This window comes from Lontra canadensis, unplaced genomic scaffold (assembly GCF_010015895.1).
Source record: "Lontra canadensis isolate GAN:19392208 unplaced genomic scaffold, GSC_riverotter_1.0 scaffold231, whole genome shotgun sequence".
In the NCBI taxonomy this organism is placed as follows: domain Eukaryota; kingdom Metazoa; phylum Chordata; class Mammalia; order Carnivora; family Mustelidae; genus Lontra; species Lontra canadensis.
In genome coordinates, this window is record NW_022631225.1 from 374,780 (window position 1) to 438,620 (window position 63,841).

Genomic DNA, 63,841 nt, shown 5'->3' on the forward strand with positions numbered 1-63,841 from the left:
ACAGATGTAGTGAAAAGAAAGGCCACATGAGCTCCAAAGTTCATAGCAGCAATGTCTGCAAGAGCCAAACTGTGGAAACAGCCAAGATGCCCTTCAACAAAGGAATGGATAAAGAAGAGGCAGTTCATATATACAACAGAATATTACTCATCCATCACAAAGGATGGGACTGGAAGAGATTTGCACCAGCATTGATGGGACTGATGGAAATTATCCTAAGTGAACTGAGTTAAGTAGAGAAAGACAATTATCATAAGGTTTCACTTATTCATGGAAGATAAGGAATGCATGGAGGACATTTGGAGAAGGAAGGGAAAAATGAAGGGGTGGGACACAGAGGGGGGAGATGAACTATGAAATACTATGGACACTGAGAAATAAAGTGAGGGTTTTAGAGAGGAGGATGGTGGTGGGATGGGTTAGCCTGGGATGGGTATTAAGGAGGGCACATATTGCATGGAGCCCTGGGTTTTATACACAAAAAACAAATCATAGGACACTACATCAAAAACTATTGATGTGTTGTATGGTGGCTAAAATAACATAACAATAAAAAATAAAAAGTAAGTGCATGGCCCTCAGTCATAGAGTGTCTTTAGATTTGTGATCCCTGTCACCTCCTCAGCCCAGCACAGATGAGCCTTCCACAGCATTTCTGACACAGGCAGGATGTGAGTTCTCACATCGTGTCTCTTGCATAGTAATACACGGCCGTGTTCTCAGAGTTCAGGCTACTGATCTGTAGATAGGCTGTGCTAACAGAGGTGTCCATGGAGAAAACAAATCAATTGTAGAAGCCCTGGGCATATGTTGGATTCCCAGTTTTCATGCTGATCCATCCCATGTACTGCAGGCTATTTCCTGGTGCCGGTCACACCCAGTTGATTGCATAGCTGGTGAAGGTGTACCCAGATGCCTTGCAGGAGACCTTCACGGATTCCCCCGGCTTCCTCACCTCAGCTCAGACTGCACCAGCTGCACCTGGGAGTGGACACCTGTGGAGAGGGAATTGGAGATGATGAAGTCATGTTGACTGGCCCTGTTCCCATCCTCTGCCAAAGGACTGGGGGAATCCCCCACCTGTAGCCAATACCACCAGGAAGAGGATTCTCCAGCTCTAGTCCATGGTGAGGTGCTCTGCTCTCACGGTTTCTACAAAGGATTGTGTGAAGCTGTTGGGTGATGTTCTCAGGGAACAGACATGTGTATATTTAACCTAGTACACCTTGGCTCATTTGCATATTCACAAAGCAGAATATTTCATATCAGGTAATGGCTCATTCAGAGAGAAGACATATCAGAGGGGAAACACACTCCTGGGATGCTGAGGTGCCACATCTGAACCTCTATTGGAGGATATAAACCCTTGCCACATCCCCAACTCTGTGCTACCAGAGGTTCTTCCACTGAGAATGAACCCAAGTACAGAGCTGTGGAGGCCACTGTTTAAGGCAGTGTCCTTAGGAGCAGAAGCGAGTGCTGATCTGGGAACTAGGGACTAGGGACGGCAAAACTGATGTGTCAGTCCCTGTCGACCTGTGTCTGTGATGCCCTGTGCACCTCCCTTCTCAGGTGGAGAAGAGGGGTCTGGGTAGAAAAACACCTGAACCTGAGTCAGGTCACCTGGATGCTGTGTCTGATAGACTCAAATGCACATATTGTAATGAACTGCTGGTAAGTCTAACATAACTATGTGTTTAAAAATTATATATTCCAGGGGAGACAAGACGGTGGGAATGTAGGAGGAGGCAACATTTCAACCGTTACCCTAAAGTGAGCTGATTACCTACCAAAGAACTCCGATCACCCATGAAATCAGCCTGAGATCAGAATTATACACGTCTGGATCTCTACAGGGGCAGAAGACGCCAGTGGGCAGGTAAAGCAGAGTGGGAACGTCGGACTGATATCAGAAGATAAACAAAAGGGGGAGGGAGCCACCAGAGGAGACCGATTGGAAAGTAATACTCCTAATACGAGAGTGCCCTGCATCTGGGGACAGCAATAACTTAGAGACTGGTTGAAAGCACTCAAAAAGAGCAAAGGATCACGGCGGGGGGGATTGTGGGAATCTGGGTGGCTAGGGACAGGGGCTTAAGTCCCCGGACCCAGGACAGCCTCCCCTGGTGCTGAGACAGAGAGAGTGCAGTGGAGAAACCAGGTCTTGGTCCCTGAGCCACCAGCGCACCCAAGAAAGTGTGAGGTCTGGCTCCTGTGAGGGGCTGGGAGCCTCACTAGACAGCAGAACGCTGAGCCTGCTAATAGAACCTGAGACACATGCGCCCCTCACCCTCTCTGAGAGAGGTGCGAGAAGGCCCAGCCTCATGATCTCGGACCCGCACCCTGCTATCAGAGCCTGATACATGCACGCTACCCACAACCTCCCCTGAGAGATGTGCTCACAAGCCCGGCGCTCTTAGACCCAGAAAGACAAGGCACTCAGAGCACGCACCAGGTGGAAAATCTCAGTGTACAATCGATGCTTGGAACCTCTCTGGCAGTGTGGAGCTGCCCAGACAGCTGCCGCTGCCATGGTTTTGGGTACAAGCAGAAGATCCTGCGTCCCCAGGGACCTCGACTCAGAACCAGCTCTGCCAGTGGCCAAGGGGGAATTTATATGGACTCTGCAGCACCCACAGAGAACCAGACTGAGGCTTCTCTCTAAGAGGGAGGTCAGAGTGCAGTTTGCTTCCCTCTAAACCTACAAAAGCCATCAAAAGCGGCGAAGGCGAGAAAAAAAAAAATGAACAAACATAAAATCCTCCAGAGAACAAAAGCCTGGAAAAAACAGTTTCCTCAGAGCCCACCCCTTTGAGAGGGGCGGGAGGACGTAACTCAGGGAACATCATTGACTGAAAACCCACGTGGCAGGCCCCTCACCCAGAAAACCAACCAGGAAAGAAAAAAAAAAAAAGACTATAAGAGAACAACCATCACTACTTCATAGGACAACTTTTATTTTTAACTCGTTCCCACTATTCTGGTTCATTTTTTTTTACATATACATAATTTTTTAACCTATTTACCATCACAGTGAGATGTCCTGTACATCAAATTCCATAATAACCTTCTAACCTGAACATTTTGATACATAAACCTGTGTTTTTATTTTGCATTTTATTTTTTTAATTTTTTTAAACTTTAGTTTCATTTAGTCTAGTTTATTCCTTTTTTATTTTTATTTTCTAATATTCGTATAGAATTCAACTTCAAGGTAATCCACTTTCCCCAATCAATACTATCCCTATAGGTAAACCAATTTTTAATCCCCCTTTATCTTAGGAAAATTGAGTCCCTTAACAAAGACATCAAGATACATCCAGGAAGAATCAAAACAACCTTCCTTGCCCACACTGAGAATTTATAACCACTCTCCCATCTTTTTCTTCCACCAGTGTTTCTGTGTTTTTGTGTTTGTCCTGATAGTATATAAATCTTACACTTGGGGTTCTTTTTGAAGAGGTTCTTCCTTTATTTGCATATATCTATATATATATATTTTTCTCTTGTCATATATTTTTATCAGTCTTTTTGTTTGTCTGTTTTTGCTTGTATACTTCATAAATCTTACCTTGGGGACCATTTGGGCTGAACCTTCTCTTTTATCTTCCCTTTCTTTCCTGTCTCTCTATTTCTATTTTTTCTTTTTCTTTTCCTTTTTCTCTCGTTTGGATGGGGAATCCTGATTGCTCAGATGTGTTCCAGGTTAAACCTTGAGGGCACCACGGTCAATACATTGAGCTACATTCGTTCAGTCATCTCTCACCAAAATGACTAGGAGGAGGAATGCCCAACAGAAGAAAAATACAGGGGATGGGCCTTCTGCAACAGAGCTAACGACTATCAACACAGACAATATGTCAGAAAGAGAATTCAGGCTAGCATTTATCCAGGCAATAGATAGGTTGGAGAAAGCCATGGATGACCAAATGGAATTGATTAGGGCAGAACTGAAAGCGACCAGGGGTGATGTTCACACTGTTAGGACAGAACTGAAAGGCACCAGGGATGAAGTTCACTATGCTCTCAGTGAATTCCAATCTAATCTAAATTCTCTCAAAGCTAGGGTAACTGAGACAGAAGATAGAATTAGTGATCTGGATGACAAACAGATAGAGAGAAAGGATCAAGAAGAAGCCTGGAACAAACAGCTTAGAAGCCATGAAAACAGAATCAGGGAAATAAATGATGCCCTGAAACATTCCAACATCAGAATTATTGGAATCCCTGAAGGGGAGGAGAAAGAAAGAAGTCTAGAAGGTATAGTGGAACAAGTTCTTCATGAAAATTTTCCCAATCTCGCAAATGGAACTAGCGTTCATGTACTAGAGGCCGAATGGTATCCACCAAAAATTATAGATTCCAGAAAAACATCAAGGAACCTGATAGTCAGATTGAGGAATCATAATTGTAGATACAATATCTTCAAAGCCACTAGGACAAAGAGGCTCTTTACTTAGAGAGGAAAGCCCATCAGAATAACTTCAGACCCGTCCACAGAGACCTGGCAAGCCAAAAGGGGATGACAAGATATATTCAGAGCACTAAATGAGAAGAACATGCAGCCAAGAATACTTTATCCAGCAAGACTGGCATTCAAAATGGATGGAGAGATAAAGAGTTTCCAAGACCATCAAGGCTTAAAAGGCTATGTAACCACCAAGCCGACACTTCAGGAAATATTAAGGGGGGTTCTATAAAAGAGGAAAAATCTTAAGAATAGCATTGAACAGAAATATAGAGACAATCTACAGAAAGAGCATGCCTTTCTCAGAAATAGACCGATCATCAAAGCAGAAAATCAATAAAGAAACAAGAGCATTGAATGACACATTGGACCAGAGGGATCTCATAGATATATACAGAATATTCCACCCTAAAACAACAGAATACTCATTCTTCTCAAGTGCACATGGAATTTTCTCAAGGATAGACCACATACTGGGTCTCAAATGAGGACTCAACCGATACCAAAAGACTGAGATTATTTCTTGCATATTCTCAGATCACAACGCTTTGAAACTGGAGCTCAATCACAAGGAAAGGTTTGGAAGGAACTCAAACACCTGAAAGCTAAAGACCACCTTGCTGAAGAATGCTTGGGTCAACCAGGAGATCAAGGAAGAAGTAAAACAATTCATGGAAACCAATGAGAATGAAGACAATTCAGTCCAAAACCTATGGGATACAGCAAAGGTAGTCCTAAGGGGGAAATACATAGCCATCCAAGCCTCTCTCAAAAAATTGGAAAATCCTGGGGCGCCTGGGTGGCTCAATGTGTTAAAGCCTATGCCCTTGGCTCAGTTCATGATCCCAGGGTCCTGGGATCGAGCCCGGCATTGGGCTCTCTGCTCAGCAGAGAGCCTGCTTCTCCTCCCCACCCCCTGCACACCCCCCGCTCTCTCTGCCTACCTCTCCGTCTACTTGTGATCTCTGTATGTCAAATAAATAAATAAAATCTATAAAAAATTGGAAAATCCAGAATACACCAGCTGTCTCTATAACTTAAAGAAATGGAGAATCAACAACAAATCAAATCAACTCCACATGTAGGAAGGGAAATAATCAAGATTAGAGCAGAGATCTATGAGCTAGAAACCAGAGATAGAGTAGAACGTATCAATGAAACTAGAAGCTGGTTTTTTGAAAGAATCAATAAGATCGATAAACCATTGGCCACACTAATCCAAAAGAAAAGAGAAAAAGCCCAAATTAATGAAGTTATGAATGAAAAGGGAGAGATCACAACTAACACCAAGGAAGTAGAAACAATCATCAGAAGTTATTATCAACAGTTTTATGCCAATTAGCTAAGTAACCTAGATGAAATGCATGCATTCCTGGTAAACTATAAACTCCCAAATTTGAACCAGGAAGAAATCGACAACCTGAATAGACCAATATCTAGTAATGAGATTGAAGCAATGATCAAAAACCTCCCAAAAAACAAGAGCCCTGGACCTGACGGATTCCCTGGGGAATTCTACCAAACTTTCAAAGAAGTAACACCTGTTCTCCTGAAGCTGTTTCAAAACATTGAAGCAGAAGGAAAATTTCCAGAGTCTTTCTATGAAGCCAGCATTACCCTGATCCGCAAACCAGGCAAAGACCCTGCCAAAAAGGAGAATTTCAGACCAAGATCACTGATGAATATGGATGCTAAGATACTCAACAAGATCCTAGCAAACAGGATCCAACAGCACATTAAAAAGATTATCCACCGTGACCAGGTGGGATTCATTCCTGGGCTACAAGATGTTTCAACATTTTCAAATCAATCAATGTGATAGAACAAATTAATAAGAGAAGATGAAGAACAACATGGTCCTCTCAATTGATGCAGAAAAATCCCTTGACAAAATCCATCATCCGTTCCTGATTAAAACACTTCTAAGTATAGGGATAGAGGCAATATTCCTGAACTTCATAAAATCTATCTAGGAAAGCCCCACAGCAAATATCATCCTCAATGGGAAAAAGCTTGTGGACTTCCCATTGAGATCAGGAACACGACAAGGATGCCCACTCTCATCCCCTCTTGTTCAAAGTAGTATTAGAAGTCCTAGCAACAGCAATCAGACAACAAAGAGAAATAAAAGGTATCCAAATTTGCAATGAAGAAGCCAAATTCTCTCTCTTCGCAGATGACATGATTCTTTATATGGAAAACCCAAAAGACTCCACCCCCAAACTACTTGAACTCATACAGCAATTCAGCAACGTAGAAGGATACAAAGTCAATGTACAGAAATCAGTGGCTTTCTTATACACTAACAATGAAAAATACAGAACGGGAAATTAGAGAATCGATTCCATTTAGTATAGCACCAAGAACCATAAGATACCTAGGAATAAACCTAACCAAAGAGGTAAATGATCTGTACTCGAGGAACTACAGAACACTCATGAAAGAAATTGAAGAAGACACAAAAAGATGGAAGACCATTCCTTGCTCTTAGATTCGAAGAAAAACATTGTTAAAATGTCTATACTGCCTAGAGCAATCTATATTTTTAATGCCATTCCAATCAATATTCCACTGGTATTTATCAAAGAGCTGGAGCAAATAATCCTAAAATCTGGATTTAATTAGAAGAGACCTGGAATCGCTAAGGAAATGTTGAAAAACAAAAACAATACTGGGGGCATCACGTTACCTGATTTCAAGCTTTACTACAAAGCTGTGATCACCAAGACAGTATGGTACTGGCATAAAAATAGACATATAGACCAGTGGATCAGAGTAGAGAGCCCAGATATGGACCCTCAAATCTATGGTCAAATAATCTTCGACAAAACAGGAAAAATATACAGTAGGAAAAAGGCAGTCTCTTCAATAAATGGTGCTGGAAATACTGGACAGCTATTTGTAGACAAATGAAACACGACCATTCTATTACACAGTACACAAAGATAAACTCAAAATGGATAAAAGACCTCAACATGTGACAGGAATCCATCAGAATCCTAGAGGAGAACATAGGCAGTAACCTCTTTATTATCAGCCACAGCAACTTCTTTCAAGATATGTCTCCAAAGGCAAAGGAAACAAAAGCGAAGATGAACTTTTGGGACTTCATCAAGATCAAAAGCTTCTGCACAGCAAAGGAAATAGTCAACAAAACAAAGAGGCAACCCACAGAATGGGAGAAGATATTTGCAAATGACAGTACAGACAAAAGGTTGATATCCAGGATCTATAAAGAACTTCTCAAACTCAACACACACAAAACAGATAATCATGTCAAAAAATGGGCAGAAGATATGAACAGTCACTTCTCCAATGAAGACATACAAATGGCTATTGGACACATTAAACAAATGTTCATCATCACTAGCCATTAGGGAGATTCAAATTAAAACCACATTGAGATACCACCTTCCACCAGTTAGAATGGCCAAAATTAGCAAGACAGGAAACAACGTGTGATGGAGAGTATGTGGAGAAAGGGGAACCCTCTTGCACTGTTGGTGGGAATGCAAGTTGGTGCAGCCACTTTGGAGAAAAGTGTGGAGATTCCTCAAGAAATTAAAAATAGAGCTTCCCTATGACCCTGCCATTGCACTACTGGTTATTTAACCCAAAGATACAGATGTAGTGAAAAGAAGGGCCATCAGTACCCCAATGATTATAGCAGCAATGGCCACAGTCGCCAAACTCTGGAAAGAACCAAGATGCCCTTCAATGGACGAATGGATAAGGAAGATGTGGTCCATATACACTATGGAGTATTATGCCCCCATCAGAAAGGATGAATACCCAACTTTTGTAGCAACATGGACGGGACTGGAAGAGATTATGCTGAGTGAAATACGTCAGGCAGAGAGAGTCAGTTATATGGTTTCCCTTATTTTTGGAGCATAACAAATAGCATGGAGGACAAGGAGAGTTAGAGAGGAGAAGGGACTTTGGGGAAATTGGAAGGGGAGGTGAACCATGAGAGACTATGGACTCCGAAAAACAACCTGGTGATTTTGAAGGGGCAGGGGGTGGGAGTTTGGGGGAATCATGTGGTGGGTATTAGGGAGGGCACGGATTGCATGCAGCACTCGTGTGGTGCAAAAACAATGAATACTTTTACGCTGAAAAGAAATATTTTTTTTTTTAAAAATCCAATGATGTACTATACCTTGGCTTATTGAGTTAGAAAAAAAAATATGCAGACCCTGGTTTCTTTGATCTGTTCTGTGTTTCTTAGTTTCTATATAATCTCTTTTTGCTCTAATCTTGCTATTTCCTTCCTCCTGCTATATTTTGGATTCAGTTGCTCTTTCTCTAGCACCTTTAGGTGTAAAGGTAGGTTGTTTATTTGAGGTTTTTCTTGTTTCTTGAGGTCCCCCTGTATGCTGTGTATTTCGGTCTTAGGACCACCTTTGCTGCATATAAATTACAGGATGGTGATAATGGTTTTCTACTCTTTTCTTAAATTTAATTTTATTTTTTCATTGAAGGTTTTATACTCGTGTGTGTGTGTGTGTGTGTGGTCTTCTGATTCTGCTGGAGGTTCCTGTGATCCACAGTGAGTGCCACTGAGATTCTTATGAAGGTTTTGTTGACCTGCATCAGGATATTTGTAATTTTTGGTATTTAAGGACAAGAGGAAACTAATGTAACTGACTTTTTTTTTTTTTTGCACATTAGTATGTTTTTCTTCCTGTTACAACTAAGTTTTTAAATCAGAGAGTAAATAGGTAAGCACAGAATAATGTCAAGGAGGCTCCCTTGGGGAAATGCTCTATGGAGAGAAAACCCCAGACCCTGACAGGAAATATGCCATAGACTCAATCTGCACCTGTTCCTTGGAATAAGGACAGAATTGGTGAGGAGCGTGCACCCTCTTCTGGTCTGAAACCCTTGTAGTTTGAGGTTTGTGTCTGGGCTTACACTGAGGTCCCCTCACTGTGTCTCTTGCACAATAATGCACAGCCATGTCCTCGGCTCTCAGGCTGTTCATCTGCAGATAGAGTGTGTTCTTGCCATTGTCTCTGGAGATGGTGAATTGGCCCTTCACAGAGTCTGCATATTATGTGCTACTTCCATCACTCCTAATACTTGCAACTCACTGCAGCCCCTTTCCTGGAGCCTGACGGACCCAGTACATGGCATAGCTACTGAACGTGAATTCAGAGGTTACATAGGAGAGTCTCAGGGACCACCCAGGGTTCACCAGGTCTCCCCCAGACTCCACCAGCTGCACTTCACACTGAATAACTGCAGACACAAGACATCATGGTCAGGAATCCGTCACACTCTACTGTTTCTCTCACTCCTATCCACTCATGTCCTCAATATCCTTTGTTCTCCATAAATTACCTTTTAGAAGAGCAACAAGGAAAACCCAGCCAAGCACAAATTCCATGGTGACTTCTCTGTGTTCTGTCTTGATCAGGGAATGTGGACACCTGGAAATCCCAGGGCTGGGGCTCCTCTCCCAAATGCATGGTCTGGCTGGGCTGTTTTGTTCAGTGGTGGGAAGACCCTATTTGCATGTCCTCTGCGTATATAGTTAACTCCAGATGTATGTTCAATTCTTTACAAGTTAAAAACAAAGATTGCATTGTTTGTAGATCACTTTTTTTAGATGGCACTTTGACAATATGTAGTATTCTTTTTCTGTTTGTTTGTTTTAAAAATGCCTTTATTGGTCACCTGGGTGGCTCAGTGGGTTAAAGCTTCTGCCTTTGGCTCAGGTCACAATCCTGGAGTTCTGGGGTCGAGCCCCCCTTTTGGCTCTCTGCTGGGCCGTGAGATTGCTTCACAACTCCCGTCTCTCTGCCTGCCTCTCTGACTAGTTGTGATCTCTGTCTGTCAAATCAATAAATAAAATCTTAAAAAAGTGCATTTATTGGTAGTAAACATTGGAACAGGACAACAACATTATCAACTTCCATTAAAAGTTAAGAGTTCTAACAGAGCCAAGTTTAAGTATACCTTTAATATATGAATGAATAAACTTTGCCAAAAGTACTAGGACTATCAGTTTACAATCTTTCTGTTGTGTTCCATTGTCTTGTGTGTCTGTTTTTAAGCCAGTTCCATACTGTTCTGATGACAACAGCTTTGTAATCTAGCTTGAAATTGGAGTGCTGTGCCTCCAGGTGTCTTAGTTGCCTGTTTGCTTTCTTTCTTTCTTTTCTTAAAAATTTTTACTAATTTTTTAAAATTTCTTTTCAGTGTTCCAGCATTCATTGTTTATGCACCAAACCCAGTGCTCCATGCAATATGTGCCCTCCATAATACGCACCACCAGCCTCACCAACCTTCCCACTCCCCACCCCTTCAAAACACACCGATTGTTTTTCAGAGTCCGTAGTCTCTCATAGTTTGTCTCCCTCTCCAATTTCCCTCGACTCCCTTCTCCTCTCCATCTCCCCATATCCTCGTGTTATTTCTTATGCTCCACAAATAAGTGAAACCATACAATAATTGACTCTCTCTGCTTGACTTATTTCACTCAGTTGTATTCTAATGTGTGAGAGAAATTTTCCTTTTTTTTTTCTAGTACAGCATTTTAAAAATTATTGTGTTATTAGTCACCATTCATTACATAATTAGTTATTTTCTACTGTATACTTTTCCTGCTCGGTCAAATATTAGCTGACCACAAAGTTGAGGGTCCATATCTGGGCTCTCTACTCTGTTACGCTGCTCTCTGTGTTTGTTTTTGTTCCAGTATCATGCTGTCCTGGTGATCACATCTTTGCAGTGAAGCTTGAAATCAGGCAACGTGATTCCCCTAGCTTTGTTTTCCTTTTTCAACATTTCCTTAGCAATTCAGGTTCATTTCTGGTTCCATACACATTTTTGGATTGTTTGCTCCAGCTCTACAGCAAAGGATCTCCTTAGTGGGAAATATGTAGTCATCCAATCCTCCCTAAAAAAAAAAAAGAAAAAAAAAAGAAAAAGAAAAAGAAAAATCCAGAACATACCAGCTCTCTTTACACCTTAAAGAACTGGAGAATCAACATCAAATTAAGCCAACCCTACACACAAGAAGGGAACTATTCAAGATTAGAGCAGAGATCAATGTGTTAGAAACTAGACATACAGTAGAAGACATCAACGAAATTAGAAGCTGTTTTTTTGAAAAAAAATATAAGATCGATAAACTGCTGGCCAAACTAATCCATAAGAAGAGAGAGAGGACCCAAAGTAACAAAATTAGGAATGAAATGGAGAGATCATGACCAACACCAAGGAAAGAGAAACAATCATCAGAAATTATTATCAACAGGTATATACCAATAGGATAAGCAACCTAGATGAAATGGATGCATTTCTGAAAACCTATAAACTTCCAAACCTGAACCAGAAAGAAATTGACAACCTGAATAGACCATTATCTAGTAATAAGACTGAAGCAGTGATCAAAAACTTCCCAAAAAACAAGAGCTCGGGACCTGATGGATTCCCTGGGAAAAATCTATGAAACATTCAAAGAAGAATTAACATCTATTCTCTTGAAGCTGTTTCAAAAAACAGAAACAGAATGAAAATTATCATACTCGTCTTATGAATCCAGTGTTGCCCTGTTCCCCAAACCAGGAAAGACCCCATCAAAAAAGACAATTTCAGGGGTGCCTGGGTGGCTCAGTGGGTTAAGCCGCTGCCTCTGGCTCAGGTCATGATCTTGGAGTCCTGGGATCGAGCCCCGCATCAGGCTCTCTGCTCAGCGGGGAGCCTGCTTCCTCCTCTCTCTCTGCCTGCCTCTCTGCCTGCTTGTGATCTTTCTGTCAAATAAATAAAAAAAAAGACAATTTCAGACCAATACCCCTGTTAAATATGGATACCAAGATTCTCAACCAGATCATAGCTGATGGGATCCAACAGTACGTTAAAAATATCCAACATGATCAGGTAGGTGCCACTTCCTAACATCTCACTGGAGAAGAATGAGACACAAACAAGTCAGCTGCAAGAGAGAGAGAGCAGGGGACATCAGTAGACATTCAGGACATTGATGTCATCCTGAAACACTCCTCCTCAGTCCCGTTTTTATTAGATATAGACAGTTATCAACAAGGAACCAAAGAAGGCTACATATTAATCATATGCCTTGTAGATAAACAAGAAGGAATTCAAAATGTATCTGATCAAGCAGTATACAGTTTATAGTTGAGCAAGCACATTCAAAGGGATCATCTAATTAGCCACAGGTGCTCTCCAAGTAAGGCGAGATAATGGAAAAATGAAGCAGGTGTTGTTCTGCCCTGAGTCTGCTGAGGGTTCCCAGCTGCTAGGCTTCCTTGAATTAGGTAGAATTCCACCCTGAGCAAGCCTGGCATCCCGAGGTCCTAAGCTTCAAGGCATATATCATCCTCGCCGCCAGAGGCCAGTTACCAGTATGTTTTTCTTAAGGCTATATCTAAACATGTTCGGTAACAAATACAATTTCTCGTGGGTCATATTTTAAGTAACACATTGTTTTGAGAGACAGTTACAAGTAGGATTTATCCCAGGGGTGCAAGAGTGGCTCAACATTCGCAAATCAACCAATGTGATTGAACAAGTCAATAAGAGAAGAGAGAAGAACCACATGGTCCTCTCAATTGATGCAGAAATGAAAGCATTTGACAAAATACAGCATCCTTTCCTGATTAAAATGCTTCAAAGTACATGGATAGAGGGAAAATTCCTCAAATTTATCAAATCTATCTATGAATAACCCACAATAAATATCATCATCAATGGGAAAAAGCTGATATCTTTCCCTTTTCAGATCAGGAATATGGCAAGGATGCCCACACAGTTGTTCAACACAGTACTAGATGTCCTAGCAACAGCAATCAGACAATAAAGAGAAATAAAAGGTATTCAAATCAGCAAAGAAGTCAAACTCTCTCTCTTCACAGATGACATGATACTTTATGTGGAAAACACAATATACTCCAGCCCCAACCTACTAGAACTCATACAGCAATTCAGTAATGTGGCAGGATACAAAATCAATGTACAGAAATCAGTTGCTTTCTTATACACTAACAATGAAAATATAGAAAGGGAAATTCGAGAATCAATTCCATTTACCATAGCACCAAGAACCATAAGATATCTGGGAATAAACCTAACCAAAGAGGTAAAGGATCTGTACTCGAAGAACTAAAGAACACTCATGGAAGAAATTGAAGACACACAAAGATGGGAAAGCATTCCATGCTCATGGATCAGAAAAATAAACATTGATAAAATGTCTATTCTGCCTAGTGCAATCTACACGTTCAATGCCATTCCAATCAAAATTCCACAGGCATATTTCAAAACGCTGGAACAAACAGTCCTAAAATTTGAATGGAACCAGAAAAGACCCCTGATTGCTAAGGAAATGTTGATAAAGAAAAACAAAGCTGGGGGCATCACGTTGCCTGATTTCAAGCATTACTACAAAGCTGTGATCACCAAGACAGCATGGTACTGGCATAAAAACAGACACACAGATCAGTGGAACAGAGTAGAGAGCCCAGATATGGACCCTCCACTCTATGGTCAAATAATCTTAGACAAAGCAGGAAAAAATATCCAGTGAAAAATAGACAGTCTCTTCAATAAATGGTCCTGGGAAAATTGGACAGCTATATGTAGAAGAATGAAAGTTGGCATTCTCTTACAGCAGACACAAAGATAAACTCAAAATAGGTAAAAAAATCTAAACATGAGGCAGGAATCTATCAAAATCCTAGAGGAGAACATAGGCAGTAACCTCCTCAACATCGGCCACGGCAACTGCTTTCAAGACAAGTCTCCAAAGGCAAAGAAACCAGAAGTGAAAGTGAACTTTTGGGACTTCATCAAGATCAAAAGCTTCTGCACAGCATGGAAAACAGTCAACAAAACAAAGAGGGAAACCACAGAATGGAAGATATTCACAAAATACATTACAGAGAAAGAGCTAATATCTAAGATATATAAATAACTTCTCAAACTGAACACCCAAAAAACAGATAATCATGTCAAAAACTGGACAGAAGACGTGAACAGACACTTCTCCAAAGAAAACATACAAATGGCTCACAGACATATGAAAAATATTCATCCTCATGAGCTATCAGAACCCCATTGAGATACCACCTTACACCAGTTAGAATGGCCAAAATTAACAAGATAGGAAACAATGTGTGTTGGAGAGGATGTGGAGAAAGGGGAACCCTCTTACACTGTTGGTGGGAATGTAAGTTGTTGCAGCCACTTTGGAAAATATTGTGGAGATTCCTTAAGAAATTAAAAGTAGAGCTACCCAATGACCCTGCAATAGCACTACTGGGTATTTACCTCAAAGATACAGATGTAGTGAAAAGAAGGGCCATCTGTACCCCTATGTTCATAGCAGTAACATCCATAGTCAATGAACTATGGAAATAGCCAAGATGCCCATCAACGGATGAATGGATAAAGAAGATATGGTTCATATATACAATAGAATATTATGCCTCAGTCAGAAAGGATGAATACCCAACTTTTGTATCAACATGGTTGGGACTGGAAGAGATGATGGTGAGTGAAATAAGTCAAGCAGAGAGAGTCAATTATCATGTGGTTTCACTTACTTGTGGAACATTAGGAATAACACAGATGGCATTAGGTGAAGGAGAGGAAAAGTGAATTGGAGTGAATCAGAGGGGGAGATGAACCATGAGAGACTGTGGACTCTTAGAAACAAACTGAGTGTTTTGGAAGGGAGAGGGTGCAGGGATGGATGAGCCTGGTGGTCGGTGTTAAGGAGGGCAACTATTGTATGGAACATAGGGCGTGGTGCATGAACAATGAATCTTGGAACTCTGAAAAAATAAAATAAAATTTAAAAAAGTTTTATATTTACTTGGGTGTGTATGTGTGTCTCTGTGTGTGTTTGTGATCTTCAAATTCTATATCCGCACAACATCCTAGTTCAGGTTTCCTCTTCTTTCCCACGTTGTCATTAACATTGATACTGTGAGTATAGTTCAAGATTGAGACTGTACCAGGGCTGTTAATTCTCTTGCTTTGCATTGTTGATGCCTCTGTAGGCTCATATCCAGCACACACTTTACACTGATTTTGACAAGCTTGCACACTGAGCTGGGTAGTCCTCTAATGAATAGAGAGAGTAGCTGGGACTCCTGTAAGGTTCAGAGGACATACATGGAGATATTTGTGATCCATTGGTATTTAGGGGTAGGAACAAGCAAGTGTAAGTGACAATGTCTTTTGTGATTGTTAGTATAGTTGTTGTCACAAATTTCTAAGTCAGAGACTGAAGAGGAAGCACAGAATCATGTGTCCAAAGAGGCTCCCTTGGGGAAAAAGCTTGAAGGCATGAATGCCAAAGACTCTAACAAGAAAGTTGCCCATATCCTCCAGCTGTGCCTGCTCCTGGGCTTAAAGACAGAACTGGTGAGTGGTGTGCACCCCCTGGTGGTCCAGATCCCGTCCTTCAGTGAGGTTTGTGTCTGGGCTCACACTGCAGTCCCCTCACTGTGTGTGTTGCACAATAATACAGGGCCGTGTCCTCAGCTCTCAGGCTGTTCATCTGCAGATACAGCGTGTTCTTGCCATTGTCTCTGGAGATGGTGAATCGGCCCTTCACAGAGTCTGCGTAGTATGTGCTACTTCCACCACTGTTAATACCTGCAACCCACTGCATCCCCTTCCCCTTCCCTGGCGGACCCAGCTCATATAGTAGCTACTGAAGGTGAATCCAGAGGCTGCACAGGAGAGTCTCAGGGACCCCCCAGGCTTCACCAGGTCTCCCCCAGATTCCAACAGCTGCACCTCACACTCGACACCTGCAGACACAAGACATCCTGGTCAGGAAACTGTCACACACCCACTCCCTCTCACTCGTATCCACTCTCACACTCAAGGTCCCTTATTCTCTGTAAACTACCTTTTAAAAGAGCAACAAGTAAAACCCAGCCAAGCACAAACTCCATGGTGAATTTTCTCTATTCTGTCCTGATTAGTGAATGGGAACACCTGGAAATACCGTGGCTGGGGCTCCTCTCCCAGCTGCAGGGTCTGGACTGGGCTGTTTTAATCAGCAGAGGAAGGACCCTATTTGCATGTCCTCTGACTATATATCCAGCTTGGGATCTAAGCTGATGGAGAGGGCTGTGACCAGAGCAGGTGTGACTGCTGTTGCTTTGTAGTATTGACAGGATTTGGGAAAAATGCTTTTATTTATTATATGATTTTCCAGAGTACACACTTTACCTCTGATGCTCTTTTTACACATTCACACACATCTTGTGGTTTGTTTCATGTTACTCCATAAAGAGTTTTGAATGTACACCCAGAATTATAGAGGTTGTGAGGTGGTCAAGAGCATATGTGGGGTGTGAGCCCCAAGAACTGACCTGGGCTCCTCCCCCCAGATCTGCTGTCCTCTGAATCACCTGCAGGACAGAGTGGGCAGGTTCATGAGGAAGGTGGAACCCCTGCTGTGATGGGGACAAGATGATTTTGTTTCTTTTAATTTTTCTCTAAAAATAGAGAAAAGTGTTTGTGCAGTTCTATTTTTAAGTCTCTAAACTTTGATTATCTCTATGTTCTTCCCAAGTAATCTCTGGGATTATCTGCAATAGCTGTGTTGCATGTACTTGACACAGGATGACTGCACACGTGTGGAGATTGTGATATAGTAAACCCTGCAGTCAGACTCAGCATTTTCCAGAGCAAGAAAATCAATTTCCAACAAAATTTCCTGTATTTTCTTTGCAATTCTTCCTTCCTCATTCCTTCTTTACTTTGTCCCCACATTACTATTGATCTTCATGTTACCTTACACTAGCTTTAATTTTCTAGAATACATAATTTTGTATTTGTATTAAATGTACCTTTATTTCTAGGGCTTCTATTGTTCAGTCAAATACTTGATAATGCCGTGATATTCATTATTATTATTATTATTTTGTGATGGACAGCTTTCCAAAGACGACATAGAGCACAATATGTCCACTTTTTAAAAAATAAAATATTTTTATTGTTCCAGAATTCATTATTTATGCACCACACTCAGTGTCCCAAGCACTACGTGCCCTCCTTAATACCCACCACCAGGCTCACTCAACCGCCCACTCTCTCCCCTCCAAAACCCTGTCCATGTGTTGTCTACAAGAAAGCAAATTTAAACCTAAGTATACATCCTGACTGAAATGGGCCCCAAAAGAAGGCTGGGGTAGCAATTCTCACATCAAATAAATTAGATTTCAGATTAAGTACTATAGTCAGAGATAAAGAAGGACACTACATCATTCTTAAAGGGTCTATCCACCAAGAATATCTAATAATTATAAATATTTATGGCCCCAGCTCTTTGAAAAATACCAGTAGAATTTTGATCAGAATGGCATTAAAAGTAATATTTATGCCCCCAATAAGGGAGCAGCCCACTACATAAGACAACTGTTAATCAAGATAAAGAGTCATACCACGGGATACCTGGGTGGCTCAGTGGGTTAAGGCTTCTGCCTTCAATTTCATGATCCCAGGAACCTGGGATCCAGCTCCACATCGGGCTCTATGCTCAGCAGGGAACTTGGTTCCTCCTCTCTCTCTGTCTCCCTCTCTGCCTACTTGTGATCTCTATCTGTCACATGAAAAAAAAAAAAAAGAGTCATACCGATATGAATACACTAGTAGTAGGAGATCCTAACACACCACTCTCAGTAATGGACAGATCATCCAATCAGAAAATCAATAAAGAAACAAGAGCATAACCAGATGGTGGGTATTGGAGAGGGCACACATTGCATGGAGCACTGGGTGTGGTGCAAAAACAATGAATACTGTTACACTGAAAATAAATTAAAAAATTTAAAAAATCCTTAAAAAAAAAAAGAAACAAGAGCATTGAATGACACATTGGACCAGATGGACCTCATTGATATATACAGAACATTCCACCCTCAAACAACAGAATACCCATTCTTCTCAAGTGCACATGGAACCTTCTCCAGAATAGACCAAATACTGCATCACAAATCAGGGCTGAAATGAAAACAAAAGATTGAGATTATTCCCTGCATATCATTCCCAGGACCTGATGGATTCCTTGGGGAATTCTACCAAACTTTCAAAGAAGAAATAATACCTATTCTCCTGAAGCTGTTTCAAAAAAATGAAGCAGAAGGAAAACTTCCAGACCCTTTTTATGAAGCCAGCATTACCCTGATCCCCAAACCAGGCAAAGACCCCACCAAAAAGGAGAATTTCAGACCAATTTCACTGATGAATATGGATGCTAAGATTCTCAACAAGATCCTATTAAACAGGATCCAACAGCACATTAAGAAGATTATCCATGATGACCACCTGCTATTTATCCATGGGATGCAGGGGTGGTTCAACATTCACAGATCAATTAATGTGATAGAACAAATCAATAAGAGAAGAGAAAAGAACCACATGGTCCTCTCAATTGGTGCAGAAAAAGCATTTGACAAAATCCAGCATCTGTTCCTGATGAAAACACTTCAAAGTACACGGATAGAGGGAACATTCCTCAATTTCATCAAAACTATCTATGAAAAACCCACAGCGAATATCATCCTCAATGGGAAAAAGCTGACAGCCTTCTCTTTGAGATCAGGATTATGATAAGGATAAGGCTATGATAAGGATGCCCACTCTCACAACTCTTGTTCAGCATAACATTAGAAGTCCTAGTACAGCAATCAGACAACAAAGAGAAATAAAAGGTATCCAAATTGGCAATGAAGAAGTGAAACTCTCTCTCTTTGCAGATGACATGATATTTTATATGGAAAACCCAAAAGACTCCACAGCCAAACTGCTTGAACTCCTTTATCAATTCAGTAATGTGGCAGGATACAAAAACAATGCCCAGAAATCAGTTGCTTTCTTATACACTAACAACGAATATACAGAAAGGGAAATTGGAGAATCGATTCCATTTACTATAGCACCAAGAACCATAAGATACCTGGGAATAAACCTAACCAAAGAGGTAAAGAACCTGTACTCGAGGAACTACAGAACACTCATGAAAGAAATCGAAGAAGACACAAAAAGATGGAAGACCATTCCATGCTCTTGGATCGGAAAAGTAAACGTTGTTAAAATATCTATACTGCCTAGAGCAATCTAATCTTTCAATTCCATTCTGATCAAAATTCAAGCAGCATTTTTTTAAAGAGCTGGACCAAACTATCCTAAAATTTGTACACAGAATCATAAGAGACCCTGAATTGCTAAGAAAATGTTGAAAGAAAAAAAAAAAACAGAACTGGGGGCATCACGTTGCCAGATTTCAAGCTTTAACACAAATCTGTGATCACCAAGACAACATGGTACTGGCATAAAAGCAGACACATAGACCATTGGAACAGACTAAAGAGCCCTGATATGGACCCTCAACTCCATGGTCAAATAATCTTCAACAAAGCAAGAAAAAATATATAGTGGAAAAAAGACATTCACCTCAATAAATGGTGCTGGGAATGTTGGACAACTATGTGTAGAAGAATGAAACTCGACCATTCTCTTACACCATACACAAAGATAAACTGGAAATGGATAAAAGACTTCAACGTATGGTGGGAATCCATCAGAATCCTAGAGGAGAACATAGGCAGTAACCTCTTCGACATCAGCCATGGCAAGTACTTTCAAGATATGTCTCCAAAGGCAAAGGAAACAAAAGCAAAAATGAATTTTTGAGACTTCATCATGATCAAAACCTTCTGCACAGCAAAGGAAACTGTCAAGGAAACAAAGAGGCAACCCATGGAATGGGAGATGATATTCACAAATGACAGTATAGACAAAGGGTTGATATCCAAGATGTATGAAGAACTCCTGAAATTCAACACACCAAAAGCAGATAATTATGTCAAAAAAGGGTAGAGACATGAATAGACACTTCTCTAATGAATGGCACATACAATAATGGCACATAGGCTAATGACAAATGTTCATCCTCATTAGGTATCAGAGGAATTCAACTCAAAACCGCATTGAGAAACCACCTTACACCAGTTAGAATGGAGAAAATGAACAAGACAGTAAACAAAGTGTGTTCGAGAGGATAGGGATAAATGGGAACCCTCTTACGCTGCTGGTGGGGATGCAAGTTGGTGCACACTATAAACGGTGTGGAGATCCTTCAGAAAGTAAAAATAGAGCTTCCCTATGACCCTTCAATTGCACTGCTGGGTATTTACCCCAAAGATACAGATGTAGTGAAAAGAAGGGCCATCTGTACCCCAATGTTTATAGCAGCAATGGCCACGGTTGCTAAATTATGGAAAGAACCAAGATGCCCTACAACGGAAGAATGGATAAGGGAGATGTGGTCCATATACACTATGGAGTATTATGCCTCCATCGGAAAGGATGAATGCCCAACATTTGTAGCAACATGGATGGGACTGGAAGAGATTATACTAAGTGAAATAAATCAAGCGGAGAGAGTCAATTATCATATAGTTTAGCTTATATGTGGAGCATAAGGAATAACACAGAGGGCATGAGGAGATAGAGAGGAGAAGGGCATTGGGGGAAATTGGAGGGGGAGACGAACCATGAGACTGTGGACTTGAAAAACAAATTGAGGGTTTCGGATAGGAAGGGGGTGGGAGGTTAGGTGAGCTTGGTGGTGGGTATTAAGAAGGGCATGTATTGCATGGAGTACTGGGTGTGGTGCATAAACAATCTTGGAAAACTGAAAAAAAATTAAAAACATTGAAAGCAATTCAAAAATTATATATATAATATAGAGAGAGTAGAAAATATAAAAAAAATTAAAAATAAAGACAGTAAAGAGTGGCTTTAAATTTTCATTTTGGACAAAATAGAGTGCTTCAGTAGTTCCTGGATGAATTTTGATCCGTATGTTAGAGGACACTAATTCTCAAAATCACTAATAAATTAAAAGATGGATATATAAGAAGGGAAAACTTAATAGAGTGAACAACTTGCTAAAATAAAGCATATACCTGTTAAAAAATATAGGTTTGTAAAAATACAAGTTAAAAATATCTTATGAAAAAATGAGCTGGTATAATAGACATCTTGACAAACAGAGCCCCTTTTCATAGAATCCACATATATATTCTTACATCTCAGGTAGATTTCACGGGTGTTGAAAGTAGTTTTATAGATAACACAGCTAAACTCAACGGACCTGCTTAAACTGGGTCCCCTACACCTCCGACACCTTGCCTCAATCTCCCTGTTCTTGATTGACTTTTGGTCTGTATGTTAGAAGACACTATATGTGAAAACGTTAAGGAAATCAGAATTTATTTTATATATAAGTTGAATAGAGGGAAAATGGGATTATGTGAGGCATAAATCTATAAGGTGAAGATTTGAAATTTAGAAACTTAAGTTAGGAAATAAGATTCTCTTTGAAATGGGAACAGGGTAAAAAAAGAAAAAGCAAGGAAAGAAAAGAAAGAAAAAATAAATGTAAAATTGTAACCTGAATATAAGCAAGTCGTGAGGGAACACTTGGAGCTCCCTGTGTAATTTTCCCTGGTGCTGGAGTTTCACATTCCTGTGGGAAATAACCTTATCCTTCACCTGTTCTTCCAGTCTATCTTTTGGGGTAGGGGCCTGCTGCTTGGCTTCTCAGGCACCTTTGCGTGGGTGGAGTTGCCCCACCCTTGTCAGGGTCATTGGCTGAATGGGAGCCGACCCTGTGTCTGGTTCTTTTTCCCTGGTGGCTTTCTGATTCTCCTCAGAGCGTTAGAGCAAACATGGCCTTGTGGGAATCTCCAGCCCAGAGCCGCAATGTAGTGGCCTGGACCCCCCCCCCACCACCTCAGGTCAATTCATGTCCACCTCTATGTGTACCAAAATCCACAAACTTGCATTATTGTTGCCCACTGCAACTCTCTGGGGAACGTTCCAGGGACCCATGAGTGTCTCCATGCTTTCTGACTTTGCAATTATTAGTGACTATGGGCTCGTGAGTGCACCCTCTTCCGCACCTCCCAGGTCATGCTGGGTGCTGACCCAGTGTCCTGTCTGGTGTCACATCATTCTGAGAGCTTTTGCCCAGTTGTGGATGTAGCCACTTTGTGCACCAAGCCATGGGCTCACACATGCACCCTCTTGCATGGCTCCCAGATAAAGTCCAGGTGCCTCTCCAGTGTCCTTTCATGGGCCACACCGCCCTGAGAGCTGTTGCCCTGTTTTGGCCACAAATCATTTTATATCTCCCCTGGGATGTTAAATGGCCCACACCTTTAGTCCTTTTCAGGATGGTCAGGCACAGAGCAGTCTTCTAATTGGCCTGGCTTGTGGTCTATGGTGACTGGAGCTGAGAGTCCCTTCTGAGCTTGCTGACCATATCCTGTCTCCCTGTGCCACTGCTTGGGCAGTCTATCGGTTCAGACTTCCCCATTACTTCTGATTTTCTGTGATCTGAAATCACAATGATCCACCCAGAATTCTGTCCTATTTATCCCCTGTGCTCTTTTCAGTAAGGGATGTCTCTCGCTGGAGCAGATTTCTGAGGGTCCTGATTTTTTTTCTCTGATGTGAATATCACTTTCCGGTGGCTGGCTTATGGAGACTTCCTCCAATTTCCATTTATATTCCGATATTTCCTCAAAAGATTTACATTTCTGCACTTCCTACCTCACAAAAAGAACTCATTTTGTTGCTTGTAGAAATCCAGATAATTATTCTTATATCTGAGGTTGAATTCACGTGTGTTCAGAATGGTTTGATAGACATCCATCTTAATTCAAGGGAGCAGCTGAAATGAGGTCCCTACTCTGCTGCCATCTTGCTCCTCTACTCCTGAAACAAAGACTCTGAAGGACAGACTTGATCAGATTGGTTTCTTTCCCTTTTTATGTTTTAATTTTTTTATTTAAATTCAATTCAGTTAACACATAGTGCATTATTGGTTTCAGAGGTAGAATTTAGTGATTCATCAGTTGCATATAACACTGAGTGCTCATTTCTTCAAGTTCCCTCCTTAATGCCCATGAGGCACTGATCCCATCCCCCCACCCCAGCCACCTCTAGTTTGAACACAAAATTTTGTGTATAATTTCAGTATTTGGATTGGGAAAAGTTCCTCCTAGAATTCTAGCTTTAATTATTTATTTTCTCACAATATTATCTCCTTAAATTTCTTTTTAAAATTATGTTCAGTTAGCCACCATAGAGTACATCATTAGTTTTTGATGTAGTGTTCAATAATTCATTATTTGCATGTAACACTAAGTCCAGTGCTCACCCATCCTGTGTCCTTATTGCCCATCACCGAGTTTCCCCATCTGGCCCCTCCTACCCCTCCCAAACCCTATTTGTTCCACAGAGGAATATATTGATTTCTGATATCATTTATTTTGGGTGTTTTCTTTTCCTATTGGTAAATCTAGGCAGAGGTTTCTCAACTTTAGTGTTCTTTTTTTTCCCAGAAAACTAGAACTTGATTTTTTTGTTCTGTTTTGTGTTTGTTTTTATTGTTTTGTTTTGTTTTTATATCACTTATTACTCTCTAATCTTTACTATTTCCTTCCTTCTCCTGCATTTAGGCTTTAGTCATCGTACCTTCTCTAGCCCCTTCAGGTGTAATATTAGAGTGTTTCTTTCAGATTTTTCTTGCTTCTTGAAGTCTTCCTGTATGCAGTGTAGTTTTGTCTTAGGACCACTTTTGCTGCAGAGAAATTAGGGGAAAGTGAAGAAAGTTTCATATTCGTGTGTGTGTGTGTGTGTGTGTGTGTGTGTGTGTTTATACGTGTGTGTGTTATGTCCAGACTACACATCACGCCTCGAGGGTGTTCCACTGCTTTCCCATATTGTCACTAATACTGATGCTGTGAGCATTGTTTAAGACAGTGATACCCCAACAAAGACCTTTCTTCTTTTGCTTTCGATTGTTGATGCCTCTGGTGGTCTCCTGTCCAGCATGCACTTTATGCTGCTTCTAGCGAGTTTGCACGTTGAGCAGGGTGGACCTGTGATGCACAGTGAGAGCAGCTGGGAGTCCTGTAAAGGCTCACTTGATGAGCACCAGGATATTTGTGTTTCTTTGGTATTTAGGGACAGCAATAAACAACGTGAGTGAGTCTGTATTTTGTGCATTTTAGTACAATTGTTTTCCCATTAGAACAAATTTCCAAAGTCAGAGAGTGAAGAGTTAAGCACAGAATCACGTGTGCAGAGAAGGTCCCTGAGGGAAAATGTTCTCTGGAGAGGAATCGCTAGATCCTGACGAGAAACCTTCCCATAACCTTCATCTGCATCTGCTCCTGGGGCTTAAAGACAGAACTGGTGAGTGGTGTGCACCCCCTGGTGGTCCAGATCCGGTCCTTCAGTGAGGTTTGTTTCTGGGCTCACACTGCAGTCCCCGCACTGTGTTCCTCGCACAGTAATACAGGGTTGTGTCCTCGGTTCTCAGGCTGTTCATCTGCAGAGACAGCGTGTTCTTGTCATTCTCTCAGGAGATGGTGAATCGGCCCTTCACAGAGTCTGCGTAGTATGTTTTACTTCCATCACCGCTAATACTTGCAGCCCACTGCAGTCCCTTCCCCTGGAGCCTTGTGGACCCAGTACATGGCATAACTACTGAAGGTGAATCCAGAGGCTGCACAGGAGAGTCTCAGGGACCCCACAAGCTTCACCAGGTCTCCCCCAGATTCCACCAGCTGCACCTCACACTGGACACCTGCAGACAAAAGACATCCTGGTCAGGAAACTGTCACACAGCCATGGTTTCTTTTACTCATATCCACTCACATCCTCAAGAGCAACAAGGAAAACCCAGCCAAGCACAAACTCCATTGTGAGTGTCTGTGTCCTGTCCTGAGTACTGATTGGAACACATGGAATCCTGGTGCTGGGGCTCCTCTCCCAGCTGCAGAGTCAGGTTTGGGCTGTTTTTAAGCAGCAGATTGAGGGCCCTATTTTCATGTTCTCTGACTGTATATTCAACTTGGGATCTATGTGACCATAGAAGGCAATAGACAGAAGAGATGTGACTGACTTTGTTTTGGAGACATTGAACACTTTAGAATAGGATATAGTTTTCATTATATAACTTCCCAGAGTATATACTTGGACATGCGCTACTTTCTTTTTACATATTCACACAAACATTGTGGGATGGATGTCATGTTATGCCATAATGAAATGTAAGCCTACACCCAGAATTTTAGAGGGTTTCATGAGGTGTCCAAGAGCACACACAGGGTGAGAATGATCCCCAGTATGTGGCCCTGTGTTCATCCCGACAGGGCACACTGTCCCCTGAACCATCTGGAGGACAGAGTGAGCAGGCCGGTGAGGAATGTGGAACCCCTCCTGTAATGGGGATGGGATGACTTTACCTCCTTTATGTTGCCCTGAAATATAGAGAGCATCAGGGTTTGTGCAGGTGTATTTTCTAATATTTTAATGTCTCTATGTTCCTCCTAAGTCATCTCTGGGATTATTTGTAAGAACTTTGGTGAGTGTGCTTGATACGGAATGAACAGCATAGAGGTAGAGTGTGTGATAGGATAAACATAGGTGTCAGAATCAACATTATCCAGAGTGAACAAATCAATTCTCCATAAAACTTCCTGTATTTTCTCTGGAATTCCTCCTTCCTCATCCCTTCTTCACTATGTACCCACACAACTATGGGCTTTCCTCATGTTACTTAGACTAGTTTTAGTTTTGAAGTATTTATACTGTATGTAATTTTGTTTGTAGGATTTTTTTTTTTTTTTGCTCTGCACAAATTCTTGAAAACTCAACCATGCTGCTGTCTGCAGCAAGAATAATTTATTTTAATGTTTGGCAGTTAGCCAAAGAGTGAACAAAGCATAATTTTATTTTACTGTATTTTTTTATTTTTAAAATTATTTTAATTAACCTTTATTATTTGCCCCAGGGGTACAGGACTGAATCATCAGGCTTACATATTTCACAGCACTCACCATAGCACATACCCTCTCCAATGTCCATAACCCAACCACCCTATCCCTACTACCACACCCCTCAGCAACCCTCAGTTTGTTTTGTGTGATTAATAGTCCCTTATTGTTTGTCTCCCTCTCAATCCCATCTTGTTTCATTTTCTCCCTCCCTACCCCCAACAACCCCCATCCCGCCTTTCAAATTCCTCATATCAGGGAGATCATATGATAATTGTCTTTCTCTGAGTGACTGATTTCACTCAGCATAATACCTTCTAGTTCCATCCACCTCATTGCAAATTGCAAGATTTCATTTCTTTTGATGGCTGCATAGTATTCTATTGTGTATATATACACACCACATCTTCTTTATCCATTCATCTATTGATGGACATCTACATTCTTCTTATAGTTTGGCTATTGTGGACATTGCTGCTATAAATATTTGGGTGCACATGCCGCTTCAGATCACTGTATTTGTATCTTTAGTGTAAATACCCAGTAGTGTGATTGGTAGGTCATAGGTCAGTAGTGTGATTGCTGGGTCATAAGTAGCTCTATTTCCAACTTTTTAAGGAATCTCCATGCTGTTTACCAGAGTGGTTGCACCATCTTGCATTCCCACCAACAGTGTAGAAGGTTCCCCTTTCTCCACATCCTTGCCAGCATCTGTCATTTCCTGAATTGTTAATTTTAGCCATTTTGACTAGTGTGAGATGGTATCTCATTGTGGTTTTGATTTGAATTTCTCTGATGCCAAGTGATGTGGAGCACTTTTTCATGTGACTGTTGGCCACCTGGACATCTTCGCTGCAGAAATGACTGTTCATGTCTTCTGCCCATTTCTTGATTGAATTATTTGTTCTTTGGGTGTTGAGTTTGATAACTTCTTTATAGATTATTGAATACTAGCCCTTTATCTGATATGTTGTTTGTGAATATCCTCTCCCATTCTGTCAGTTGTCTTTTGGTTTTGTTAACTGTTTCCTTTGCTGTCCAAAAGGTTTGATCTTGATGAAGTCCCAATAGCTCAGTTTTGCCCTTGCTTCCCTTGCCTTTGCTGATGCTTCTAGGATGAAGTTGCTGTGGCTGAGGTTGAAGAGGTTGCTTCCTGTGTTCACCTCATGAATTTTGATGGATTTCTGTCTCACATTGAGGCCTTTTATCCACTTTGAGTCTATTTTTGTGTGTGGTGAAAGGAAATGGTCCAGTCTCATTCCTCTGTATGTGGCTGCCCAATTTTATTGTATTTTTAATTATTTATTTATTTAAAAATTTTTGAATTTTATTTTATAGATTATATCTGTGGCAGAGGGTTTTATCTCTGGATCTTTCTTCTGCTTTGAATTCCTCTCTCTAGCCATTTTGCCCAGAGAAGTGTGGATGAATGAATGAACAAAAGCACAAATATCAACCCAATCTCAAGCAAAATACACAGTAGAGAAGTCTGAAGAGGTCAGAACCAAACAAACAAAAATGCTGGGTGTAGAAGAGAGAATATAATCTTCCGGTGGACAAAACAGGAGGATCGACTTGGTCTTGCATATATTTTGGTCTGTGTGTTAGAAGAAACTAAATCCCAATGTTGTAAAGAAAGCAAAACTTATATATATACAAAAAAACTGAATAGAGTGAAAGTAAGCCAAAAATGAATATATATGTATAAAAAGTACGTGTTCGAAATTGTAGTTAAAAAAAGACTTCAAAACAGAGTTATTAAAATAATAAAGTCTTGGAAAAAAAAGAAAAAGAAAATTTAAACTGAAATAGCAATGAATAATGAGAAACAACCTCAAATTCTGTGTAGTATTTTCCCCTAGAGCTGGAGTTGTGCAGTGCTGAGTGCTGTGTACACGTGGTTTTCTGTATTCTTCCAGCTGTTCTTCTGGGGGAGGGGCCTGATGCACTGATTCTCAGGTGTTTCTGTGTCAGTGGTGTTGTACCACCCTTTGCCAGGGGTCGGGGTCAGGGTAAGCTCTTTCTAGTTTTTCTATGTGGCTTTTGTTCCCTGAAGGCATTTCAGTCTCTTTAGAGAATGAGAATAAAAATGGCCATATGGTGATCTCCATCCTGGGATCTGAATGATCCCAGTCCCTTTCTTCAATAAACACTCACGGATAAGAGGTCTTTCCTTTTGTTTGTGCCACTGTCTAGACACCTGTGGTGTGCACCTATACCAGTCCTTCTGGGTAGGTGGATGGTCCTGCCTTTCTGTCCTCAAGATCCCCCATGGAGAGTGGTCACCTGTTCATGTGCACTCCTGAGCCACCCTTCCTGTGGGATGGCGGAGGGCCACATGTTGGCATTTGCAACATCCTTCCCCCACACTGAGATCTGTCCCCCAGAGCCGGCAGGGCTCCGGGTTTATAGAGAACTGAACTGAGAGGCCCTCCCAAGTTCTCAGACCATAACCAGTTTCCCTGCTCCAATGCTGAGGAGCTCTGCAGGTTCAGGCATTCCCATTTGTCTGTGTCTCCATGATCCTGAGACCACAAGTCCCAGATAAGATTCTGCCCCTCCCCCTTCACCAAAGAGCACCCTTGAAGCAGGAATTTCTCTCAGTGGAGCACATTTCTAAAAGTTCTGGTTTAGCCATCAGAGGCTATATCACTTATGTTGGCTGGCTTTCTGAAGTTCCCTACCCTGTTGTTTATCTTCTGATATATCTCCTTTGTCTCACTTATAGGCATGCCTTCCTTGAAAAAAATGGTTCTTTTTCTATTTACAGAATTCCAGCATTTTTTTCCATACCTCTCAGGTTGAACTCATAGATATTCTGAGTAATTAAATAGTTATGTAGCTAAATTCAGGGAAGCAGATGAAATGAAGTCTCTGTCTCTCTTAGCATCTTGCTTAATGAGTGCATTTAAGAATTCTTTTTTTTTTTTAATTTTTTTAGAGTAACAGTATTCATTATTTTTGCAACACAGCCAGTGCTCCATGCAATCCGTGCCCTCTCCAATAGCCACCACCTGGATCCTCCAAACTCCCAACCCCCACCCCTTCAAAACCCTCAGATTGTTTTTCAGAGTCCATAGTCTCTCATGGTTCACCTCCCCTTCCAATTTCCCTCAAATCCCTTCTCCTCTCCATCTCCCCTTGTCATCCATGCTATTTGTTATGCTCCACAAATAAGTAATTGTACATCATAATAGCTCAGTTACAGTTTATTGAGGAGAAGAGTAAACATCACTCAAGACCTCACCTCCTCCTCTGGAAAGGGGTTTCATGTTTTTGGTTATATGCAGGATATTTATTTCATATAAGGTGAAATTATAACCATGTTATTTTCTCTATATTCAGAATGAGTTTGATATAAGAAGATGCATACTGATGCCCACATTTATAGAAGGTTGATGTGTGATGGTGAAGTCTATGTGTCAAAGTGACAGGTCATGGGTGCCCAGATTAAACATTGCTTCTGTGGGTGCCTATTATGCTGTTCCAGAAGAGACTTGTATTTGCAACCATGGTCTCTGGGCCAATGGGCCTCATCCAATCCATTAAGGTTCTGAACAGAATGAAATGCAGAGGGAGGAATTCCCTCATTCTTCTTTCTTGTATGCTTGATCTGGAACATGCTTGATCTGGAACAGGAACAGTCCTGTCCTTCTGCCTTGGATATAATTACTCTTTCATATCTCCAGGTTCTCCAACCTGTGCTATTTGACCAAAGCTAATATATTAGACCCATGTAGCCCTTTCCCTGGAGAGTGGCAGACCCAGCTCATCCTGTAGATACTAAAGGTGAATCCACAGGTTGCACAAGAAAGTTTCTGGGACCCCCAAGATTTCACAAGGTCTCCCCCAGTCTCCACCAACTGCACTTCACCTGGACACCTGCAGACAAGAGATCTCCACTGTTTCTCTCACTCATATCCCGTAACATACTCAATGTCTCTTGTTCAACATAAATTAGCTTTTTTGTTTTGTTTTGTTTTGTTTTAATTTTTTAAATTTATTTTCAGCGTAACAGTATTCATTGTTTTTTGAACCACACCCAGTGCTCCATGCAATGCGTGCTCTCTCCAATACCCACCACCTGGTTCCCCCACCTCCCACCCCCCGCCCCTTCAAAACCCTCAGATTGTTTTTCAGAGTCCATAGTCTCTCATGGTTCACCTCCCCTTCCAATTTCCCTCAACTCCCTTCTCCTCTATAACTCCCCTTGTCCTCCATGCTATTTGTTATGCTCCACAAATAAGTGAAACCCTATGATAATTGACTCTCTCTGCTTGACTTATTTCATTCAGCATAATCTCCTCCAGTAGCGTCCATGTTGCTACAAAAGTTGGGTATTCATCCTTTCTGATGGAGGCATAATACTCCATAGTATATATGGACCACATCTTCCTTATTTAAAATAGTAACTAGGGAAACCCAGCCAAGCACAAATTCCATGGTATGTTGTTTGTGTTCTGTCTTGATCACTGCATGGGATCACCTTGGGTTCCTGGGCCTGGGGCTCCTCTCTCATTTCTAGGGTCAGGGCTGGGCTGCTTTAATCAGCAGAAGGAGGGCCCTATTTGCATGACTTCTGCCTATACAGCTAGCTTGGGACCTGTGTTTACAGAGTGGGCAGCGAACAGATCAGATATGATTGCTTTTCACTCAGTGGTATTGATGACATTTTCAAAATAGGATTTTTGATTAAATGATTTTCCAGAGTACACACTTGGGGTTCATGTGCTATGTACTTTTTACATATTCACACAAATCTTGGGGTATAACATCATGTTACAACATAAAGAGATGTGAACCTACATCTAGAATTGTAGAGGGTTTGTGAGACATCCAAGAGCATATATGGGGTGAGAGTGAGCCTCAGGATGTATACCTGTGCTCCTCCCCATGGGATCTGCTGCTTTCCTGAACCACTTGCAGAACAGAATGGCAGGGTCATGAGGAATGTGGAACCCCTCCCGTATGGGGACAGGGTGGTTTTGCTTATTCTAGAGTTTCCCTGAAATACAGAGAGAATCAGTGTTCTCAGGTGTGTTTTCAAGTCGCTGACATTGCACTCTCTCTGCATTCCTCCTGAGTCATCTCTGGGATTATCTGTAATAGCTGTGGTGTGTGTACTTGACACAGGATGAAGTTCACACGTGTGGAGTTTGTGATATGGGAAACACTGGGGTCAGAGTCAACATTCTCAAGAGTGAGAAGGTCATGTCCCCTTAGATTTTCCTGTATTTTCCCTGGAATTCCTCCTTCTACTCTTCCTTTCTTTACCCGGTCCCCAGATAACTATTGATCTTTCTCATGTCACATTACACTAGGTTCAATTTTCTAGAATATATAAATGTAAATTTTACTGTATGTTCTTTTATTTTTAGGGCTCATTTTTCTCAGCATCAATCCTTGGGAATATATCCATGTTGCTGTGCATAGCAAAAATCATCAGTTTTATTTCATTTTATTTTATTTTATTATTTTCAGTGTTCCAAGATTCATTGTTCATGAACCAAACCCAGGGCTCCATGCAATACATGCCCTCCTTAGTACCCACTAGGTTCACCCAACTCCCACAGCTCTCCCCTCCAAAATCCTCAGTTTGTTTCACAGAGTACACAGTCCACTTTATTTATTGGCAGCATTGCACACAAGGAACACAGGAGAATTATTATTTTTGAAGCAGTTTTTAGGGTTGGGATCATTTCCAGTATCAGGTATTTCAATAAACTTGGGTCCCAGCCTGGACTTGAAGGTTTAGTGTTCAGAGAATGTGTTATTTATACACTTTCCACAACAACAACTAAGGTGAAGTAGATGCGGAGGCAAACTTTTGCATCAATGTGGGAGTTTATCCATTTCAGGAGGGTTTTCTTGTTATGTGGATGTTCTTAGAAACTCAGATTCACACACGGGAATTAGTATTTACTGATTTACTCATTTCCTTCAGTATTATGCTTAAGGTTAGTATCAGTGTTAGAGGTAGGGTTAGATTTAAGGGTTAGAGATTAGGGGCTAAGAGCTAGGGCTTAGGGCATGTGCCCAGGATTCTGAAGTTCAGAGAGTCCCTAGAAAATAAGTCTCAACATTGGCTAGGATGAGACTAGATCTCACAGCCATCTACTGCACTGAGGTAATAATGGGATTTTGGACTCTACATACTTGTTTTTAAAAGTGCTGATTCTAGAGGATGGCAAGATGGTTAAAGAGTAGGGGACCTTATTTAAACCGATCCCCCAAATTGAGCTGGATACATAACAAATCACTCAGAGCACTCATGAAATCAGCATGAGATGTAAGAAGATATATCAGGATCTATACCAACAGAATACCTCTGGCAGCCGGTTTTGACGTATGAAGTGGAGAGTCATGATTCTGTGGGGAGATATTGGAAGATAAATGGAAGGCGGAGGGAGCCTCCAGGACCCTGCACACCCAGAGTGCAGAAGTCTCCCAGGCTGGGGACTGGGCTCAGAGCCACAGACCAGTAGCCTTGGAGAAAGGTCTTTAGAGCAATTCCCTCTCTGAAACATGGAGCTGCAGTGGAACATGTGTGAACTGGGGGCAGCTGGTGGTTTTGGAAGCAAAAAGGGCAGAGACATGCCTGGACAATGTAGCAAGGGCTGAGAATGATGCTGTGGGGTGCACAACCCAGGACCTTGTGGTTTTTAGCAGCACACAAAATGGAGCCAGCGTGGCCTGGAGGGCATTCTGTAGAACAGACTGTGATATCTCTGTTCTGATACAGAAATCTGAATATGGTCATTTCTGCTCTGACTCTCAGAAGAGACACAGAAAGCCACCATCAAAAACTTTCAGAGAACAAATCACCCCAAAACTGGTTTTCACTGAGCCTGTCCCCCTAAAGAGTGTAGGGCAACTCTGCCCAAACAGGGTTGCCTGAGTAACTTCACCTCAGGTTCCTCCCCCAGAAGACAGGCTGAACGAACAAGAGTCTTATGACCCTAAGGTCCCTATAAAACAAGTTCATCTTTCCTGGGTTGTGGTCAATAATTTGGACTTTGTACATTCCCTCAACCACTCTTCATCAGGATGATTAAGAAGAGGAACCCCCTACACAGAAAAAAATTAGGAGACTGTGACCTCTGCCACAGAAGTAATGGATGTGGATATAAGCAAGATGTCAGAAATAGACTTCAGGGTAACAGTTATGCAGACAATAGCTAGGCTGGAGGAAACCATTAATGCCAACATAGATTCTCTCAAGAAGAAGTGAAAGATGATCTGGCAGAACATAAAAATGCTCTCAGTGAGATCCATTCTAATCTAGATACTCTAAGAGACAGGGTAAATGAGGTAGAAGAATGCATTAGTGATGTAGAAGACAAACTGTTAAACAAGAAGGAACAGGAGGAGGCCTGGAAAAAGCAGCTTAGAATCCATGAAAACAGAATTTGAGAAATAATTACCCCTATTCTTTATAGAAACATACCGTGTGAGAATTATGGGATCCCTCAGGGGTGTGGAGAGAGAGTCAGAGGACTAGGAGATATATTGGAACAAGTCCTAGCTGAGAATTTCCCTGATCTTTGGGTGAAGAAAGCACTCATGTCCTAGAGGCATAGAGGACCCTCCCAAGATCAAGGAGAATAAACCAATGCCCTGGCATGTAGTAGTAAAAAACGCAAATCTTAAAACCAAGGAAACCATCGTAAGGGCACTTAAGGGAAAGAGATCCCTTACGTACAGAGGGAGGAACATCAGAATAATGTCAGACCTGTCCACAGAATCCTGGAAAGCCAGAAAGCGTTGACAAGTCATATTCAGGGTACTAAATGAGAAGAACATGCAACCAAGAATACTTTATCTGGCAAGGATCTCATTTAGAATGGATGGAGAGGCAAGGAGCTTCCAAAACTGACAGAGACTGAAATAATATGTGACCACTAAGTCAGCCCTGCAAGAAATATTAAGTGGGGTACCTTAAAACGAGAATGACCCTGAGAGAAATTTACAGAGATAATCTACAGAAACTAGACCCTTGCAGGAACATGATGACAATAAAATCATATCTTTCAATAAGCACTCTCAGCATGAATGTCCTAAATGCTCCCATAAAATGGCACAGAGTTGCAGATTGGATAAGAAGACAGGACCTGTCCATATGTTGTCTACAAGACACTCCTTTTCAACCTAAATATACATCTAGACTGAAAGTGAAGGGATGGAGAAACACCTCTAATGCCAACTGGCCTCAAAAGAAAGCTTGGGTAACCAGTCTCATATCAGACAAATTAGATTTTAGGCTAAAGACTGTAGTCAGAGATACAGAGGGCACCATATCATGCTAGAAGGGTCTGCCCACCAAGAAGATCTAACAATTGTAAATATCTATGCCCCCAACATGGGAGCAGTCAACTACATAAGCCAACTGTTAACCAAAATGAAGAGAGATATTGATACTAATACCTTAATTGTAGGAGACCTTAATACTCCAGTCTCAGCAATAGACTCATCCTCTAAGCATAAAATCAATAAAGAAACAAAACTTTTGAATGACACATTGGACCAGACGGACCTTATCCATATACACAGAACATTCCACCCTCAAACAACAGAATACTCATTCTTCTTGGGTACATATGGAAACTTATCCAGAATTGACCACATAGTGGGTCACAAATCAGGTCTCAACTGATACCAAAAGACTGAGATTATTCCCTGCATATTCTCAGAACATAATGCTTTGAAACGGAACTCAACCACAAGAAAAAGTTTGGAAGAAATTCAGAGACTTTCAAGCTAAAGACCATCCTGCTGAAGAATGCTTGGATCAACCAGGAAATCAAACAAGAGCTTAAACAATTCATGGAAACCAAAGAGAATGAAGACACTTTGGTACAAAACCTATGGGATACAGCAAAGGCAGTCCTATTGGAGAGAAACATATAGCCATCCAAGCTTCACTCAAAAAAAAAAAAAATCCTGACTATACTATGTTTACACCTTAACGAACTGGAGAATCAACAACAAATTAAGCCTAACCTATGCACTGGAAGGGGAACAATTGAGATGAGAGCAGAGGTCAATGAATTAGAAACCAGAAATACAGTAGAACACGTCAATGAAACTAGAAGCTGGTTCTTTGAAAGACTAAATAAGATAAATAAGCCGCTGGCCAGACTTATCCAAAAGTAAAGAGAAAGGACCCAAATTATTAAATTATGAATGAACCTGAGAGATCATGACTAACACCAAGGCAATAGAAACAATCAAGGAATTTTTATCAACAGCTATATGTCAACAAGTTAAGCAATATAGAAGAAATGGATGCATTCCTGGGAACCTATAAACTTCCAAGGCTTGAACAGAAAGAAATAGACAATCTACACAGACAAATAGCCAGTAACGAGATTCATTCAATGATCACAAACCTCCCAAAAACAAGAGTCCAGGACATGCTAGATTCTGTGGGGAATTCTACCCAATATTCAAAGAAGAAATAATACCTATCCTCCTGAATCTTTTTAAAAAAATAGAAACATATGGAAAGCTTCCAGACCCATTCTATGAGGCCATCATTACCTTGACCCCAAACCAGGCAAAGACCCCATCAGTTAGGAGAATTTCAGACCAATATCCCTGATGAATATGAATGTCAAAAGTGTCATGTATAACCTAGATAATTGCACACGATAGTACAAAAAAGGATCATCCATCATGTCCAGGTGGGATTTTCCCTGAGCTGCAAGGTCCGTTCAACATTTGCAAATCAGTCAATGTGATAGAACAAATTAGTAGGAGAAGAGAGAAGAACAACATGGTCCTCTCAATTGATGCAGAAATAACATTTGATAAAATACAGCATCCATTCCTGATTAAAACTCTTCAGAGTGTAGGGATAGAGGGAAATTCCTCAATGTCACAAATTCCATCTATGAAAAACCCACAGTGAATATCATTGCCCTAAGGTCAGAAACATGACAAAGTTGCCCCCTTTAGCCACTATTGTTCATTGTTGTACTAGAAGTTCAAGCAGCAGCAATCAGACAACAAAAAGAAATAAAAAGTATTCAAATAGGCAAAGAAGAAGTCAAACTCTCTCTTTGCTGAAGACACGTTACATTATGTGGAAAACCCAAAAGACTCCACCCTTAAATTACTAGAACTAATACAGCAATTCAGTAATGTGGCAGGATACAAAACCTATGCACAGAAATCAGTTGCTTTCATATGCACTAACAATGAACCTGTGGAAAAAGAAATTAGAGAACAGATACCACTTACAATAGCACAAAAATAATAAGATACCTTGGAATAAACCTAACCAAAGAGGTAAAGGATCTGTACTCCAGAATCTACAGAACACTTATGAAAGAAATGGAGGAAGACTCAAAAAGATGGAAAAACATTTCATGCTCATGGTTTGGAAGAATAAATATGGTTAATATATCTATGTTGCCATGAACAACCTATACATTAAATAACGATCTAAATACCGTAGTCATTCTCTCTCTGCCTGCCTCTCTGCCTAATTGCGATCTCTGTCTGTCAAATAAATAAATACCATAGTCATTTTTCAAAGTGCTGGAATAAACAATCCTAAAATTTGCCTGGAATCAGAAAAGATCCCAAATCAAGAAGGAAATGTTGAAAAAGGGAAACAAAGCTGGGGGCATCACATTGTCTGATTTCTAGCTATATTACAGAGCTGCAATAACCAAGACAGCATGGTACTGGCACAAAAACTGACACTTAGACCAGTGGGACAGACTACAGAGCCCAGATATGGACCCTCAACTCTATGGTCAAGTAATTGACAAAGTAGGAAAAATGATCCAATGGAAAAAAGACAGTCTCTTCAATAAATGATGCTGGGGAAATTGGACAGTTATATACAGAAGAATGAAACTTGACCATTCTCTTACATCACATACAAATATAAACTCAAAATTGATGAAAAACCTCAATGAGGGGCGCCTGGGTGGCTCAGTGGATTGAGCTTCTGCCTTTGGCTCAGGTCATGATCTCAGGGTTCTGGGATCGAGTCCCGCATCAGGCTCTCTGCTTGGCGGAGAACCTGCTTCCTCCTCTCTCTCTCTCTCTCTGTCTGTCTCCCTGCCTACTTGTGATCTCTCTCTGTCAAATAAATAAATAAAATCATTAAAAATATTAAAAAAAGAAGAACCTCAATGTGATACAGGAAACCATCAGAATCCTAGAGTAGAACATAGGCAGTAACCTCTTCGACACTGGCCACAGCAACTTCTTTCAAGACATGTCTCCAAAGGCAAAGGAAACAAAAGCAAAAATGATCTTTTGGGACTTCATCAAGATAAAAACCTTCTGTATAACAAAGGAAACAGTCAACAAAACAAAGAGGGAACCACGGGATGGGAGAAGATATTTATAAATGATACTTCAGACAAAGTGATGGTATCCAAGACCTAAAAAGAACATCTCAAACTCAACACCCAAAAAACAGATAATCATGTCAAAAAATGGGCAGAATGTGAACAGACACTTCTCCATAGGAGACATATGAATAGTAAAAAGGGACATGAAAAAGTGTTTATTCTCATTAGCCATCAGGGAAAATCTTGTCAAAACCACACTGAGATACCACCTTTCACCAGTCAGAATGGCAGAAGTGACAAGGCATTAACAATGAATCTCGGAACACTGAAAAAATAAAATAAAATAAAATAAAATAAAATAAAATAAATAAGTGGCAGGGCAAGAAACAACAATGTTGGAGAGGTTGTAGGGAAAGGGGAACCCTCTTTCACTGTTGGTGGGAATGCAAGTTGGTGTAGCCACTTTGGAAAACAGTGTGGAATTTTCATCAGGAATTAAAAATAGAGCTACCATATGAACCTCCAATTGCACTACTGAATATTTACCCCAAAGATACAGATTTAGTGAAAAGAAGGGCCATCTGTATCCCAATATTCATAGCAGCAATGGCCACAGTCAACAAACTGTGGAAAGAACCAAGATGACCTTCAACAGATGAATGGATAAGGAAGATGTGGTCCATATATACTATGGACTCTTATACCTCCCTCAGAAAGGATGAATACCCAACTTTTGTATCAACATGAACGGATTGGAGGAGATTATGCTGAGTGAAATAAGTCAAGCAGAGAGAGCCAATTATCAGATGGTTTCACTTACAGAGCATAAGGAATAACACAGAGGACAGTGGGTGAAAGAGAGGAGAAGGGAGTTGGGGGAATATGCTGGGGAGATGAACCATGAGAGACTGTGGACTCTGAAAAACAATCTGAGGGTTTTGAAGGGGCAGGACGTGAGGGGGTTGGGGGAGCCTGGTGGTGGGTATTATGGAGGGCACGTATTGCATGGAGTACTGGGTGTGGTGCATAAACAATGAATCTTGGAACAGTGAAAAAAATATGATTTTAAAATATTTTATATTCATGTGTGTGTGTGTGTGTGTGTGTGTAATCTTCAGACTCTGTATGCACACAACATCCTAGTTCAGGTTTCCTCCTCTTTCCCACACTGTGATTAACACTGATACTGTGAGTATTGTTCAAAATAGACAGTACCATGGCTCTTAATTCTCTTGCTTTGGAATTTTGATGCCTCTGTAGGCTCACATCCAGCATGCATTTTACACTGCTTCTAACAAGCTTGGGCATTGAGCTGGGTGGTCCTCTGATGAACAGAGAGTGTAGCTGGGACTCCTGTAAAGTTCAGATGACACACATGGAGATATTTATAATTCTTTGGTATTTTGGGACAGAACAAGCCAGTGCAAGTGACACTGTCTTTTGTGCATGTTAGTATAGTTGTTGTCCCAAATTTCCAAGTCAGAGACTGAAGAGGAAACACAGAATTATGTGTCCAGAGAGGCTCCCTTGGGGAAAAAGCTTGCAGGCATGGAGGCCAAAGACCCTGACAGGAAATTTGCCCAAATCCTCCAGCTGCACCTGTTCCTGGGACTTAAAGACAGAACAGGTGAGTGGTGTCCACCTCCTGGAGGTCCAGATCCCCTCCTACAGTGAGGTTTGTGTCTGGGCTCACACTGATGTCCTCTCACTGTGTCCCTTGCACAATAATACACAGCCGTGTCCTCAGCTCTCAGGCTGTTCATCTGCAGATACAGCGTGTTCTTGCCGTTGTCTCTGGAGATGGTGAATTGGCCCTTCACAGTGTCTGCGTAGTATGTGCTACTTCCACCATTACTAAGACATGCGACCCATTACAGCCCCTTCCGTGGAGCCTGGAGGACCCATTTCATATAGTAGCTACTAAAGGTGAATCCATAGGCTGCACAGGAGAGACTCAGAGACACCCCAGGCTTCACCAGGTTTCCCCCAGGTTCCACCAGCTTCACCTCACACTGGACACATGCAGACACAAGACATTCTGGTCAGGAAACTATCACACATCCAGTGTTTCTCTCACTCATATCCAGTCTCACACTCAAGGTCTCTTAGTCTCTGAAAATTACCTTTTAAAAGAGCAACAAGGAAAACCCAGCCAAGCACAAACTCCATGGTGAGTTTTCTCTATTCTATCTGACTAGTGAATGGGAACACCTAGAAGTATGGGGGCTGGGGCACCTCTCCCAGCTGCAGGGTTAGGATTGGGCTGCTTTAATCAGCAGAGCAAAGGCCCTATTTGCATGTCCTCTGAGTATATATTCATCTTGGGGTCTATATGAACAGAGAGGGCTGTGACCAGAGCAGGTGTGATTGCATTTGATTTCATGGTATTGACAGGCTTTTGGAAAATAAGATTTTATTTATTTATTTATTTATTTATTTTTTTAAAAGATTTTATTTATTTATTTGAAACAGAGAGAGAGAGATCACAAGTATGCAGAGAGGCAGGCATAGAGAAAGAGGAGAAAGCAGGCTCCCCGCCGAGCAGAGAGCCCGATGCGGGCCTCGATCCCAGGACCCTGAGATCATGACCTGAGCTGAAGGCAGAGGCTTAACCCACTGAGCCACCCAGGCGCCCAAGATTTTATTTATTATATGATTTTCCAGAGCACGAACTTAACCTCCATGTGCTAACTCTTTTTACACATGCACAGAAATCTTTAGGTGTAGATTTCATGTGACCCCATGAAGAGATGTGAGTGTATTCCTAAAATTTTAGATTGTTTTTGAGGTGTCTAGAGCATGTACAGGGTAAGAGCGACCCCATGATCTGTTCTGTGCTCCTCCCACAGGATGTACTGTACCCATGGACCACCTGCACAACAGTGTGTCAGTCTCATGAGGAATGTGGAACCCCACCTGTAATGGGGACAGGATGATTTTGCTTGTTCTAGAGGTTACCTGAAAAAAAGAGAATCATGGTTCATGGAGTTGCATTTTCCAGTTCCTAATGTTTTGTTGTTTCTGCATTCTGCCAGAGTCATCTCTGTGGTTCTTGCAATAGCCTTGATGAGTGTATTTGGCATTCAGGTTGTGTGTGGACCTGAACAGAGACCTGCTGACATCGCTGCCCAAAGTGAAGAATGTATAACAGGTATGCTTATGTTTATGTGGGTGGAGGTGGTTTCTAGGGGACAGACATTTGGGGCTCCCAGGAGCCTGTGATGTTGTGGAAATTACCAATGACAACTCTGGCTGCTCAGTAGGACATGTTTCATGGTTAGTGTAGAGACCCATTAGAAAAAGGATTGCATACAACTAAAGAGTGAAAATGTCAACAGGTAATGTGGGTGCCTTTGAGTGTTTCCAGTATTGAGCACACAATGTGGACCCTACAATCATGACCACAGGAAGAGTCATAGATGCAGGTGGGTTTCAAATGGGGACACGGGTTAACAACAGAACATTCAATGACAGGTACACACCTCATGGCAATCAGTATAACACAACTTTGTAAGGTGATTCTCAGACTCCATTCCCCCTGGGTGGTCACATCCACAACTTCTGGAAAGGTTAAAAAAATAGCATCTTTAAAATAAATTTCCACAGTCTCAGAAATCCTGTCTCCCTTTTCTAAAGGTTCTCCTATGTGTCCACTGTGTCTATTTCACAACGTCCTAGGATAGCCAGCTGGGTAGTCCTATCTGCAGGAGGGAGCATGAAGGAAATCCACCCTTGAACCTCACTGAAGGACCTTATCAGGTACTTCTCACAACAAATGCATCAGGGGAACTCCAGAGCATCAGTGCTTGGGTTCATGTGTCACGAATGTCTTTTTCTGCTCCATCTGCTGTAACAATGTACATGGACTGGGCGATTTTATATAACAGACACTAATTTATCTCAGTTCTGTATTATGGGGAGTTCCAGGTCAGAGGCAGACAGATTTGAAGTCTGGAGTGTTCCCACCTCCTAGTCCGTCCTTTTCCTGTCACCTCACAGGGGGTCACAGTGCAGGGAGCTTTCCCAGTCCTGGTGTATAAGGGCACTAATCTCACCATGAGGCTGCACACTCCTGACCTAAATGCCTACCTAAGTACTCACCTCTTCCTTCTACCACATTGTCCTTAAGGTTCAACCTGTGATGGTAGAGGTCATACTCATTGAGTAGATCTCAGCAATGGAAAGATCTGGTTGTTGTTCCCTGAAGGTAGAAGGCTCCTCCCATCTAGCATCTCAACCTGAGGATTCTCATGGATCCAGCAGATGCTTCTGGTCTCTCCAAGCACACAGTGAACACAAGAACTTCAAGGCCAGTTGGTGACCTTGGGGAGTGGATAGCTTCCCTCTTAAACACTGGTTAAGACTTCAGTCCATCTCTATTATTTTATAATTTGTGTTTTTTTCCCTCTGATATTCTTCTCATGTACAAAGGATTCAGACTGTTTTCTCCTTTCAATGGCGCTTTTTCTCTTTTGTTCTCCAAGTTTTCATATTTTTCAGTGGACGTAGTCATTACAACCTATCCTTGATTATTGCCTGCTTGCACCTTAACCTTCATCCCTCCCTCTTCTTACACCCCACAGCTGGGAAATCTAACAAGAATCCATGGGTTCTCCCTCCTTGGTGAGTGTAGGAGATTGCCTCTACACAAGATGCTCCCCTGAGTGAAAGTGATAAATTTTTAGACTCTCTCATGTTAGTGTGCTTTTGTGTGTGTGTGTGTGTGTGTGTGTGAGAGAGAGAGAGAGAGAGAGAGAGAGAGAGATATCTTCAGAATCCACATTTACACAATGTCCTTGTGGGTTTCTCTCTGTTTTCACATGCGTCAGTAATATTCATGCTGTGAGCACGGTTCCAGACAGTGACCCTCTCACTGGCCTTTTTCACTTTCCTTATTTTTTTTTTTTTGTTGCCACTATAGCCTCATGGCCAGGTTGCACTTTATGCTGTTTCTAGAAAGCTTGCACATTGAGCTGGGTGGTCCTGTGACACTCAGTGAGTGCAGCTGGGACTCCTGGAAATGTTCAGAATATGTGCATGTAGATATATGTAATTCATTCATATATAGGGACAGGAACAAATACATGCAAGTGACACTGACTTTCGCACTTGTTAGTATAGTTGATTTCCTAACTTCTTACATCAGAGAGTGAAGAGGAAGCACGGAATCATATGTGTAGAGAGGCTCTCCGGGAGAAAGTACTCCATGGAAAGAAAACCCCAGACCCTGAGAGGAAACCTGCCCATTTCCTCCATCAACATCTGCTCATGTCGTTTAAAGACAGAAATTGTAGTGTGCAGCCGCTGTTGTTCCATATCCCCTTCTATAGAGAGGTTTGTGTCTGGGCTCATACTGATGTCCCCTCACTCTGTGATTCACACAGTGTTTTATACAGACATTTCCTCAGTTCTCAGGCTGTTATTCTGCAGATACAGCATGTTCTTGGTGTCATCTCTGTAGCTGGTGAGTTGGCCCTTCACAGAGACTGTGTAGCTTGTGCTACTTCCATCATTGCTAATATGTGGGACCCACTGCAGCCCCTTCCCTGGAGCCTGGAAGACCCAGCTCATGGCATTACTACTGAAGGTGAACCCAGAGGCTGCACAGGAGAGTCTCAGGGACCCACCAGGCTTCCCCAGGTCTCTCCCAGACTCCACCAGCTGCACCTAACACTGGGCACCTGCAGGCCCAAGACATCCTGGTCAAGAATCTATCACACATCCACTGTTTCTTTCATGCCTATCCACTCACATACTCAATGTCTTTTTTTTTTTCTCTGTGAATAACATGTGAGGTAGGTACCCATTTGTCACAATTTTACATTGGATACATCCACACTGCAACAGAGAGGGGCTTTATGAGTGTCCAAGAGCACACAGCAGGTGAGTGTGAGCCCATGTCTGGACCTGTGCTCCCACCACTGGATTTTCATGTTTGTCCAAATCAGCTCCACGTCAGAGTTGATCTTATGCATTGAGGTCTGCAATGTTCCTGAGTTTCAAGATCCTAAATAGACTAAAGGGTGGAAACCAACTCTTTCTGTCTCAGAATCTTGGAGACACTGACAATCCTAGGGAGAGACTCACAGAGTTGATGCAGACGCTGGTTTTTCAACAATCACAAGGAGCATTTATATATGATCTTTGTATACAAACCCACGGAAGCCTTAATAAAAATAAAACGGTGGAATCATCAGCAAACAATGAAACTCGGAACATCTGAGATCAGAATGGATGTTGTTATTTAGGGAAAATTCTTCATCCATGATATGGAGATCATTGTACTTCTAATCTCACAGTTATTGCGAAGATAATACAGTTAAACTTATCCCAGCAACCAAGCACTTTCCAAATTTGATTATTAATGTTATGATGATTGATTCCAAGAAAGGAAGGCACTTCTGTGTTTCAACACATTTTCTAAACCTCTGCACCATCTTCTGAGAGTGAAAACAATGGTTCCCTTTCCATGCAGCTAAAATTTGATATTGTGCAAACATTTGCTCCCAATTATTTTTAGTGTCAATCACTAACGAAATTTCCCTTCATCGGAAAATTCCCTTCAGAAGCAGGTATTGGGATACATGGATGGTGAAAGGTGTTGAAGACCAAGGGAAGAGCACATGAGAAACAGGTGTCCTCAAGCTTGGGCTTGTTCCCTACCGAGGAATGGGAGGTTCAAGGGAATGCCAGCTGACACTTTTCTATACTTCCTGAGTACCCAGCAGCACCCTGTGAACCAACCAAGTCCAGGAGCACAGGAGTACCACACAGAGGCAGGACATGGGAGGCAATGTTCCTGGACATGTTGCCCATGAGGTGTGGAAGCAGATGAGCTAGGAGGAGCAGCTGGGGTGTTAAATCCTAAACATGTGGCACTGCAATGAGAATCATGACTATTTTATTTATTTGTTTTTTAATTTTTAAATTTTTTTTTTATTTTCAGCATAACAGTACTCCTTGTTTTTTCACTACACCCAGTGCTCCATGCAATCCGTGCCCTCTCTAATACCCACCACGTGATTCCCCCAACCTCCCACACCCCGCCCCTTCAAAACGCTCAGATTTTTTTTAGAGTCCATAGTCTCTCATGGTTCACTTCCCCTTCCAATTTCCCCAAACTTCTCCTCTCTAACTCTCCTTGTACTCCATGCTATTTGTTATGCTCCAAAAATAAGGGAAACCATATGATAATTGACTCTCTCTGCCTGAAGTATTTCACTCAGCATAATCTCTTCCAGTCCCGTCCATGTTGCTACAAAAGCTGGGTATTCATCCTTTCTGATGGGGGCATAATACTCCATAGTGTATATGGACCACATCTTCCTTATCCATTCGTCCATTGAAGGGCATCTTGGTTCTTTCCAGAGTTTGGCGACCGTGGCCATTGCTGCTATAAGCATTGGGGTACCGATGGCCCTTCTTTTCATTACATCTGAATATTTGGGGTAAATACCCAGTAGTGCAATGGCAGGGTCATAAGGAAGCTCTATTTTTAATTTCTTGAGGAATCTCCACACTGTTCTCCAAAGTGGCTGCACCAACTTGCATTCCCTCCAACAGTGTAAGAGGGTTCCCTTTTCTCCACATCCTCTCCAACACATGTTTCCTGTCTTGCTAATTTTGGCCATTCTAACTGGTGTAAGGTGATATCTCAATGTGGTATTAATTTGAATCTCCCTGATGGCTAGTGATGATGAGCACTTTTTCATGTGTCTGATAGCCATTTGTATGTCTTCATTGGAGAAGTGTCTGTTCATATCTTCTGCCCATTTTTGATATGATTGTCTGTTTTGTGTGTGTTGAGTTTGAGGAGTTCTTTATAGATCCTGGATATCAATCTTTTGTCTGTACTGTCATTTGCAAATATCTTCTCCCATTCGGTGGGTTGCCTCTTTGTTTTGTTGTGCAGAAGCTTTTGATCTTGATGAAGTCCCAAAAGTTTATTTACGCTTTTGTTTCCTTTGCCTTTGGAGACATATCTTGAAAGAAGTTGCTGTGGCTGATATCGAAGAGATTACTGCCTATGTTCTCCTCTAAGATTCTGATGGATCCCTGTCTCATGTTGAGGTATTTTATCCATTTTGAGTTTATCTTTGTGTATGGTGTAAGAGAATGGTCAAGTTTCATTCTTCTACATATAGCTACCCAGTTTTCCCAGCACCATTTAATGAAGAGACTGTCTTTTTTCCACTGTATATTTTTTCATGTTTTGTCAAAGATCATTTGCCCATAGAGTTGAGAGTCCATATCTGGGATCTCTACTCTGTTCCATTGGTCTATATGTCTGTTTTTATGCCAGTACCATGCTGTCTTGGTGATCACAGCTTTGTAATACAGCTTGAAATCAGGTGGCATGATGCTGCTGGTTTTATTTTTGTTTTTCAACATTTCCTTAGTGATTCAGGGTCCCTTGTGATTCCACACCAAGGAAGGAGAAACAATCATCAGAAGTTATTATCAACAGTTATATGCTAATAAGCTAAGCAACCCAGATGAAATGGATGCATTCCTGGAAAACTATAAACTCCCAAAATTGAACCAGGAAGAAATTGACAACCTGAATAGACCGATATCTAGTAACGAGATTCAAGCAGTGAACAAAAACCTCCCCAAAAACAAGAGCCCTGGTCCTGACTGATTCCCTGGGGAATTCGACCAAATGTTCAAAGAAGAAATAACACCTATTCTCCTGAAGTTGTTTCAAAAAATTGAAGCAGAAGGAAAACCTCCATACTCTTTCTATGCAGCCAGCATTACCCTGATCCCCAAACCAGGCAAAGACCCTACCAAAAAGTAGAATTTCCGACCAAGATCACTGATGAATATGGGTGCTAAGTTCTCAACAAAATCCTAGCAAACAGGATCCAACAGCACATTAAAAAGATTATCCACCATGACCAGGTGGGATTCATTCCTGGGCTACAAGGATGCTTCAACATTCGCAAATCAATCAATGTGATAGAACAAATTAATAAGAGAAGAGAGAAGAACCACATGGTCCTCTCAATTGATGCAGAAAAAGCATTTGACAAAATCCAGCATCCGTTCCTGATTAAAACCTTTCAAAGTATAGGGATAGAGGGAACATTCCTGAACTTCATATAATCTATCTATGATAGACACACAGCAAATATCATCCTCAATTGGAAAAAGCTTGCAGCCTTCCCGCTGAGATCAGGTACATGACAAGGATTCCCACTCTCACCACTCTTGTTCAAAATAGTATTAGAAGTCCTAGCAACAACAGGCAGATAACAAAGAGAAATAAAGGTATCCAAATTGGTAATGAAGAATTCAAACTCTCTCTCTTCACAGATGACATCATTCTTTATATGGAAAACCCAAAAGACTCCACCCCCAAACTACTAGAACTCATACAGCAATTCAGTAATCTGTCAGGATACAAAGTCAATGTACAGAAATCAGTGGCTTTCTTATAAACTAACAATGAAAATACAGAAAGGGAAATTAGAGAATCGATTCTATTTACTATAGCACCAAGAACCATAAGATACCTGGGAATAAGCCTAACCAAAGAGGTAAAGGATCTGTACTCAAGGAACTACAGAACACTCATGAAAGAAATTGAAGAAGACAGAAAAAGATGGAAGACCATTCCATGCTCTTGGATATGAAGAATAAACATTGTTAAGATGTCTATACTGCCTAGAGCAATCTATACTTTTAATGCCATTCCAATCAAAATTCCTCCGGTATTTTTCAAAGAGCTAGAGCAAATTACTATTTTATTTTTATATTATTCAATGATTTTATTTGTTTGTTTGTTTGTTTATTAATGACAGAAAGGAAGATACTTGAGGGTCCATTTTTGGCCTCTCTATTCTGTTCCAGTGGTCTATCTGTCTGTTTTTCTGCTAATACCATGATTTCTTTTTTTTTTTTCAGCATAACAGTATTCCTTATTTTTGCACCAAACCCAGTGCTCCATGAAATCCGTACCCTCTCTAATACCCACCACCTGGTTCTCCCAACCTCCCACACCCCGCCCCTTCAAAAACCTCAGATTGTTTTTCAGAGTCCATAGTCTCTCATGGTTCATCTCCCCTTCAAATTTCCCCCAACTCCCTTCTCCTCTCTAACTCCCCTTGTCCTACATGCTATTTGTTATGCTCCACAAATAAGGGAAACCATATGATAATTGACTCTCTCTGCTTGACTTATTTCACTCAGCATTTTCTCTTCCAGTCCCGTCCATGTTGCTGCAAAAGTTGGGTATTCATCCTTTCTGATGGAGGCGTAATACTCCATAGTGTATATGGACCACATCTTCCTTATCCATTCGTCTTTAGAAGGGCATCTTGGTTCTTTCCACAGTTTGGCCACCGTGGCCATTGCTGCTATAAGCATTGGAGTACAAATGGCCCTTCTTTTCACTACATCTGTATCTTTGGGATAAATACCCTGTAATGCAATGGCAGGGTCATAGGGAAGCTCTATTTTCAATTTCTTGAGGAATCTCTACACTGTTTTCCAAAGTGACTGCGCCAACTTGCATTTCCCACCAACAGTGTAAGAGGGTTCCCCTTTCTCTACATCCTCTCCTACACACGTTATTTTCTGTCTTGTTAATTTTGGCCATTCTAACGGTGGAAGGTGGTATCTTCATGTTGTTTTGATTTGAATCTCCCTGATGGCTAATGATGATTAACATTTTTTATGTGTCTGTTAGCCATTCATATGTCTTTATTGGAGAACTGTCTGTTCATGTCTTCTGCCCATTGTTTGACGTGATTATCTGTTTTGTGCATCTTGAGTTTGAGGAGTTCTTTATAGATCTTTGATATCAGCACTTTGTATGTTCATTAGTGAATATATTCTCCACTTCTGTGGGTTGCGTCTTTGTTTGTTGACTGTTTCCTTTGCTGTGCAGAAGGTTTTGATCTTGATGAAGTCCCAAAAGTTCATTTTTCTTATTTCTTCCTTTGCCTTTGGAGACATACCTTTTTTTTAAAGATTTTGTTGTTATTTATTTGACAGACAGAGATCACAAGCTGGCAGAGAGAGAGAGAGACAGGAGGAAGCAGGCTCCCCGCCAGGCAGAGAGCCCAATGCAGGGCTCGATCCCAAGTCCAGGGTAGCATGACCTGAACCAAAGGCAGAGGCCTTAACCCACTGAGCCACCCAGGCACCCCTGGAGACATGTCTTGAAAGAAGTTGCTGTGGCTGATGTAAAAGAAGTTCCTGCCTATGTTCTCCTCTGGAATTTTGGTAGATTCCTGCCTCATGTTGAGGCCTTTTATCCATTTCGAGTTTATCTTTGTGTATGGTGTAATAGAATGGTCGAGTTTTATTCTTCTACATATCACTGTCCAATTTTCCCAACACCATTTATTGAAAAGACTGTCTTTTTTCCACTGGTTACTTTTTCCTGCTTTGTTGAAGATTACTTGACCATTGAGTTGCTGGTCCATATTTGGGTTCTCTACTCTGTTCCACTGGTATGTGTGTCTGTTTCTGCGAGTACCATGCTGCATTTGTGACAACAACTTTGTAGTAAAGCTTGAAATCAGGCAACATGATGCCCCCAGCTTTGTTTTTCTTTTTCAATATTTCCTGAGCAATTCAGGGTGTTTTCTGGTTCCATACAAATTTTAGGATTGTTTGTTCCATCACAGAATGATGAAAAACATTCCATGCTCATGGATTGGAAGTATAAACACTATTAAAATATCCATACTGCCCAGAGCAGTCTATACTTTCAGTGCCATCCTGATCAAAATTCCACTGGCATTTTTCAAAACAAGGACTTTGAATGACACACACGGACTGATTTCTTATTTTATGTTTTAATTTTTTTATTAAAATTCAGTTCAGTTAACACACAGTGCATTACTGGTTTCAGAGGTAGATTCAGTGACTCATCAGTTGCATGTAACACTGAGTGCTCATTCCATCAAGTGCCCTCCTTAATTGTCCGTCAGCCAGTTACTACCTACCCACTAGCCACTCCTAGTTTAAAACAAAATTTTGAGTATAATTTTAGGATTTGGATTGGGGAGTGTTCATCCTAGAATTATAGCTTTATTTATTTATTTATTTATTTATTTATTTATTCTCATAACATTATCTGCAAAATTCCTTTTTAAATTACGTTCAGTTAGCCACCATATGTACATCATTCTTTTTTTTTTTTTACCAAATAATAAGGTGCTTATTTATTTCTAATAATAGATGCATTTTTTAAAGTTAGAGTAACAGGAGAAAATGTTAAAAAGAAAAAAAAGATAATGTTAGTGTTGAATGAATTAATATCAGGTATGTTGCTGGGTGTCAGGACATATAAACAAGGAGCTGGGGCCAAGGAAATTATAGTCTGGCCATAATACCATAAGCTGAGGGTAAATACTCTCCTGTAGGTTTGTTCTGGGATGTGCAGTCCTCTTGCTTGTCATTAGCAAATGGATTTTCACAAGCATCATAAATGCCAGCAGCTCTTCTTAGCTCAAGTTTTTCACATATTTTCAGATCTAAGAAGCAGAGTGCATCATGTAATATCAGTTAGGAAAAGGAGGAGGAAGGGAAGGGAAGAGAAGACATATAAAGATGGATTGACAGAGAGAAAACTGCCCTAAAACAACCAAGGTCAAGAGAAAATAATTTCCATGTCCTTGTGTTTTTAAGAATGAAGTATGTGTATTTTATCCTGTTTTGTCGAAGACTATTTGACCATAGAGTGGAGGGTCCATATCTGGGCTCTCTACTCTGTTCCAAGGGTCTATGTGTCTGTTTTTATGCCAGGACCATGTTGTCTTGGAGATCACAGATTTGTAGTAAAGCTTGAAATCAGGTAAGGTGATGCCGCCAGTTTTATTTTTGTTTTTCAACATTTCCTTAGCGATTCAGGGTCTCTTCTGATTCCATACAAATTTTAGGATTATTTGCTTCAGCTCTTTGAAAAATACTGGTGGAATATTGATCAGAATGGCATTAAAAGTATAGATTGCTCTAGGCAAAATAGATATCTAAACAATGTTTATTCTTCCAATCCAAGAGCATGGAATGGTTTTGCATCTTTTTGTGTCTTCTTCAATTTCTTTCATTAGTGTTCAATAAATGGTGCTGGGAAAACTGGACAGCTATATGTAGAAGAATGAAACTTGACCATTCTCTTACACCATACACAAAGATAAACTCAAAATGGATAAAAGACCTCAGCATGAGACAGGAATCTATCAGAATCCTAGAGGAGAACATAGGCAGTAACCTCTTCAATATCAGCCACAGCAACTTCTTTCAAGATATGTCTCCAAAGGCAAAGGAAACAAAAGCCAAGGTGAACTTTTGGGACTTCATCAAGATCAAAAGCTTCTGCACAGCAAAGGAAACAGTCAACAAAACAAAGAGGAAACCCACGGAATGAGAGAAGATATTTGTGAATGACAGTACAGACAACAGGTTGGTATCCAGGATCTATAAAGAACTCAAACTCAACACACACAAAACAGACAATCATATCAAAAATGAGCAGAAGATATGAACAGACACTTCTCCAATGAAGACATACAAATGGCTATCAGACACATGAAAAAAATGTTCATCATCACTAGCCATCAGGGAGATTCAAATTAAAACCACATTGAGATACCACCTTACACCAGTTAGAATGGCCAAAATTAGCAGGACAGGAAACAACATGTGTTGGAGAGGATGTGGAGAAAGGGGAACCCTCTTACTCTGTTGGAGGGAATGCAAGTTGGTTCAGCCACTTTGGAGAAAAATGTGGAGAAATTAAAAATAGAACTTCCCTATGACCTGCCATTGCACTACTGGGCATTTACCCCAAAGATTCAGATGTAGTGAAAAGAAGGGCCATCTGTACCCCAATGTTTATAGCAGCAATGTCCATGGTCACCAAACTCTGGAAAGAACCAAGATGCCCTTCAACGGATGAATAAGGAAGATGTGGTCCATATTCACTATGGAGTACTATGCCTCCATCAGAAATGATGAATACCCAACTTTTGTAGCAACATGGACGGGACTGGAAGAGATTATGCTGAGTCAAATAAGTCAAACAGAGAGAGTCAATTATCATATGGTTTCACTTATTTGTGGAGCATAACAAATAGCATGGAGGACAAGGGGAGATGGAGAGGAGAAGGGAGTTTGGGGAAATTGGAAGGGGAGGTGAACCATGAGAGACTATGGACTCTGAAAAACAATCTGAGGGTTTTGAAGGGGCAGGGGATGGGAGGTTGGGGGAACCAGTTGATGGCTATTAGAGAGGGCCCGGATTGCATGGAGCACTGGGTGTGGTGCAAAAACAAATGAGTACTGTTACGCTGGAAATAAATAAAAAAAAAGAAAAAAAAAAGAATGAAGTATGTGTGCACTCACCTAGCATGCTTAGCATACTCAACCTTTTTGGAAGGAAACATTGTGAGAAACAAATAACCAACTCTCAGGGGGAAAGTAAAATGAATTTTTTTGCAAGGGGTATGTTCTATCTTTCAGGAAGAAAGAGAGCAAGAAAGAGGACTGCACATCATTCGTTTCTGATGTAGTGTTCAACCATTCATTATTTGTGTCTAACTCCCACTGCTCCTCCCAGCATGTGCCCTCCTTATTGCCCATCCCCAGGTTACCCCCTCCCCTCCAAAACCCTGTTTGTTCCACAGAGAAACATGTTGATTTCTGATTTTATTTATTTGGGGCTTTCTCTTTTCCTTTTGGTAAATCCTGGCAGAGGTTTCTCAGTTCTATTTTATTTTTTCCAAAGAACTAGACCTTGGATTTTTAAATCTCTTCTGTTGTTTTTTATTTTTTATATTATTTATTTCTGCTCTAGTCTTTAGTATTTCCTTCCTTCTGCTGTAATTAGGCTTCAGTCAGTTTACTTTTTCTAGCTCCCTCAGGTTTAATGTTAGGTGGTGGCTTTTAGATTTTTCTTATTTCTTGAGGTCTTCTTATATTCTCTGTATTTATGTCTTAGGATAACCCATGCTAATTAGATGAAAGTGATGAAGGTTCTATACTCTCGTGTGAGTGTGTGTGTGTGTGTGTGTGTGTGTGAGTGTGTTTAATGTTAAGGACCCACATCCACACCACAGCTGGTGAGGGTTCCACTGCTTTCAATGTTGTCAGTAACATTGGTGCTCTGAGCTCTGTTTAAGACAGTGACACTCCCCCACCACGCCAAAGACCCTTTCTTCTTTTACTTTGGATTGTTGATGCCTCTGTGGCCTCATGTGCAGCATGCACTTTATGCTCCTTCTATCAAGTTGGTTCATTGAGCTGGGTGGACCTGTGATGCATACTGAGTGCCTCTGGGATTCCTGTAAAGGCTCAGTTGATGAGCATCAGGATATTTGTGATTAGTTGGCATTTAGGGACAGGAATAACAATGTGAGTGGCTCCATATTTTGTGCATTTTAGTATAATTGTTTTCCTATTAGAACAAATTTTTGAAATCAGAGAGTGAAGAGTTAAGCACAGAATCATGTGTGCAGAGCAGACCCTGAGAGAAAGTGTTCTCTGGAGAGGAATTCCCAAACCCCGATAGGAAACCTGTCCATAACCTCCATTGGCATCTGCTCCTGGGCTTAAAGACAGAACTGGTGAGTAGTGTGCACCCCCTGGTTGTCCACATACCGCCCCCCCCAACAGTGAGGTTTGTGTCTGGGCTAATACTAATGTCCCCTCACAGTGTCATTGCACACTAATATACGGCTATGTCCTCGAGTCTCAGGCTGTTCATCCGCAGGTAGTGTGTTCTTGCAATTGTCTTTGGAGTTGGTGAATCGGCCCTTCACAGAGTCTGCATAGTTTGTGCTTCTTCCATCATAGCTAATCCATGTGACCCACTGCAGCCCCTTCCCTGGAGCTTGCTGAACCTAATACATGTGGTAGCTACTTAAGGTTAATCCAGAGGCTGCACAGGAGAGTCTCAGGGACCCCCCAGTCTTTACCAGGTCTCCCCCAGACTCCACCAGCTGCACCTCACACTGGATACCTGCAGACGCAAGACATCCTATTCAGGAAACTGTGACACAGCCATGGTTTCTTTCACTCATATCCACTCAAATCCTCAACGTCTCTTGCTCACCATTAATTACCTTTTAAAAGAGCAACAAGGAATACCCAGCCAAGCACAAACTCCATGGTGAATTGTCCATGTCCTGTCTTGATTACTGATTGGACCACCTGGAAATATTGGGCTGGGGTTCCTGTCCCAGCTGCAGAGTCAGGGCTGGACTGTTTTAATCAGCAGAGGGAAGGCCCTATTTGCATTCTCTGAGTATATAACACATTTTCCAGGTAGCATCCTCATGACGGCCATGACCTACAGCATTGTGAGGGTCCTGGGGAAGTTTGGTCACCATGATATCTTTGGAAAAACCACACTCTTTTATTTCGTGATTTTGCTAGAGAAACTGCTTAGCACCCATTATATTCCTTTTTTCACATATGCACCCCATTATCATGATGTAGGTGCCGATTTTACCACTATTTTACAGGTGGATATGTACACACTGTAGCACAGATTGCTTGTGTGAATGTCCAGGTGTGCACAGCAGGAGAAATTAAGCCCTGGAGTGTGAGTGAGTCTGTGCTCCTCACAATGGAACCTGTTTGCCCCCTTTAAATTTCTGCAGTACAGTGGTGGACATGAGATTTGCAGGCTTCCTGAATGTCCAGAAGTCCCAGTAGACTGATGTGTGGAGACCAGGTATTTCTGTTACAGAAACCTAGAGACACTGAGATGCCTTGAGAGAGACTCAAAGATCTGCTGGAGACAATGTGAGTTATCAATAACCACAAGGGCATTTCCAACTGATCTCTGTACACATCAATGTAAATCTTTAATAAAGTCATAAGAATAGAATTATTAAACAATTAATGTCATAACACCTGAAATCAGAAAGCATGCTGTTAGTTAAAGCCCATTCTTCATCTCTTAAGTGGATATCATCATACTTCTACATTCACATGTATTTCCATGATGATAGCAATTGTATTTATCCCAATGCTTCACCCTTAGCAAGTATGGTTATTGCCATTTTGAAGGCCTATTTAAAAAATGGAGGACTCTTCTGTATTTCCATGGATTTACAAACTATTTACTGTATTATTGTCCAGGAGAAGTTAGCAAAGCATAGAGCTGGAAACATTTGAGAGGAGACCAGTCTCCCTCTACCTTTTGTCCTGGATCATGACCTCCATGCTTCTTGAGTCAGAGGGATTGTGAGCACACCCTGATGGTCTCAGTGCACCACCAGGTGTCACAGACCCTTGCAGAGACTTCTCTTCTCCCTTCCCCTTTTATCAAACATGCGAGGAGTTACACTCTCAGCGTAACCACTATAGATTGTCCTGTTGAAAGGATATATCCTCATACTTACTTCCTATACTTGAGTTCCTCACTCTGCTCCTTGGCTACAATATCCAGATATATTTAATGTATTCAGAGGTGAGTAAGAATCTTGAATCAAGTCCCTACAATCTATCAGGTGCCCTCAAACAGCTGAGTCTTTCCTTCCTGAGGTATAAATTCTTAGGTTCTATTGTATGGGAAATGTCCCCTCTCTCAGTAAGGTTAGGATCAACTGCTTGCCCTTAGAGGAGTAGTCCTAGAAACCATGTCTGTATATTTTTTCCAATTATATTTAATGTGAATCACTAATGAATTGCCATTGATCTGAGAATTCTGTTCAGCAGGTATTGGATTATAGTCATTCTGACAGGTATGAGGTGACATCTTTCATTGGTTGTGATTTGTGCTTCCTTGATGATGACAGACGTTGAGCATCTTTTCATGTACATGATGACCATCTAGATATCTTCTTTGGATAAATTTCTATTTCTTTCTTCAGCCAATTTCTTTTTTTATGATTTTTAAAATTTCTTTTCAGTGTAACAGTATTCATTGTTTTTTTATAATTTTTTTATTTATTATCAGCATAACAGTATTCCTTGTTTTTGCACCACACCCAGTGCTCCATGCAATCCGTGCCCTCTCCAATACCCACCACCTGGTTCCCCTAACCTCCCACCCCCCGCCCCTTCAAAACACTCAGATTGTTTTTCAGAGTCCATAGTCTCTCATGATTCACCTCCCCTTCCAATTTCCCTCAACTGCCTTCTCCTCTCCATCTCCCCCTACCCTCCATGCTATTTGTTACGCTCCAAAAATAAGTGAAACCATATGATAATTGACTCTCTCTGCTTAACTTATTTCACTCAGCATAATCTCTTCCAGTCCCGTCCATGTTGCTACAAAAGTTGGGTATTCAACCTTTCTAATGGAGGCATAATACTCCATAGTGAATATGGACCACATCTTCCTTATCCATTCGTCCATTGAGGGGCATGTTGGTTCTTTCCAGAGTTTGGCGAGCGTGGCCATTGCTGCTATAAACATTGGGGTACATACGGCCCTTCTTTTCACTACATCTGTATCTTTGGGGTAAATGCCCAGTATTGCAATGGCAGGGTCATAGGGAAGCTCTATTTTTTTTTTTTTATTTCTCCACACTGTTTTCCAAAGTGGCTGAACCAACTTGCATTCCCACCAACAGTGGAAGAGGGTTTCCCTTTCTCCACATCGTCTCCAACACATGTTGTTTCCTTTCTTGCTGATTTTGGCTATTCTAACTGGTGTAAGTTGATATCTGAATGTGGTTTTAATTTGAATCTCCCTGATGGCTAGTGATGATGAACATTTTTTCATGTGTCTGATAGCCATTTGTATGTCTTCATTGGAGAAGTGTCTGTTCATATCTTCTGCCTATTTTTTGATATGATTCTCCGTTTTGTGTGTGTTAAGTTTGAGGAGTTCTTTATAGATCCTGGATATCAACCTTTTGTCTGTACTGTCATTTGCAAATATCTTCTCCCATTCTGAGGGTTGCCTCTTTGTTTTGTTGACTGTTTCCTTTGCTGTGCAGAAGCTTTTGATCTTGATGAAGTCCCAAAAGTTCACCTTGGCTTTTGTTTCCTTTGCCTTTGGAGACATATCTTGAAAGAAGTTGCTGTGGCTGATATCGAAGAGGTTGCTGCCTATGTTCTCCTCTAGGATTCTGATGGATTCCTGTCTCACACTGAGGTCTTTTATCCATTTCAAGTTTACCTTTGTGTACGGTGTAAGAGAATTGTGTAGTTTCATTCTTTTACATAGAGCTGTCCAGTTTTCCCAGCACCATTTATTGAAGAGACTGTCTTTTTTTCACTGTATATTTTTTCCTGCTTTGTCAAAGGTTATTTGACCATAGAATTGAGGGTTCATATCTGGGTTCTCTACTCTGTTCCACTGGTCTATGTGTCTGTTTTTCTACCAGTACCATGCTGTCTTGGTGATCACAGCTTTGTAGTAAAGCTTGAAATCAGGTAACATGATGCTGCCAGTTTTATTTTTGTTTTTCAACATTTCCTTAGCGATTCGGTGTCTCTTCTGATTCCATACAAATTTTAGGATTATTTGCACTAGCTCTTTGAAAAATACCAGTGGAATTTTGATCGGAATGTCATTAAAAGTATAGTTTGCTCTAGGCAGTAGAGACATTTTAACAATGTTTATTATTCCAACCCAAGAGCATGGAATGGTCTTCCATCTTCTGCCCATTTCTTAATTGCATTATTACATGTTGAATGTGGACCCGGGGAACAACACATCATAAACATGCATCTGCAAGCACAGGCTTGTTCCCTGCAGAGGAATTGGAGGTGCAAGGGAAGGTCAGCTGACACTTGTTCATGCTTCCTGAGTACTCAGAGACACCACTGTGAACCAGTCTGTCCCAGGAGCTCAGGACGACCACACTTGGGCAGGATGTGGGATGTAAAGTGTTTGGACAGCTGCCAATGTGGTGTGCGCACAGACGAGTTGGAAATGCCAACCCATATGGCACCACACAGAGAGTCATGAGTGTTTTACTTAATAAATATCCACAATCAGAGAGAAAATGGATAAATGCAAAAAGTTGAGTCTTACTACTCTAGATCCCAATGATTATGACATTTGAGACATGATTTCTCGCTTTCAACCTAAATTAGAGAAACTATTCAAATTATTCTGAAACATTAATAACATTCACTAAATATATGAGTGTATATTTTCTCTATTAGTTGTTAAAAATGCCTGCCTTTGTTGTATTTTAGAAAAAAAAACACACAACATAATATGTAGAATCTTAAATGTTTGAAATGTAAAATGCAATGGTGACAAGCATACACACCACATTATTTCACACTTGAAGCATCTCCAACAGAGTCTCATTTCTTCCACCACATCTGACATGTGGACCAGCCCTTCCATGATCAGGGCCTCAGGACTGGACCTTAGTCTTGCCCCTCATAGGATGTCATCTGCACCTTTGTAAGAGCTTACTGGTGTTACTGCTTTAACCGAGTAGAGTTGAGATACATAGAGTATGTTAATGTTTACCAGTTGTTTAGTTCTTTTCTTCTGTCACATACAAAGGACATAAACAGAAGGCCAATTATGCAAAAGTGAAAATAAACAAATGAATAGTCAAGAAGCAAAATTTAAAAATAGGCAAGTGACTCCCTAACCCTACAAGCTATAAAACCTTAAAAATCTAAGATTAGTTATGTTTCCCAGTATGAGTCCCATTATAGAAATAGGAGTTCAGGAATTTGGATCTTGGGAGCTTGTTAACCATTCAGTTTCACAGAAGTGGTAATTAGTAAATCCCTGAATGGTATCAGCTTCGTTTAATGGAAAATCCTTCTGTGGTATGTTGTGAAGTTCAGGAAAATGAACACAATTATTGTTTGCATTTATTTTTTAAGTTTTTATTTAAATTCCAGTTATTCAACATAAGGCATACTTAAGAAGACCCAAAACGACATAACCCACCTCCATTTTCCACTCCTCTACTAACCATCATCCTGTTATCTGTGGTTAAGAGTATGTTTCTTGTTTTCTCTTTCTTCCACCCCTTTCCATATTTATTTTGTTTTTTAAATTCAACATATGAGTGAAATAATATGGTATTTGTCCTTTACTGACTAATACACTTAGCATAAATATCTCCAGCTCCATCCAAGTCATTGGAAATGCTAATATTTCATTCTTTTGTATGAGTGAGTAACATTCCACTCTCTCTACATATACCACCTCTTCTGTATCATTCATCAATGAGTGGACATGTGGGCTGTTTCCGAAGTTTGGCTACTGCAAGTAATGCTGCTGTTAATATAGGGGTGTGAGGTTCTCTGTGAACTAGTCTTTTTGTGCTCTTTGGGTAAATATCCAGTTGTGTGTTTGCTGGATCACAGTGTAGTTCTACTTTTAAGTAATTAGGGAATCTACACCCTGTTTTCCAGAGTGGCTGCACCCTGCACACTCCACATCTCCTGACCAGGGAATTCTGCAGGGCCTCAGTTCTGAGGAAGTGGTATCAGGTCTCACTTAAGAAGCCTAGAATACCAGGCCTATTTAAAACTCCAACATTCTGGCTAAGGACCAAACACTGACCACTGCAGGCAAGGAGGGGCTCTGTAGACAACTGGCTTGAAGGCAAGTTCTGCTAAAACAGAACAGCAGAGAACAAAAAAAAAAAAAAAACACACTACACACCAGTACACACCAGAGACCTCTCTGAAGCACCAAGCCCTCAATGTAACTGCCTTCTGTAATACACAGAAGAAGGTAGAATCTTAGAGAAAGTGACAAGATGTAGAAATTCAGTTTCAGGTGCAATTCTGATCAATGTCAATTTAGGTTTTCTTATATCAGTCCCTTTGACTCCTCTCAGTGAGCAGAGAACTTGTGTTCTGTATCCAGATCCAGTAGTTTCCATTCCTAAAAGTATCTTGTGCATCAAGAACACTACTATCCAGCCAAACCATTCACAATGCAGCAGTGAAAAGGAAAGCAGAGAAAGGATCTGGAGGAAGCCTAGAGCAAACAGCTTAGAAGCCATGAAAACAGAATCAGGGAAATAAATGATGTCATGAAATGTTCCAACATCAGAATTATTGGAATCCCTGACGGGGAGGAGAAAGAAAGAAATCTAGAAGATATAGAGGAAAAGGTTCTTCATGATAATTACCATTCTCGCAAATGGAACCAGTGTTCATGTACTAGAGGCTGAACAGTCTTCACACAAGATTATAGATTCCAGAAAATCATCAAGGCACCTGAGAGTCAAATTGAGGAATCACAATTGTAGATATAATCTCATGAAAGCCGCTAGGACAAAGAGGCTCCTTACTTACAGAGGAAAGCCCACCAGAAAAATGTCAGACCTGTCCACAGAGACCTGGCAAGCCAGAAAGGGCTGGAAATATATATTCAGGCACTAAATGAGAAGAAAATGCAGCCAGGAATACTTTATCTAGCAAGACTGACATTCAAAATAAATGGAGAGAGAAAGTTTCCAAGACTGGCAAGGCTTAAAAGACTGTGCAACCACCAAGCCGACACTGCAGGAAATATTAAGGGGGGTTCTATAAAAGAGGAAAAATCCTAAGAATAGCATTGAACAGAATTATAGAGACAATCTACAGAAAGAAAGACTTCAAAGGTAACAAAGTGTCAAAAAAAACATATCTATCAATAATCACTCTCAAGGTGAATGGCTTAAATGCGCCCGTAAAATGGCACAGGGTTGTGGATTGGATAAAACGACAGGACCCACCCATATGTTGTCTACAAGAGACCCATTTGAACCTAAAGATACACCCAGACTGAAAGTGAAGAGATGGAGAAGCATCTTTCATGTCAATGGGCCTCAAAAGAGGGCCGGGGTAGTGATTCTCATTTCAGACAAATTAGATTTTAAACTAAAGTCTGTAGTCAGAGATACAGAAGGCCACTACATCATTCTTAAAGGGAGTATCCACCAAGATGATCTAACAATTGTGAATATCTATGCACCTAATATGGGAGCAGCCAATTACATAAGAAAACTGTTAATCAAGATAAAGAGTCATATTGATATGAATACATTAATAGTAGGAGATCTTAACACACCTCTCTCAGAAATAGATCATCGAAGCAGAAAATCAATAAAGAAACAAGAGCATTGAATGACACATTGGACCAGATGAACCTCATAGATATATACAGAACATTCCACCCTAGAACTACAGAATACTCATTCTTCTCAAGTGCATATGGAAGCTTCTCAAGAATAGACCACATACTGGGTCACAAGTTAGGAATCAACCAATACCAAAAGACTGAGATTATTCCCTGCATATTCTCAGATCACAATGCTTTGAAACTGGAGCTCAATCACAAGGAAAAGTTCAGAAGGAACTCAAACACCTGGAAGCTAAAGACCACCTTGCTTAAGAATGCTTGGATCAAACAGGAGATCAAAGAAGAACTGAAACAATTCATGGAAACCAATGAGAATGAAGACACTTTGGTCAAAAACCTATGGGATACAGCAAAGTGGTCCTAAGGGGGAAATACATAGCCATCCAAGCCTCCCTCAAAAAATTTGAAAACTCCAGAACTCAGCAGCTGTCTCTACACCTTAAAGAACTGGAGAATCAGCAACAAATCAAATCAACTCCACACATAAGAAAGGAAATAATCAAGATTAGAGCTGAGATCAATGAGGTAGAAACCAGAGATACAGAAGAACGTATCAGTGAAACTAGAAGCTGGTTTTTTATTTTTTTTGAAAGAATCAATAAGAACAATAAACTAATGGCCACACTAATCCAAAAGAAAAGAGAGAGAGCTCAAATTATAAAATTATGAATGAAAAGGGACAGATCACAACTAACACCAAGGAAGTGGAAACAATCATCAGAAGTAATTATCAACAGTTATATGCCAAGAAGCTAAGCAACCTAGATGAAATGGATGCATTCCTGGAAAACTATAAACTCCCAAATTTGAACCAGGAAGAAATTGACAACCTGAATAGACCGATATCTAGTAACGAGATTCAAGCAGCGATCAAAAACTTCCCAAAAAACAAGAGCCCAGGACCTGATGGATTCCCTAGGGAATTCAACCAAACTTTCAAAGAAGAAATAACACGTATTCTTCTGAAGATGTTTCAAAAAATTAAAGCAGAAGGAAAACCTCCAGACTCTTTCTATGAAGCACAGCTTTACTTTGATCCCCAAACCAGGCAAAGACCCTACCAAAAAGTAGAATTCCCGACCAATATCACTGATGAATATGGATGCTCAGATTCTCAACAAGATCCTAGCAAACAGGATCCAACAGCACATTAAAAAGATTATCCACCATGGCCAGGTGGGATTCATTCCTGGGCTACAAGGATGCTTCAACATTTGCAAATCAATCAATCAATGTGATAGAACAAATTAATAAGAGAAGAGAGAAGAACCACGTGGTCCTCCCAATTGATGCAGAAAAAAGCATTTGACAAAATCCAGCATCCGTTCCTGATTAAAACACTTAAAAGTATAGGGATAGTGGGAACATTCCTGAACTTCATAAAATCTATCTATGAAAGACACACAGCATATATCATCCTCAATGGGAAAAAGCTTGCAGCCTTCCCGTTGAGATCAGGAACATGACAAGGATGCCCATTCTCACCACTCTTGTTTAACATAGTGTTAGAAGTCTTAACAACAGCAATCAGAAAACAAAGAGAAATAAAAGTATCCAAATTGACAATGAAGAAGTTAAACTCTCTCTCTTCGCAGATGACATGATTCTTTATATGGAAAATCCAAAAGACTCCACCCTCAAACTACTAGAACTCATACAGTAATTCAGTAATGTGTCAGGATGCAAAGTCAATGTACAGAAATCAGTGGCTTTCTTATACACTAACAATGAAAATACAGAAAGGGAAATTAGAGAATCGATTCCATTTACTATCGCACCAAGAACCATAAGATACCTGGGAATAAACCTAACCAAAGAGGTAAAGGATCTGTACTCGAGGAACTACATATACTCCATATACACTATGGAGTATTATGGAGTATTATGCCTCCTTCACAAAGGTAGAATACCCAACTTTTGTGGCAATATGGATGGGACTGGAAGAGATTATGCTGAGTGAAATAAGTCAGGCAGAGAGAGTCAATTATCATATGGTTTCACTTATTTGTGGAGCATAAGAAATACCATCGAAGACAAGGGGAGTTAGAGAGGAGAAGGGAGTTGAGGGAAATTGGAAGGGGAGGTGAACCATGAGAGACTATGGACTCTGAAAAACAATCTGAGGGTTTTGAAGGGGCAGGGGTGGGAGGTTGGTGGAACCAGGTGGTGGGTATTGGAGAGGGCAAGGATTGCATAGAATAGTGCATGTGGTGCAAAGGCAATGAATACTGTTATGCTGAAAATAAATTAAAAAAAAAGAAAAAAAGTTAAAATCACTTGACAAGTTCTAGAATAAGAATGCAATAAAGTTTGGAATGTTGTGTTTAAAAACACAATGATATATTACCTTATATGAGTTAGAAAGACTAAAATTAACAAGACAGGGAACAACATATGTTGGACAGGATGTGGAGAAAAGTGAACTCTCTCATGCTCTTGGTTGGAATGCAGGTTGATACAGCCACTTTGGAAAACAGTGTCTAGGTTCTTCAAAAAGATAAAAATAGAACTATCCTATGATTCAGCATTTGCACTACTGAATATTTACCCCAAAGGTACTGATGTAGTGAAAAAAGGGGCACATGCACCCCTATGTTCATAGGATTTTTATTCACTATAGTGAAACTGTGGGAGGAGCTGAGATGTCCTTCCTCATATGAATGGATAAAGAAGATATGAACACATTGTCCATATATACAATAGAATACAATACAATAGAATATTACTCAGCCATCAGAAAGGATGAATACCTTTATGGATGAATACTGTTATGTCAAGTAGAATAAGTGAAGCAGAGGAAGATAATTATCCTATGGTTTCACTTCTATGTGGAACATAACGAATAGTGAGGAGGACCACAGAGAAAGTCAATTATCATAAGGTTTTACTTACTTGTGGAGTATAAGGAATAACATGAAGGACATTAGGAGAGGGAAAGGAAAAGTGATTTGGGGGAATTTGGAGGGGGATATAAAGCATGAAAGACATTGGACTCTGAGAAACAAACTGAGGGTTTTGGAGTGGAGGGGGGTGGTGTGATGGGTGAGCCTGGTGGTGGGTATTAAGGAGGACATGTATTTCATGGAGCAGTGGGTGTCGTGCATTAACAGTGAATCTTGGAACACAGGAAAGAAAAGAAAAGAAAAGAAAAGAAAAGAAAAGAAAAGAAAAGAAA

The 63,841-nt window shown here is 40.9% G+C and overlaps 1 pseudogene; it reads right to left on the minus strand.

The window, feature by feature from the left end:
• Nucleotides 1–24,611: 24,611 nt before the first annotated feature.
• Nucleotides 24,612–53,761, minus strand: LOC116862295 (annotated as a pseudogene).
• Between the last annotated feature and the right edge of the window lie 10,080 nt (nucleotides 53,762–63,841).